This window comes from Glycine max, chromosome 2 (genome assembly GCF_000004515.6).
Source record: "Glycine max cultivar Williams 82 chromosome 2, Glycine_max_v4.0, whole genome shotgun sequence".
NCBI lineage: Eukaryota > Viridiplantae > Streptophyta > Magnoliopsida > Fabales > Fabaceae > Glycine > Glycine max.
The window spans coordinates 29,850,305-29,922,393 of NC_016089.4; the positions used below are offsets into that span (position 1 = coordinate 29,850,305).

General features: G+C 38.2%; 4 protein-coding genes across 4 annotated transcripts; 1 reads left to right on the forward strand and 3 right to left on the reverse strand.

Annotated features, from left to right (window-relative positions):
* Positions 1–161: 161 nt before the first annotated feature.
* On the reverse strand, positions 162–4,164 carry LOC100798083 (uncharacterized). Its single transcript, XM_003518015.5, has 4 exons — positions 3,673–4,164; positions 1,420–2,661; positions 1,271–1,341; positions 162–661 (listed from the first exon to the last, which is right to left on the reverse strand). Exons 1-4 carry the CDS (start codon positions 4,054–4,056, stop codon positions 340–342), a joined length of 2,019 nt encoding a protein of 672 aa, XP_003518063.1. The 5' UTR covers positions 4,057–4,164; the 3' UTR covers positions 162–339.
* A 30,505-nt stretch (positions 4,165–34,669) lies between these two features.
* LOC102669764 (protein MAIN-LIKE 1-like) lies at positions 34,670–35,128 on the reverse strand. The gene has a single exon (XM_006575905.1). The coding sequence runs from the start codon at positions 35,126–35,128 to the stop codon at positions 34,670–34,672; it is 459 nt and encodes a 152-aa protein (XP_006575968.1).
* A 3,024-nt stretch (positions 35,129–38,152) lies between these two features.
* LOC100799133 (transcription factor bHLH48) lies at positions 38,153–44,635 on the reverse strand. Its single transcript, XM_003518016.5, has 7 exons — positions 43,449–44,635; positions 43,220–43,354; positions 42,974–43,039; positions 40,693–40,761; positions 39,970–40,041; positions 38,904–39,111; positions 38,153–38,519 (listed from the first exon to the last, which is right to left on the reverse strand). Exons 1-7 carry the CDS (start codon positions 43,923–43,925, stop codon positions 38,482–38,484), a joined length of 1,065 nt encoding a protein of 354 aa, XP_003518064.1. The 5' UTR covers positions 43,926–44,635; the 3' UTR covers positions 38,153–38,481.
* Positions 44,636–48,852: 4,217 nt separating this feature from the next.
* Positions 48,853–51,146, forward strand: LOC100799655 (blue-light photoreceptor PHR2-like; the record flags this gene model as incomplete). Its single annotated transcript, XM_003518017.1, has 2 exons — positions 48,853–49,434; positions 50,832–51,146. Coding segments are annotated over 2 exons (897 nt in total), but the record flags the coding sequence as incomplete, so codon positions are not given.
* Between the last annotated feature and the right edge of the window lie 20,943 nt (positions 51,147–72,089).

The window sequence follows — 72,089 nt, forward strand, 5'->3', positions numbered from 1 at the left end:
TAACTTTTAGTTTTATTATAATTAGTACTACAGTAATAATATTTATTTAACTATTAAAATGATTATTCTATATTTTTACAATTATAACAAAATATGAAAAAGTTACATAATTAATTATATGATAAAAAATTACATATAATATATATAATATGAATTATATATAAATATATAATCATGCTATTAATAATTATAAAAATATACATAACATGGTGGGTACGAGGGCAGGAGTCACATACCTTGCCCTTGCTTCCACAAGTCAAAAAAAATTCGACCCTAGTCAAAGCAAGTTTTCCCGTTAAACTCAAGATAGGATCGAATGGGTATCTACTGTTAGATCTATCACTTCCAATGCTTCATAAACGTACAAATGTTCTGTCGCTTCAAAGACTTGCCAATTTTTCTATACTTAGAAGAATTCCAGAATGTTTCCTTCTTCTTTTTCCTTAAATCTATTTTTCTCTGATACCTCCGGTTTCTATATACTTCTCGGCCATTCAACCACTTGGAATAATTTTTCCCCGTCTTACACTCAAGGAAATCTGCAAGATCATCATAATCAGATACCTTTTTGGGGTCTTCTAATATGCAATTAAGGAACACTTCCCCATTGCAGGTTTTCTCTGTTCCATCCTGTAAGTTATAGGAGGTGAAGGAAACCGTTCTGAAAAAATATAGGATGGTTCAGACTTCAAGGAAGCATAAAAGAGAAATAGTATTAAAAATGAAAACCAAACAACTCCAGGACACTTGGGTGAAAAAAACATGAATAATATAACAACAATAATTGATGCAATCTATATAACACGAGTAAAATCACTGTTAAGCTTAACTAAATGGAATCACTCAAAACACAGTGTAACATTGATATGCTAAACTAAATGGTAAAATGGAGTCCCTCAAGATTTATGTGCCCCAAGTTCCAAGATAAGCAAATAAGCAAATAGCAGTATGCTATAATTTATTAATCTAATAAAAGAATAATCCTTCTAGTTTCCGAAGAGACCATAACAACAGGGTAGAACAAGATTTCAAAACCTTGAAACAAACAACTAACAGCAAAATGAGTAGGCCTCAAACTACAGAGCCTACACAGAATGGTGTTTTCTTGGGCTTAAAATGAATGAACTTATGATGGCTACTCAAACCCCAACACTCCATTCACTTAAGCAAGCCTAAGTAGCAGGGGAAGGATATTAGTAAATAGAGAAATTGAGAATATGTAACTTGAAAAGACAGGAAAAGGCCAAAAAGAAATCGATACAGTATGTACCTTAAATTACATGCTTGAATTCTACGAAACTCTGCGGCAACTTTATAGACAGGTCGCTTATCTCTAGACCCCTGTAACATTTATCGTTAATTTAACATGAAAAACTAAATTTAATATTTTAAGTTCATTAAACTGAAGGCACGATTCACCTTTCCATTCTTATCAGATGGAATTTCAGACGAGCAAGGTTGCAATGACAGACCCCTCAATGACCCCAAAGCAACTAAATCTCCCTCTTCAAAAACAAATAGACACATCAGTGCCATAAGTACGAGTATACACCCCTTAGCAAGCAAATCAAATCCATTGCTAAAACTTAAAGATAGCAAGCCTATAAAGTGCACAAGCATTGATTTGGAGACTTTGTAATTTGATTGCTGAGTTTTCATCGCATCATACAATAATGTTTGAATTGGTAAACAGAACTTAAATTGTTGAAAATGGTCAATGATGCTGATCAAGAAATCATATTTCTCGCGCACAGAGGCACTTCCCATGGATTTTAAACAATCTGAATCACCACTATTGCTTAGATACTTAATTGTCTGTAGCAATGAAACACTCATCAACTTCAATATGGATGCAAGAAGGTGTATGTCTTGGGCACTAGTATTTTCCTTTATATGGTATACTGCATCTCCAGTGGCATCCTGAGAGAAAGCTTGATGGATAATACAATCTAAGATTAAGGTAGTCGCATCCCTGCATGAATCAACAAATATGTGCTGTCTCTCTTTCATAAATGCAATGTAGTCAGCCAAAAGGTCAGCTTTTGATTTGGAAGACATTTTGCAATGATAGGAGTCCCATGAATTATCTAATTTTGATAAGACTTGATTTAATCTGTTCCTTGTGCCTTGCAGGATATAAGCTTCAAAAGTTGGCTGACCTCTCTCAAGCAGGTATGAATTATAGGAACATTTCAACTCAACACAAAAGCCATTTATTTGCAAACTAGACACATGCGTAGAGTACAAGATAACAGATTTTTGAAGTGCTGTTAGGTGGCAATTCATATCTGGAGCTAAAATCTCTGAAGATAAGCCTGAACCAATGGCTTCAGAAACCATTGAAAATGTGTGTGCCTGAAACATCTTCGGTGCAGAAAGCACAACAGGGTCAAGCAGCAACATCATGGAGGGCGCAAGGCTAAGTTTAGGAAATCTAAAATCCATGTTACATTGTAAAAATAATCCACTTGTGAAATCCTCGAATGCTTTCTCATTAGAAACTGACATGATGAAATGGGTAGTTATCACCTCCAGGACACTGGCAATATCACCTTGGTTGAAATGGCACATAAAAAGTTTTTCACTGGTGGAAGACACTGAATCAACCTTCATAAGATATCTTCTCAAAGATTGATTTCTTAAAAGTTCATCTGCAAATACCTGACATAACATGTTCAAATTTAGATGGATAGAACTCCAGTAAGAATCCTATACAAATTTATAAGGGGCAGAAGTTTACAATGCACAAAACTGTACATAATGGCATAGATCAGAATATTAGATGACTACAGACATGTAAATATTTTTTGATACGCTGTAACAATCATAAATATTAGAGGGACAAGCCTTGCCACAACAATAAGTTGTTGCCTGGTGACCTGGAAGTTACAATTCAAATCCTGGAAACAACCACCCGCTTACAGGGTAAAACTGTGTATATCTACCCTTCCCAGACCTCACCAGGTAGGAGCCTCATGCACCGGACAACCCCTTTTGCAAAATCCTTATCCCATAGACATTCAGTTCCATCAAAATTGAAACTAAAAACTCAAATGAGCTGATGAAACAGAACTATTTTCCCATTTCCTGATTTTAACTCCACTTCATTTTTATTTCCAGAAACCATAAGACTTTACCATCAAATTAAAAGCACAATGCCACATTACATCTGTCCAACGAGGTTATGCTAGGCAATAAATTGGATATGAGGGAACAAACATAAATATGTGCTCTATACTAAGATTCTGTATGGTTAAAATTCACCATAAACATACATTTATTGGAGAATAAAATAAGAAGACGAAATGCTTTGAGCTACACCATAAACTAATATTAACTTATGCAATTAACTTTTGAAAAAGTTAAATGAAAAGAGCTTCAATAAAAAATAAAAAAACAGAAAATTGTTTTCTTCTCCGATAGAGAAATTAATTCAAAAAGACCTAAATCTAGAACCCCCCCCCCCCCCCCCCCCCCCCCAAGCCTACAAAAAAATCTTAGAATTCTAGATTTAAAAACTAAATAAACAAAAGCAAATAAGACCTCAAACCAAAGCTACATCTAATTAGAAACTACATGCCAAATTAGGTACCAAATTATCATGGAGCAATTAACTGGAACATATAGCTGAAAAAACACAATATATAATAATCATCTCAACACTGAACCTACCTCAAGCAGCGCGCATAGATACGAACGGCAAGAATCAGGAAGCTCCAAGTCAACGCCGGAGAGAAAGTTGCGGAAGCGCAAACCGCCATGTTCGGCGACATCAAGAGAGAGGAAGGACTTCAAAACGCGAAGGAGGAAGCGGCACTTGAGGAGGAGGAACTTCTGGTCGGAGCGCGGGAGCGTCAGGAGAAGAAGACAGCTCCGCAGAACGAGAGAAAGTTCTTGAACAATTGGCCACAGCCGTGGATGCGGAGGCGGAGGCGGAGGCCGAAGAGACCGAGCGTAAGGGTCATGGTGGCGCTGAGGCAGAGCGGAGAAAAATCGGCGGAAGGTGGAGTTGAGTTGGTCGAAGAGTGATTCGTACAATTTCTTTGCGTCGTCCATTAGGTTTCCATAGCCTCTGACCTCTCTCTGTCTTGAAGGCGGGAAACAGAAGAGACCACACCACACAAGCTTTCGAATCTGTGGACTGTAGTGCCCCTTCGGGTGTAAAATAGAATATTAGTAATAAAATTTTGATATCCTGTGATGATAAGAATGAGATTGACACTTAATTGTTCCTTACCTATGGTGACTCACAACAAAAGCAATACTTCATTTTTTTTATAAAAAAAATTAGACTTAAATATGATTTTAGTCTTTAATAAATACACGCTTTTTTATATTTGGTCATGATAAATTTTTATTTCGGATTGAGTCCCTAATGTTTCAAATATTTTGTTTTGTCTCTGTTGTTAGTCCATAATAGTTAACTGTCTACATGGTCATTAACTAGACACATAAGAGTCTGATGTGTCGTGTCACGTGTAACATTTGGTGTTATTATTTATACACGTTGGAATTTTTTTATTTTAAAAAAACAAACAAAATAGTATCATTTTATTGTAGGTTAAAAAAATGGCAACATATAGTTTTGGGTATGGTGTTTCTTCTCGTCTACGATGCCTACGATGTCATTTGTTGTGTCTAGTGTTTCTTCTTGTCGCACCTGATTTTGATTACGATAGGAAATATGAGTATGACGGTATGAGATTCACACCTGATGTTTCTTCTTGTCGCACTAGTTTTGTTTAGGGCTTCGCAGGGTCCAGAGAATGACATCCATGGGAGGCTCTTGTTTGTCATTTGGGTCCGATTTTGTTCTTTGTTTTTGCAACAAGCCCACGATTCAACTAACATCTCAAACTAAGAAGCATCATGTCAAGATATTTTGGCGATGTGCCGAGTGGAAGGTAAAAAAAGTTTACTTTTGACATATTTGATTTTTGGTGTGATTTTGTTTGCGTCGTGTTTTTGTGGTCTATTTATGTTGGTTTTTGGTTCGTGTTTCAGCTTCTTGTTCGTCGTTTGTGATTTGTCTTCATTGTATAATTTTCAGGAAGATAGGAGGTGTAAACTTTGGATCTGGGATGACAATTTGGCCAAATAGTTAAACCAAGGTTGTACAATTGACTTTTTTACTGATTAGGGGATTTTTTTGTGATTTTTCTAAATGGGGGTCAATTTTAAATAATTATCTAAAAGGGGATAAGTCGTGACATATGACACGACTTTTAATTAAAAAGTCATAGCACCTGCTACGACTTCTTATTTTTTAACTGAAATTGTAAAATTATTTACGACTATATTTTTTTTTTATGACTTTAAAGTCGTAACCTTTTTTTTTTTGCTTCTATGACTTAAAAGTCATAATATTTTTTTTGGTTTTATGACTTTGAAGTTGTAAAACCTTTTTTTTTAAATAAAATTGTTTAAGTTTAAAGGTTTTTTTTTTCAAAAAAAAGTTTTAATTTTTTTAGGTTATTTTATTTTATTTTCTAATTTTTAAAAATTGTAAAAAAATATTTATTTAAATGTCAAATAAATAATTTTAATTTTACTTATTAATAGTTCTTATTTAATATGATGTATATTATTTTATGGTTTATTTTATATGTTATTAATTTATTTTAATATTGTATTATTTAAAATATATTATTATTTTTAATATTGTTTTATTTAAATGTTTTGTTTATTTAAAATTTAGATAATCTATTAATAAAAATATATACTAAAATTAAAAGGAGATACTAAAAATTTGAAACACTTTAATTTAAAAATTGATGATATTTGAATGAAAATTACATGTTTTTTAAATTAATAATGAGATGATGTCTCATCTTGTTGGACTAGATTTGTCTGTGTTTGTTGTTCTCTTGTTCGACCTCTATCTCATCTTGTTTTAGGATGCTCATGTGTTATTGTGTGTTGTTGTTGAAAAAGACAATCGCCACCGTTGTTATCATCATCATCACCATCATTATTGTTGGTATTGTTGTTATCATCATCATCTTCCTCATCTTCATGACCCATGTCACGCGTTTGAGTAGGTAATGATGGACAATAACAAGAGCTCGATGGTGGTGGATTATTTGCAGATGGTGGAGTGTTGAAAGTGTTGTCAAACATTTGTGAGGGTCCATAAAAAACATTTGAGGTAGAAGGAACTTGAAATAAGTATTGAGACATATATGATAAGAACCCTACTGATTGAAAACTTTGTTGACATCCTTGAGACATGTATCCAGAGAAGGTTGTTGATTGATATTGTGCTTGTGATGAATGATGTTGGGCATATATTCAGAAACATGCACTGGAGGTACATTGGGTTCAACATATGATTGATGTTGGTGATGGCCAGGATAATACTGTGATTCAAGATTTACAAAGTTAGAAATAATAATGAATAATAATATCAATAATTTTTTAAAATTGTAAATTGAACTTACAATCTCAATAGATAGTGTGCCTTCATGCAATATATATCATCTAGTTTGACGTATATACCATTGCATGTATTCTGAATTTTCATGCAAAAGACCTTGGTCCAATTCACCATGAACAATATAATCATTCCAATGATTCCATTTGGCAACCCTGTCATGATGATGGTGAGGCAAAAAAATATTTATTCTCTCTCTCATATCTATGTCATGAGGTTGATCTAGGTTTGGTGGGTCATCTGAAATAATTTGTTGCAGTCTAAATTGTCTCATGATCTTGTCTGTTGGATGTCATTCCACTATTGCAAAACATATGAGAGGGACTTTTGTCCGAACAATCATTAATACCTCAACATCATTAATTAATGACCTTATTTCTGGTGTATCATAATAAGTCCACAAGAACTGCAACACATACATTATTATTATCACATATTTAAGTTCGAATAAGAAACAAAAAAAATACTTAAGTCATCAAAATTAAGAAATGAACCTCATTCATACATAGTTTATCAAATATGACGCATATTAATCTCACTGAATTGATGAGAATATTTGTTTGGGTCGTTGGACGAGACCACCTTCATGCAAGAGGAAATCTGAGTCCTTCTTGTACTTCTTCAATGGATAGGTGATTTATCTTTGGGGCAATACATTTAATGTAGTCTCATGCCCATGACTATAGCAACAATAAACATCCATCAATTTTTGTTTGGTTCGGCTTCACAGCCCGATCTAGAGCTCGGAAAAAGGATGCTAATATTGTTGCACCCCAATTATAATGACTTGCCTCATTTAAATTTGATAATAAAAGGAGATACATAAAATGAACTCTTGCACCCGATGTATCTGGCATCAAACAACCGCCTATGAGCACCATGATATGAGCTTTAGCATGCTATGCAATGACAACATCATTAGCATCAACTGGAAGTTACTGATAATTTTGCCGCAACTAGTTTAGATAAATCATTTTACCCTTTACATACTTATCAGATGGAGTTTCCCTTCATAATTCCTGACAAACAACACGTACATCACTGATGATGATAACGATTACCGACAATCCATCAATCTTCAGGCCCAACTGTAGGGCCACATCCTATAAAGTAATGGTTGTCTCTCCATGTGGAAAATGAAATGTGTGCGTCTCGATTCTCCAACGTTCAAACAATGCACTAACCAAATGTTGGTTAATATCAACTTTTCTAACATTTATAACATGATGGAAACCAACTAAAGTGATTATATTTTTTACCCGGTTATCTATCCGATACAAGTGGGTGAAAGTCCAAACAGAATTATACCTCGGATGAATGATTCTCTCTTGGTCTTCCCACACTTGATTTGAAATATGGTTGTCTTGTAAGCGCAACAACGAGCCGTCAATTGGTTTAGGTTATGCATGTGTCATTGGTTCACAATGAAGAACACAAGAAATGGATAGAAGGATGAAAATAACAATGGAGAAGAATGAAAGTTAGGTGGTGTAAAGAAATGGTTGACACAAGTATTGGTTTTTTGCCGAAGTGTTAGCTTCCGATAACTTAACTTGTATAATATTTATGCATAACGTGGAGTCCAATATACACAACACTTAATTGTTTTAGTGGTCCGTGATGAGAAGTTATTATTCACTAGCTTTATTTCTGCCAAAATTCCATGGGTATGATACATCATTTCATGTAAGAGACCCTATAAGCATGCTTCATGAGATAATGTTTGACTAGCATGTGCATCCTTCTTACACAAACTTTTCTTTCATACTACTCATGCATGTGCAAGCTTCACGGGTGCAAGCTATTGAAGCGTACAAAGCTTTAATTTTAGCCAATTTAGTAGCATCTTTTGAAGCTAGCATGTGCAAACATTAATACACTGCACGAGAATCATAAATGGAAGACATGTGCAAGCTTGGCGAGTGCTAAGTATGGTTGTTTCCTGCACTTTCATTGCTGCACTTTGATTGAACAACACACTGCATTATTTCAGCTTCATGTAAAATTCCAAAATGGTGCAATTTTTTTTTTTTGTATTTTCCAACACTTTAATTGCATTCTTTGCGCCAAAAGTTGTTGTATTAAACAAGATTTCTGCAATGAAAATTGGCGAAATGGCAAAATAGATGGAGTTGGATTACAAGCATGTTGAAGTTGTAAAGATCCAAACGACTTCAAAGTTGTTGCAATGCAATGACTTCACTATTCATGGATGAATGGTGTAGACTCAATCATGGAGGAAATGGATGGTGGATGTTCTTTGCCAAAGTCATTCAACATGATACAACTTCATTATTCATGTTTTTAATATATTATATATACTAATATAATTTATGTTGATTGCAGGGCTTAGTTTAGTTTATATTGTTAAATTAATTATGTTTTAGTATATTAGTGTTTAGTTATTATTAAATTAGGGTTTAGTTACTATTTTATGTTTTAGTAAATTAGTTTTACCTACATTATTTTATGGTAGCTATTATTATTTTTATTGATGGTGGGTGCAGTAGTTAGTATTCACTATTTACACTACTGTTCACTTTGATGTAATTTATAAAAGGAGGTTTCATTCACACTTTTAATTCGCGTTTACACAATCTTGCATCTAAACAAACAGTTGGTTCTCTTATTTTCACGTGCTACTTAGAGTGTTATCAGTATATTTTTATTTAGCGTTAGATACACAAAATTAGGAACTTTTATTGCACTTTCATATTTGTTTAACAATTTTTAATGGTTTTTTTTTAATGATAGATACACTAAATTATTTACATTTTCACTAATAAATTACTTGTGTATTTTTTTACAGATGGCTAGCGAAGAACCCATAATAAGAGATAATGTTAGTGACTTCAGTGACAACGAACAACAAAGCGATTTTCATGAACATGGTGAACCAATAAATCAAAGTGAGTCATCTTCATATTTTGAAACTATTAGTAGCCAACTTTCAGAAAATCAAGAGTACTCAAATCCTTATCAAAACAGAGGAAGTGCTAGAACAAATGATCTTTACGAAGGCTTGACATTTGAATCAAAACAAGTAGCTCTGAATGCCATTAAACAATTTTATTTTTTGCATTCATTTAATTTTGATGTGGTCGAGAACAAGAGTGAAAAGTGCATTGTCATGTGTAGTCAATATGGTAATGGATGTTACTAGAGGGTGAGAGTATTGGTTCAACAAAATACGCAAGAGGTGGTGTTGGATCGAGTGGCCTCAGAATAATTAAGAAGGGGGGGTTGAATTAATTATTCCTAAACCTTTACTAATTAAAAATTACTCTTCTAAGGCTTTTACTAAATTGTTAAGAGAATGAGGAGTAGAAGAGAAACTTAACAGAAAGTAAAAGCGGAAATTAAATGCACAGCGGAAAGTAAAAGAGTAGGGAAGAAGGAAACAAACACACAAGAGTTTTTATACTGGTTCAGCAACAACCCGTGCCTACATCCAGTCCCCAAGCGACCTGCGGTCCTTGAGATTTCTTTCAATCCTTATAAAAATCCTTTTACAAGAAAAGATCCACAAGGGATGTACCCTCCCTTGTTCTCTTTTAACCTAGTGGATGTACCCTCCACTAGAACTGATCCACAAGAGATGTACCCTCTCTTGTTCTCAGTCAAACCCAAGTAGATGTACCCTCTACTTGTACCACAAAGGATGTACCCTCCAATGTGTTAAGACAAAGATCTCAGGCTGTTAAACCTTTGATACTTTGTGAATGGGGATACAAAAGAATTCTCAGGCGGTTAGTCCTTTGAACACTTTTGTATTAGGGAAAGGGAAGAATCAAAAGAATTATCAGACTGTGTCGTTTTGAATTCTTTGACAAGGGAGAAGGGAGACACAAAAGAATTCAGGCGGTTAGTCCTTTATTCTTTTGGAAAAGGGAGAAGAGAGACACAAAAAGAATTCATGTGGTTAGTCCTTGGCGAATTCTTTTCGGCAAAGGGAGAAGAGAATGAAAAGATGAATAACACAAGTTTTCAAGGTTTAGAAAACCAGAAAACTTCAGAAAGCTTTTGGTACAAAGAAGAAGAAGAAGTTCAAAGAGATTAAAGGCTTGTAAAGGATTGTAATGAAATGATTGAAAAAGTATTCAAGATTGAAAGAATGAATTAATTGAAAATGCAAAACAAAGTCTTGCTTTTATAGACTCTTCATGTCTGGTCAAGAAGACCATTTAGAAGAGTTATAACTTTTAGAAAAACTTAAAACCAATTTGAAAAAGTCAAAACCTTTTTGAAGAGTTACATCTTTTGATTTATTCAGAAACAGTCACTGGTAATCGATTACCAAATTAGTGTAATCGATTACACAAAGCTTTTGTGTGAAAGGATGTGACTCTTCACATTTGAATTTGAATTTCAACGTTCAAAGGCACTGGTAATCGATTACCAAAACATTGTAATCGATTACAGCTTTTTGAAAATAATTGGAACGTTGTAAATTCAATTTGAAAACTTTTTCAAAACAATTTTGCTACTGGTAATCGATTACAACAATCTGGTAATCGATTACCAGAGAGTAAAAACTCTTTGGTAACAGGTTTTGTCAAAAACTCATGTGTTATTCAAAGTTTTGAAAAACTTTTTAATACTTATCTTGATTGAGTCTTCTCTTCATCCTTGAATCTTGAGTCTTGATTCTTGAGATCTTGAACCTTGAATCTTGATTCTTGTCTCTAGACTTTCTTCTTAAGTCTTGAATTCTTCTTGATTCTTATCTTGAACTCTTGAATTGTTCTTGATTGCTCTTTGATTTACTTGAGTTGTTCTTTGATTGACCTTTGATTCTCTTGAGTTGTTATTTGATTGATCTTTGAGCTTTTTGTCATCACCTTTGTCATCATCTTTTATCATCATCATTGTTATCATCAAAACACCTTTGAATCACCTTTGATTCACCATGAAGCTTTGCTTCTACAGGTGGGAGTTGAAGAAATTAAACGGTATTCACACTTGCACAAATTCTTTCATGTTAGGTTAGACTCTTTTATAATTGCTCATACTATTGTTCATTTAGTGAAAACAAATCTTGGTATCAAAATCAAAACCTTGATTGCAGATAGGCATTAACAGTTTGATTACATTGTTTCATACAAAAAAGCATGGACAACTAAATAAAAAGCCCTTGAAATGACATTTGGATGTTGGGAACAATCATACAATTATTTGCCTATATGGTTGACAACTACTTAATATTTTGTACCAGGTACCATATTAAAATACAAAACTTCATCTTCAATGGGGGAAGGTGAGGATTAGTCTCCTAGGGTGATTCTTAAACGTGTATTTTGGGTGTTTAACCCATGCATTGAAGGCTTTCAATATTGCAAGCCAATTGTACAGTAGATGGGACATTTTTAATTGGCAAATATCATGGTACTTTGTTGATTGTCATCGGACAAGATGGTAGTAAGAACAATTTTTCACTTGCTTTTGCAATTGTTGAAAGCGAGACCAAAGAAGCTTGGGTGTGATTCTTGCATTATTTGCAAAGATATGTTACACTGCAACAAAAATTTATGTATTATATCAGACAGAGGAACCGATTTGCTAGTAGCTTTACAATCGGAATGCGTTGGGTGGAACGGATTGGATGTTTCATCTGTGTATTGCATTCACTACTACAAAAAGCAGTTTTAACATCGACAAATTACAAAACCGATGTTAACATAAACGCGTTGGCATAATTGTAAAAAAAATACAAAAGGCATAAAAAGACATGAAAACGTAAAAGGGAAAAATAAAACAAATTGAAGTCATATTTGCACACTTGATTAAAGACTGTCGTCCCTTGTGACGGACGCGTGGGGTGCTAATACCTTTCCCGTGCGTAAATACAACTCCCAAACCTTTCACACTTAAAGTTCGTAGACCACACCATTTTTTTATTTTTCCGACGATTTCCTCGAATAAACGTTGGTGGCGACTCCGTGCATTTTCCTTTCTTGGAAGACGCACCCGTGAGTCTCGCGTCGCCCTCCCGCCGAAGGGTAGGTTGCGACAGTTGGCGACTCCACTGGGGACTGTTTTTAGAGAGTTAGGCCAATCAATCAGTGTTCATTCCTTGCCATAACTTCTCCTTTGTTCCTTTTTTCTTTATTTTTTCCTTATGTTCTTGTATATATAACTCTTTGATGCTTTTAGTGTGTTTTTGAAAGGTATGCATGAGATAGATATTTATTCATACGATGCACACAAACACCAACACTATTTCTACACACGGTGAGTTGAAAAGGGGCCCTATACCTGGGCCCTATACTTGATAACAGTGAACCTTCATCTAGAGTTTTTCTCTTTGATAACATATTGTTGCTAGTAGTTCCTACTGCCGCAATATGTTTTTTTTCGAAGGGGATGATACCTCTAGAAACCATCAAGAGAGATATGACCACCTTGGGAATTATCACTAAAAGCCTTTTAGTTCCTCCCTGTCATACCCTAATTTCGTCCGGGGACTATTGCTTGATGGCATGCAACCTTTGATTGACCGCTTTGAAGTACTTAGCACCCTTTGTTGCACAATATGTGAAGTCCCGAGACGCGCCGGAAATCAAAAGAAAGCATGGTTACGCGATCCGTGAAATTTCGTAATGTGGCGGAAACCAAAAGGAAGTATTGTTACGCAATCCGTGAGTTTCCGTAACTTCTTCGAAAGCTAAAAAAGAGTAAATACATGATCCGTAAGGTTCTGTAGCCTTACAGAAGGAAAATAAGTATCGTTACGAAATTCGTAAAGTTTCATAACGTTACGGAAAAAGAATCACCAAAAAAAGCAAAGGGGGTGTATTTAGTAAAAAAGGGGTGTAAATTGCAATCAGGCCCACTTGGGCCTTCCAGATTCTTCCTCCAGAAGGCGGTTGCTTCTGGAGGAAGCAACCTGGCTCGCCTGGGCGAGCTGGGTGGCAAGCTCCTCCCCTATTTTGCTATAAATAGGGGGAGGAATGAAGAAGGAAGGAGTTCAGCCTTCTTGACACTTCGTAATCTCTTGAAATTGCTGAGAAAAATTGTTTCCGTGAAGAAAATCCAAGTCGAGGCGCTTCCGTAACGTTTCCATGGGTAATTACGCGAAGATTTTCAACCGTTCTTCGACATTCATCGTTCGTTCTTCGTTTTCTTCGGTCTTCAACCGGTAAGTACCTCAAATCGAGCTTTTCAATTCATTCTATGTACCCTTGGTGGTCCCCATTTGTTTCATGTACTTTTATTCTCGTTTTCATTTACTTTCCGTACCCCCTTTTGACGTGCTTCAGTCATTTATTTAAGTCATTTCTTGCCTAATCAAAAAATAAAATAAATTTCCACCGATCATTTGATTTGTAATATCCGTTAATTTCTGTTAAAATGAATTCCGACCGTTCGGTCGTGCCATAACCACGTTGGAAATCAAAAAAGAGGTAAAATAATAGTATAATAATCAAAAAATACATTGTGGTAAAAATAAAGCGAAAAAATCAATCAGACGTTTTCTCTTTGGGATTTCTCATTCTTAATTGAGTTGACTAATAACTAAAGTGAAACTAAGGCTAAAATCAACCCGCCAAGTCAAGCTCGAACACACAAAAAAATCAATAAAAAAGGATTTGAAAGTTTATTATCTCAATCTTTCTTACCAAGTAAATGGATCATTTTTAAGGTCCAACGCCTTAAAATGATCACCTTTCAAGTAAAAAGAATCGCGTGATTCACCCTTAAAAAAGAACTACGTAGGTCTGATTTCCTCTTCGATGGAGGGTACGTAGGAGCAAGAGTCCCGCTTTTGTCGACCTCAAAAAAAAAAAAAAGGTAAGATAACACAATTTCACAATTCTACAAAATAGGTTGTTGTCCTTTAAGACAAACGTGAGAGGTGCTAATACCTTCCTCAAACGTAAATACAACTCCCGAACTTAGAATTTTCGTTTTGACCGGTTTCCTTCGGTTTTTCCGACGTTTTCCACAAATAAACGTTGGTGGCGACTCCGCGCATCTTTCCTCCTTTGGAAAGCGCACCCGTGAGCCTCGCCTCGCTCGCTCGCAAAAGGGGTATGTTGCGACACTCCCATTTAGGTCCCTAAAATAGGAGCACGAAGCAAACACGCTGCGTGCCTTTTTAAACACTTTTATGCATGTAGTCTAAATTGTCATGTACACCTTTGCTGTATGATTATTTGTGGATATTGTCATACTATATACATCTCCGTGTTGTGCCTTTTTTCGCATCTGCATCATGCACGGGTTACATCTTGATCCCCTCACTTTGTCACGAACCGACGGAGGGTCTGTGTCGCCTTCTTAAATGCATACATCGGGCGCCATGTTGCCCGAATGTTGTATCTAAGAAGGGGACAATCTCCCGGGCTTCCATATTCGTAAGATGCATCTGTGCCATATGCATTTCTTCATGCATTCATCCATTCCACCCATGATAGATGTCGGAGTCTTGATTCGCACTGGATTTTGTTTCACTTTAGTAAAACATGGGATTGATTCAAGCGCCTTCGCTTAAAAAGAGGTTCTATCAAGTCAAGGTCAAGAGCCTAGGAGTCACCAGTCTGAAGGAGTTAAGACAGTTGATGGGTAAGCTCCGGCGACAAGCTTTTCGCAAAGCTTACGGTAAGATCTGGGACCTAGCCATGGCAGAGGTCTCCATAGAGGCCATTGCCTCCCTTGCCCAATATTATGACCAGCCGTTGAGGTGCTTCACCTTTGGGGACTTCCAGTTATCACCCACGGTGGAAGAGTTTGAAGAAATCTTGGGATGCCCTCTGGGAGGAAGGAAACCATACCTCTTCTCAAGATTCTATCCCTCTTTAGCTAGAATTTCTAAGATAGTCCAAATCTCGACGCAGGAATTAGACCACAGAAAGCAAGTCGAAAATGGGGTGGTTGGAGTACCAAGGAAATGTTTGGAAGCAAAAGCAAGAGTCTTGGCAGGTAAAGACGATTGGACCCCGTTCATGGACATCCTCGCACTTTTGATCTTCGGAGGGGTCCTCTTCCCAAATGTGGATGGGTTGGTGGACCAGGCAGCGATTGTCACTTTTCTCGCCTTTCATGACCGCAAGGAAAGCCCGGTTGTCGCTATCTTAGCCGATCTATATGACACCTTCGACCGAAGATGTGAAAAGAACAGTACAAGGATTGTTTTTTGTACTCTGACCCTCTACGTATGGTTACCTTTTCCGCCAAGAGGTGAGACATGCTTGCACGCTAGAAGGCCACCGCTCATGCACAGAGAAAAAAGAGGCAAGTTGGGACCAACTCTTAGCAAGGAAAGAAGGAGTGTCTGTCAACTGGTTCCCTCAATGGAAAGAAGGAAGAACCGGGTTTCTTATTTCGTGCGGAGGATTTCCAAATGTTCCCTTGATGGGGACAAGGGGTTGCATTAATTACAATCCCATCCTCGCCATAAGACAACTGGGCTACCCTATGAGAGGGGCACCATTAGAGGAAGACCTCACACCTATTATTGCACGAGGTTTCAATAGCACCAACGCAAAGGCACTTCAGAAGGTCTGCCAGGCATGGGAGATGGTGCAAAAGAAGGACAAGGAACTTAGAGGCAGTAGCAACGGGCCCATCTGCGGCTACCATAGGTGGTTGAAAGCCTACACGCAAGGTCTGGATTGGCTCCCGAATTTGAGAACCACTAAAGGGGTGGAAGTTGAAGCTCCGGAGGAGGACGAAGAGGTTCAGGCCCTCAGGGCAGAACTCGAGAACGCCTAAACAGTCAAAGAAAAGTTCAAATCAGCAGCTATTAGGATCCAAAAAGAGAACGCCAAACTGAGAGACGTAAATATAGCCATCACCAAGGCCTTGGAACAAGAGACCAAAAGGGCCCGTAGGGAAGAACATGGCCGGAACAAATTCCGAGGGGCTCTGTGGGGCAGTAACAGTGAGCTTAAGCTCCAAAGAGAGGAAAAAGACCAATCACGAGTAGACAGTTTGATCTTGAAGGATGATTTGAGGATTTGCCTAAGGTCTAAGAGAAGCTTGTCTCAGTGGTTATGCGAGACCGAGACCAACATGTTAGCCATCATCAGCAAGTACCAAGAAGAATTAAATCTAGCCACGGCCCACGAGCACAAAGTGGCGGACGAATATGCCCGAGTTTGGTTTTTTAGGAAAAACGCCATAACTAAGCGCACCCCAAGGCATCCTTATCGCACCAGATCCAAATCTAGGACGATGGGTGACCAAGAGGAAGTACAGGAACAGATGAAAGCCGACATGTCGGCTTAGAAAGAGCAAATGTCTTCCATGATGGATGCCATGCTAGGAATGAGACAACTAATGGAGAATAACGCGGCCACCGTCACCGCTGTTAGTTTGGCTGCCGAAGCAGACGCAACACTCCCAGCTACCACGCACCACCCTATCCCAAACGTGGTAGGACGAGAAAGAAGCACACTGGGGCACATCAGCAACCCCCATCCGGGGTACAACTGAGTGGCTTACCCCTATGGACTACCACCTAATTACACACCACCAGTCATACGTGACGATGCGGGTCATGTCCCTCCCCCATCCTTGAAGGGGAGCCTTCTCGACAGTCGGACGAGGTCCACGAGGATCATCGAGAGCATGCTCAGGGAGACATCGATTCCTACTCCACGTTCCCCGCCGAGGGACCGACACCCAACGCGGACATGACTGAACTTTGCTTAGTGCCGGACGTCGTCATCCCTCCAAAATTCAAGGTACCTGATTTCGATAGGTACAAAGGGACGAGTTGTCCTAAGAATCATCTCAAAATGTATTGTCACAAAATGGGCACGTATTCCAGGGACGATAAGCTGTTGATGCATTTCTTCCAAGATAGCTTGGCTGGGGCAGCGGTCATCTGGTACACTAACCTAGAAGCTTCCCGCATCCGCACTTGGAAGGATCTGATTACCGCCTTCCTTAGGCAGTATCAATACAACTCTGACATGGCTCCCGACCGGACTTAGCTCCAGAACATGGTTAAACGGGAAAGCGAGTCCTTTAAAGAATACGCTCAACGTTGGAGGGACCTGGCAGCGCAAGTAGCCCCTTCCATGGTCGAAAGGGAAATGGTTACCATGATGGTAGATACCTTGCCTGTGTTTTACTATGAGAAATTAGTGGGCTACATGCCCTCCAGCTTCGCAGACTTGGTATTCGCCGGGGAAAGGATCGAGGTGGGCTTGAAGAGAGGGAAGTTCGATTATGTCTCCTCCACAGGTACCAGCGCTAGGAGGATCAAAGCAACTGGGGCAAAGAGGAAGGAAAGAGATACCTATGCTGTCACTTCAACGCCTGCATGGGTCAAGTCGCTGCAGATCTCCTATGGTACCCACCAATATGCTCAACATCACCTGAGCTTCTCAGCTCGCGCCAAGGACTCCTTCAACTCAGCGCCCGTACAACCTAGGGCGCCCGTGCCCATCCAGAGGATGGCCCTCCAAGCTCCAACTCTAACCCCAACTCGCTCGGCCGGCAATGCCCACTTTGGCGTCGGTTCCAACGCGATAAGGAACTTTCCCCCGAGGCCAACTCAAGAATTCGCCCCGATCCCAATGACGTATGAAGACCTCTTGCCATCCCTCGTCGCCAACCAGATGGCTGTGATATCTCCTGAAAAGATCTACCAGCCTCATTTCCCAAAGTGGTATAACCCTAACGCAACTTGCGCATACTATGGGAGAACCCCGGGCCACTCAACCGAACAGTGCATGGCCTTCAAACGCAAGGTCCAAAGTTTGATAGAAGCCGGATGGCTGACGTTTCAAGAGGACCGACCCAACGTAAAGACAAACCCGCTTGCCAACACGGAGGGGGAGCTGTTAATGCCGTCGAGTCGGGTAGGCCGTGTAGGTCCAAACCTTTGAAGGACATGACGACCCCCAGAAGGTTTATCTACGAGGCCCTATAAAAGGGGGGCGTGATTCCCCGCGGTGGGCACGAGAAGGATTCCTGTTTGATGCATCCCGGTGCACCACATAGCATGGAAACATGTTTAGCAGTAGGAGACCTGTTGCAACAAATGATAGACCAAGGTCGGCTGGAAGTCAGCGATGAGGGGGATGAAGAACAACATATATGCATGCAATCTAGAGATGAGGAAGGTCTTAAAAAACCCAAACCTTTGATGATACATTTCACCAGGGACGCAGCTCCCCAAACGCCTCGACACCCCTCGGTAGTTAGACCTATTCCATTCCTATACAAAAACAGCCACACAGTTCCGTGGAGGTACGCGCCTCCAAGCGAAAGGAAGGATGGAGCTATCGACATCAGCTTGCTATCAGCCAAAGTAACCAATATCACAGGGTTGAGCGGCATGACCCGCAGTGGTCGCGTATTCGCACCCCCTGACCTGCCGACACAGCCCGCAAACGCTAAAGGGAAGGCAATGATGACGGAAGGACAAAATGTCAAAGTGATCCCCGCTCCGGACGAGGATGTTCCGATGAAAGGTCTTTCCGAGGGAAGAGATGGCTGTGACAAGAAAGAGGTATCGCTCGAGGAGGCCGGCGAGTTCCTCTGCATTATTCAACAAAGTGAGTTCAAAGTCATTGAGCAACACAACAAAACCCCGACTAGAGTCTCTCTTTTGAAATTGCTCATGAGCTCTGAGCCTCATCGAGCTTTGCTAGTAAAAGTCTTGAATGAAGCTCATGTAGCCCAAGACATCTCCGTAGAAGGCTTCGGGGGACTCGTCAATAACATCACAGTCAACAACTACCTCGCCTTCACTGAAGAGGAAATCCCTGTTGAGGGGAGAGGACATAACAGGGCTTTGCATGTGTCAGTCAAATGCATGGACCACATCATGGCCAAAGTACTCATCGATAACGGCCAAGGTAACCAAAAAGTACCCAAAAGCATGTTGGAGAAATTGTCGTTTAAAGCTATCCATCTAAGGCCAAGTTCCATGATGGTCCGTGCCTTCGACGGTAACTGTCGAGAGGTGAGGGGAGAGATCGACCTCCCCATACAGATAGGGCCTCATACGTGCCAAGTTACATTCCAAGTGATGGATATTAACCCGGTTTACAGCTGTCTTTTGGGGCGCCCGTGGATCCACTCAGTGGGAGTCGTTCCCTCTACACTCCACCAAAAGCTGAAGTTCGTAATGGAGGGACATTTGGTCATAGTATCGGGTGAGGAAGATGTCTTGGTAAGTTGCCCTTCCTCTATGCCATATGTGGAAGCCGCGGAGGAGTCATTGGAAACGACTTTCCAATCTTTTGAGGTACTATGCATTGCCTCCGTAGATTCTCTCTTTGGGAAGCCTTGCCTGTCTGATACGGCAATGATGGTGGCCCGGGTGATGTTGGGGTACGGCTACGAGCCCGGAATGGGTTTGGGCAAGAACAACGGCGACAGAACCAGCCTGGTAAGCACAAGAGGAAACCACGGGAAGTTTGGGTTAGGCTATAAACCTATGCAAGCTGACATAAGGAAAAGTATCTTAGAAAGGAAGAACAAAGGCCAAAGCCCGCGGTTGGGACAACAAGCTGAAGGGGCCCCGCCCTGCCACATCAGTAGAAGCTTTATAAGTGCGGGTTTAAGACACGAAGGCCAAGTCGCCACGATATGCGAGGATGACTCCCCGAGGAGATCGGATTTGGTACGGCCATGTCCTCCTGGTTTCCGACTAGGAAATTGGTGAGTGGAGGAACGCCCAGACCTTTACGCGACAAGCATAATGTAACCTTGTGGAGCTTTAAAACTCTACGGTTGGGCCTAGGATTTAGAGTTTCCTTTTGTTAAGGCATTATGTCTTTTGTTCTTGAAGTTATAATATAAAGATATTTCTTCATCTGTTCCTACGCCTCTACCCACTCTCATTCATTTGCATGTTTATTTCTTTACGCTTAAAACGCCAGATCCGACGACGAGTCCCTCAAAGGTACTAATACCCGGGACCCGGCCGTCAATTTCGAGCAAGAAGCGGGTCGGATGGAGAGTGAAGAGGACGAGGATGTGGGGCTTCCCCCAGAGCTGGAGAGGATAATCGCTTAGGAGGACCGAGAGATGAGACCTCATCAAGAAGAGACAGAACTTGTAGACTTGGGAACCGGCAGTGGGAAAAAGGAAGTAAAGATAGGCACGGGTATGACCGCACCCGTCCGTGAAGAATTAATGGCCCTGCTGAAAAACTACCAAGACATCTTTGTCTGGTCATACCAAGATATGCCCGGCTTGAGTTCTGACATCGTACAACACAGATTACCTCTAAATCCTGAGTGTTCCCCGGTAAAACAAAAGCTGAGGAGGATGAAGCCCGAGACATCCTTAAAAATAAAAGAAGAGGTAAAGAAACAATTTGACGCTGGCTTTCTGGCTGTCGCTCGGTACCCAGAATGGGTTGCCAACATTGTACCAGTCTCTAAGAAGGATGGGAAGGTACGAATGTGCGTGGATTATTGGGACCTAAATCGAGCCAGTCCCAAAGACAATTTCCCTCTGCCGCACATCGATATCCTCGTGGATAATACGGCCAATTTGGCTTTGTTTTCCTTCATGGACGGGTTCTCCGGCTACAATCAGATAAAAATGGCGCCAGAGGATATGGAAAAGACTACCTTCATCACCTTGTGGGGGACCTTCTGTTATAAAGTGATGTCCTTTGGACTCAAGAATGCCGGGGCAACCTATCAACGAGCTATAGTGGCTTTGTTCCACGACATGATGCACCGAGAAATCGAGGTCTATGTAGACGACATAATTGCCAAGTCTAAAACCGTGGAGGAACACCTTGTCAACTTGCGGAAGTTGTTCGAAAGGCTTAGGAAGTATCGATTAAGGTTGAACCCCGCTAAGTGCACCTTCGGGGTCAAGTCGGGAAAATTACTGGGTTTCATCGTAAGCCAGAAAGGGATAGAGGTGGACCCCGAAAAGGTGAAAGCCATCCTTGAAATGCCAGAACCACGTACCAAGAAGCAGGTCTGAGGTTTCCTAGGGCGTTTGAACTACATTACTAGATTCATATCACAGCTCACCGCTATCTGTGAGCCGTTGTTCTAGCTCTTACGCAAGAACCAATCCATCCGCTGGAATGAGGACTGTCAAGAGGCGTTTGGAAGGATTAAACAGTGCCTCATGAACCCTCCCATGCTTATGCCCCTGGTGCCCGGAAGACCTCTCATCTTGTATATGACGATTTTGGATGAGTCAATGGGGTGTATACTGGGGCAACATGACGAGTCTGGGAAAAGAGAGCACGTCGTCTACTACTTGAGTAAGAAGTTCACGGCCTGTGAGATGAACTACTCCCTGCTGGAAAGAACGTGTTGTGCTTTAGTCTGGGCGTCCCACCGTCTAAGACAGTACATGCTGAGCCATACCACCTGGATGATATCCATAATGGACCTGGTCAAGTACATCTTTGAGAAGCTTGCTCTCACAGGGCGGATCGCCCAGTGGCAGGTTTTGCTATTCGAGTTCGATATAGTCTATGTCACCCAAAAGGCGATAAAGGGAAGCGCCTTGGTGGATTATTTGGCTCAGCTGCCTCTCAATGACTATCAACCCATGCATCCCGAGTTCCCGGATGAGGACATCATGACCTTGTTTGAGGAAAAACTTGACAAGGACAGGGACAAGTGGATCGTGTGGTTTGATGGAGCGTCAAACATTCTAGGCCATGGCATTGGGGAAACATTGGTCTCTCTGGACAATCAATGTATACCCTTCACAGCCAGGATGGGGTTCGACTGCACCAATAACATGGCTGAATATGAAGCATGCGCTCTGGGCATCCAGGCAGCAATTGACTTCAACGTCAAGCTACGCAAGGTGTACGGAGACTCGGCGCTGGTGATTCACCAGCTGAGAAGGGAATGGGAAACTAGAGACCACAAGCTGATCCCCTACCAGGCCTATATCAAGGAATTGGCTGGGTTCTTTGATGAGATCTCCTTCCATCATGTTCCCCTAGAGGAAAATCAAATGGCGGATGCGCTTGCCACTTTAGCATCCATGTTCCAGCTGACACCGCACGGAGACCTACCGTACATTGAGTTCAAGTGTCGTGGCAGACCCGCACATTGTTGTCTGGTGGAAGAAGAGCGGGACGGTAAGCCTTGGTATTTCGATATCAAGCAGTACGTTGAAAGCAAAGAGTACCCACCGGAGGCTTTCGACAACAACAAGAGGACGTTAAGGAGATTGGCGGCCGGCTTCTTCTTGAGCGAAAGCATACTATACAAGAGAAACCATGACATGGTTTTGCTACGCTGCGTGAACGCTAAGGAAGCTGAGTGCATGCTGGGGGAGGTCCATGAGGGCTCTTTTGGTACGCACGCTAACGGGCACGCCATGGCTAGGAAGATCTTAAGGGCAGGTTACTATTGGCTCACCATGGAGAGCGATTGTTGTCTCCATGTGAGGAAGTGTCATAAATGCCAGACGTTTGCAGACAATGTCAACGCTCCACCCTTGCCTCTGAATGTTTTGGCCGCACCATGGCCGTTTTCCATGTGGGGAATAGATGTGATTGGGCCATAGAGCCCAAAGCTGCGAACGGACACCGTTTCATCCTAGTGGCGATCGATTACTTCACTAAGTGGGTCGAAGCCGCGTCGTACGCTAGCATCACCAGGAGTGTGGTGGTCAGGTTCATTAAGAGGGAGATTATCTGCCGGTATGGTTTGCTGAGGAAGATTATCACGAACAATGGCACCAACTTGAATAACAAGATGATGGGGGAAATGTGCGAGGAGTTTAAGATCCAACATCACAATTCCACACCCTACAGACCAAAGATGAACGGAGCAGTGGAGGCAGCCAATAAGAATATCAAGAAGATTATCCAAAAGATGACCGTGTCATACAAGGATTGGCACGAGATGCTCCCATTCGCGTTACATGGTTACCGAACCTCAGTGCGCACATCAACCCGGGCAACACCGTTCTCGTTGGTATATGGAATGGAGGTTGTGCTACCGTTTGAGGTGGAAGTCCCGTCATTGAGAATCTTGGCGGAGTCCAGATTAAAGGAATCAGAGTGGGCCTAAGCACGTTTCGATCAACTTAATCTCATAGAAGGCAAGCGTTTGACCGTCATGAGCCATGAGCGTTTATATCATAAATGAGTGAAGAACGCTTTTGACAAGAAGGTACGCTCGTGCAGGTTCAGCGAAGGGGACTTGGTGCTGAAGAAAGTCTCCCAAGCTCTGAAAGACAACAAAGGAAAGTGGGCCCCGAACTACAAAGGGCCTTTCGTTGTAAAAAAGGCTTTCTCCGGAGGGGCCCTGGTGCTCGCCAACATGGATGACGAGGAGCTACCTTCACCCGTGAACTCTGACATTGTCAAGCGATACTACGCTTAAGATCTGGGGCAATTAAGGAAGTCGTTGCATGTTTTTATTTTTGTGTGTTCTTCTTGGTTTCCCCCCAGGGATTCCTGTCCTCTGTAATTTTCTCATCGCAGTCTTTTAAAAGAACGTAGGGTTGAGGTTCCGATCCTCGCTTTGTGCTTTAAAAGATGCATAGTATTTGATGACCTGAGCTTTTTCGCTTAGTCCATAGGATGCCCCAAGCGCTTAATTGAAGCTGAACCCGACAAGCTCTTGCTAAAAGATTATTGCATTTGAAAACGCATATGCATACACATACACATGCATATTTGTTATCTTGTGACAGGGACATGATCATTTTAAGCAATAGTCAAATACCGAGCCAAATCCAAGACAGAGACGAATCGAGGTAAGCGGTAACACGGCCACGATTTGCTGCGATGTCATTTCCTGCTTTCAGGTACTTGGGGACGGGCACGAATGGAGGCTAGGCCCATGATCAACAGATCGTCGTCCTACGTCCAGCTCTGGACAGGCGAGAAGCGCTATTGGGAGGCAGCCTAGTATCCTTTAAATTCCTACTTGTTATTACTGTTGTTTCTTTAAGGTGATGGTCAGATGACTAATTTACCCTAGGGGCTTCGAGTAAGCGAACGCCGACCCATAGAGAGTGCGTACCTTTGTTTTTTTTTTTAAAAAAAAAAATACAGGGTTAGCTCGCCTGGGCGAGCACCCCCTGCACGAAATGGTTTAAAAAAAAGAGAGGGGGAGTGCATTCTTTCACCCAAGGAACTTCTCCCCCTCACTTAAGAACGCAACACTCACGGGATTCATAGTTTTTTCTGACCCTAAGCCACCATTGTGTGCTTTTTGCTTCCATTTTAGTGTCCTTGCCACTCCATACAAGTAAGTGCACTATCCTTTGGTTTCTAGCTTTCCATTGATGCCTTTTTATGCTCTAAATTGTACATGATTTGACCAATTTCGTGAGACAATTTTGGGGCAAATTTGTGCTTTGATTCATTGAATTGGGGGGTTGTAGGGGATGGCCTTAGGCCTAGGTTGTGTTCTGAAAAGATGGGGCAAGCCACATTGCCCCCATCCCCTTGCTGTTTGTACCCAAAAGTGCGCCCACCAAGTGCTCGGTGAAATGCCTCAATGGTGTTTGCGCATAAGTTTGTGAATGTTGCTTATAGATTGGGTTTGTGCATGTGTGATTGCCATTTTTGGATGTGTGGACAGCTTGCAGAAGTTAGGGTAAGTGCCAAAACATGACTTAGGCCTAGGGACCCAAGCCTTTGATTTTTGAATGCAAGAAGGCATGAAAGTGAGAGCATGTTGGTGAGGTTTCCCCTTTAGGCCAGCACTTGGTTTGGGCTGCACCATGATGATTTCTTTGTACCTAGATGGTGTGAAAATGTCATCCACCATGTACATGTGTATGTTGAATAGGTAGCCAAATGCTTTGCAAATGTGCATATATGTTAAATATGGCACGAAAACACTTCTCAAAATAGGAACATATGACATGAAATTGCCTTTCAAAATGTGAATGAGTAGTACAAAAATTGCTTTTTCAATGAATGTGCAACATGAAATTGTTCTTCAAATGAATGTAAATATGTGTGAATATATATATAGCATGAAGTTGCCTCTCAAGTGTATGAACATATATGTGAATGAAATGTGAACATATAGCAAAAATGCCATTCAAAATGGAGTAGGTAGGTAGCAAAATGCCTTGCAAAATATGTATGGATAGTTTGACATGTAGCATATGAAATTTCTTTGCAAACGAAAGTAGGTGTATCTCATAGGATGTCGTTCATCGAGGGAAAGATAGGTATAAATGTATGAATATCCTAGGAGAACCCGCGCGTTGACGCGTAAGTGTTCCTTTCAAAATTCGTGTGGACATTCACGTTTTGTTGAAAAAAAAAGGGGTACGCTAGTTGGCTTGATCCGACTTTTGTTTTGATTAAGTTTCTTGAACTAACTTCCCAAATGTTTTTTGCAGGAAATGGCTCCAAAAAAACTCTCCACGAAGAGGTCTAGAAGAGATGCCACAGGAGAAGGATCCAGTGCTGCCTCAGAGTTTGATAGTCATCACTTTCGGAGTGCCGAGCACCAGCGGCGCTTCGAGGCCATCAGGGGATGGTCATTCCACAGGGAGAGGCGTGTCCAACTCAGGGAGGATGAGTATACGGACTTCCAGGAGGAGATAGCTCACAGACGTTGGACACCGCTAGTGACTCCCATGGCAAAGTTCGACCCTGAGATAGTCCTAGAGTTCTATGCTAGCGCCTGGCCCACGAAGGAGGGAGTTCGGGACATGTACTCGTGGGTAAGGGGTCAGTGGATTCCCTTTGACGCAGATGCCCTCAGCCAGTTCCTGGGCGACCCGGTAGTTTTGGAGGAAGGCCAGCAGTGTGAGTTCAGCCAGAGGAGGAGCAGGGCCGACGGTTTCGATGAGGAAGCCATCTCCTAGCTGTTGTGCATACCAGGGCAAGATTTCGCCCGGACCGCTACAGGGAGGTGGGTGCGGATCATGTGCACCAGCATGACCACTTTGACCCAGACATGGATGACACTGCTGCTCAGCAATGTCTTGCCTAGCGATCACAACTCCGACCTCCCCCTACCTAAGTGTCAGTTGGTGTATGTCATCCTGACTCGGATGAGTGTCCATGTGGCCCAGGTGATTGCTGATGCCATTTATTTGTTTGCAGGTATGGCACCTACTAGGCACCCTCTGGACCCCGATAAGTCCAATAGGGCCCTGGGGTTTTCGGCGCTGATCACAGGCCTCTGCCAGTCCTACGGAGTTCTTGTCACCCCCAGTAAGGTAATCCGACCGTCGATCACCCGAGCCTTCATCTAGAAGTACTGCACGCCTAGGCAGGCGCAGGGTGATGCACATCAGGCTGTAGGCACACCGCCACCACCTCGGCAGGCCGATCCAGCTGGGCCACTGGGCGTGGAGTGTTATCTACAACATTTGGTTCGCCAGCAGGCGGCCAACCACCGTGGGCAGGTGCAGATACATGAGTGTCTGTACCAGTTCAGCCTCAATCAGCAGGGCAGGGTTCCGCCCCTTTTGTATGCCCTACCCCGGAGTAGTTTGGGGCTGAGGTCGCATGGCCTGGAGACTGGCCCGATGCCCAGGCAGGGGAGGAGCCTATAGGATCCCCCGGTGAGGCGGATGAATCCCATATGGATGAAGATATGACTGACCTGCTCGATTTCTTGGGAGGGAGCGGAGCCACGTGACTAAGGTCGCCGCACTTTTTGTTATTAATATTACTGCTTTCAATTATTGTTTTTGTTGTTATTAACATTACTACTTTCAGTTATTGTTTCTGTTTCTGCTAGAATTTGGCGTTATGGCTCTCAGTTATTTCGTCACTGTTTTTATTGCGACTTGCCATTGCATGTTTTTTCGTTTACCTTGTGGTTTGACGTGAGTAGGCAGTGTGCGCCCTCATCCGCACGACCTTTTCAGAAAAAAAAATAAACAAATAATAATAACTTAATAAATGAAGAAAAGAAAAAAAAAGAAAAAAAAAACAGAAGAAAAAGAAGAATAAAATTGTCTGGCTGAAAGGCCAGCACGCTTTTGAAAAGAAATAAACTTCCAGCTTTTCTTTGAAAAAAGATTCACTGATCATAACACCAGTTTTTGAAAAAAATGTGTATGCACTTTAAGGGTGAATGCTATGAAAATTTTCCCGAACGCCTAAAATGGACTCGGATGAATGCATGAATTGATAAAGGAGCATATTTTGAAAGCACTGGTTGACTTAAATAGGAAAAATGAATCTTGAGCCTTAGTGTCACATGACCATAAAAACTTGATGCTTGAGTGTCCACATGGGTGCATGCATGACCAGTTTTGCATAAAATTTCCTAATCATCATTATTGTATGTGTGTCATGGAAATAATGTGGGACATCCCCTTTATTCTCGAACCGCTGGCAAAACCTTGACATATATCATGTCCAGCCGTTCTACAAGCCTTGAGCCAAAATCCCAACTTACCATAAACCTTGACCCAGGGTGAGAATGTCAATCCTTGCTCTCGGAAGAAAACAAAGAAAAGAAAGTTCCCGATCAAAGATCAGAAGAAAGCAAAAGAAGAAAAATTCCCAATCAAGATTGGAAGAAAGCAAAAGAAGAAAATTCCCAATCAAAGATTGGGAGAAAGCAAAAAAGAAAGAAAAATTCCCGATCAAAGATCGAAAGAAAGCAAAATATACAGAAAGGTCTTTGGATCAGACAATATCCGAACAATACAAAATTGTCACAAGTAAACGAGAAAAGAAAGAAAACCACGACTTGAAGTGGTCCCCTCCCTTTGATTGCCAACCAAAATCCTGTGCGCTAGCGACTTTCTCGCCCCGCACTAAACAAAAACAGAAAAGGAAAAGGCCCAAACTCTCAGAGCCAAATTCCTCACCAAAACACCATTCCCGAAAAAGTCCTATTGATCCATGATCACGCACGTAATCTTTGATTTGATAGGAAATGATTTGCAAAATTAAGTCATGACATATATATGGTTCGGAAGTAGGATAAAACACTTACCTGTGTGAGATTGATACACTTTGAGTGATTTTCTTCTATTTTGTTCGACCCGGTGTTTCCTCTAAGTGATCGTTTAGAAACAAAACGCTAACATCCAAAATCTCATTTATGGTTATGAGAAAATTTCATCAGCATACTCTCCTTCCCCAATAGACACATTGTTTTTCATAAAAAATTATATGTTGCTCTGATCAGTTGGGAGTTTTGTTTCTTTACTAAAGCATGTTAGCATTTTAGTGAAAGAACACCGAGACTATTTTAGTCTCACACTGTTTCGCAAGAACTACGTAGGTCTGAGTTCTTCATCACAAATTGAGGATACGTAGGAGCAAAAGCCTCGCTTTTGTCGACCACCCTACCTTTTGCTACCGTGACCCAAGAGTTCGGTGGCATGCGGAGACCCCGACGGTAACCTGCACACACCCTTTGCTATCCAGTGACTCGAGAGTCCGGTAGCATGCGGAGACACCTTACGGTTATCCGCACCTCATCATTCGGAGACCCCAAGTCGTATTGACAAGCAAAGACCAATGTGGTCGTCTGCACCCTTTCTGGAGATGTCAGCATCTTCCGGTAAAGACTATTTTAGTCTCACACTTCTTTAGCTAGAACTACGTAGGTCTGAGTTCCTCGTCACAAATTGAGGATACGTAGGAGCAAGAGTCTCGCTTTTGTCGACCGCCCCACACTTTCTGTCATACTGACCCGTGAAGTCAGGTGACGTGCGAAGATACACAAGTAATTCTCCGCATAAACAATTTCTGCCAATACTAACCCGTGAAGTTAGGGGGCAAGTGGAGATACACAAGTAATTCTCCGCACAGACAATTTTTGTCAATACTAACCCGTAAAGTTAGGGGGCAAGCGGAAATACCCAAGTGGTTATCCGTATAAACTCTCTTTCACTATCCGTAAGACTCAAAGCACGATAGCATGGAGAGACTAACGCCTTCTTCTGCATCCTTTGTCAATCGCGGCCAACGAGTCTGTTGACACACGAAGATTTATGTCGTCTTCCACGCTATCTGTCATACTGACCCGTGAAGTCAGGTGACGTGCGGAGATACACAAGTAATTCTCCGCACATACAATTTCTGCCAATACTAACCCGCGAAGTTAGGGGGCAGGCGGAGATAGACAAGTAATTCTCCGCACAGACAATTTCTGTCAATACTAACCTATGAAGTTAGGGGGCAGGCGGAAATACCCAAGTGGTTATCCGTATAAACATTCTTTCGCTATCCATAAGACTCAAAGCACGATAGCACGCAGAGACTAACATCGTCTTCTGCACCTTTTGTCGTCCTGACCCGTGAAGTCAGGTGACATGCGGGGTTACCTTAAGGTTACCCGCACCTTTCGTCAACCAAGGGCAAACGGGCCCGTTGACGCGCAGAGACTAACATCGTCTTCTGCACTTTTTGTCGTCCTGACCCGTGAAGTCAGGTGACATGCGGGGTTACCTTAGGGTTACCCGCACCTTTCGTCAACCAGGGGCAAACGGGTCTGTTGACGCGCAGAGACTAACATCGTCTTCTGCACTTTTTGTCGTCCTGACCCGTGAAGTCAGGTGACATGCGGGGCTACCTTAGGGTTACTCGCACCTTTCGTCAACCAGGGGCAAGCGAGCCCGTTGACGCACAGAGACTAACATCGTCTTCTGCACCTTTTGCCATCCAGGGGCAGCGAGTCAGATGGCAGGCGGAGATACCTTATGGCCATCTACGCCTTTCGACAATCGAGGGGAACGAATTCAACGGTATCAGAATGATGTTGGTCATTCGGTTCTGATTATTTCCAAAATTTTTGCAGGTTTTACTCTCGTCGTCCAGAAACATTCAAGCCCGACGATGCAAGAGATTCTTCTCTGCTGGGCAGGGACGATCGAGTGCAATGGTGTAGGGAAGTGTCGTGGTTGTCCAACTTTGTCGCTTTCAAGACACTGAAGTTTGTTGACGCTTCTTATGCCTTTTCTTTTCTTTCTGAATGACAGGTTCCGCTGGTGGGGATATTGATTGGCCGAATGATGTTCCGCTCGAACGAAATTAGTGTCTTATCTTTACTTCGCTTTTATCTCCAATAAAAGATAAGAAAAGAGGGGCAATTGTCATACCCTAATTTCGTCCAGGGACCATTGTTTGGTGGCATGCAACCTTCGCTTGACCGCTTCGAGGTACTTAACACCCATCGTTAGGTAATCCGTGAAGTTCCGCGACATGCCGGAAGTTGAAAGGAAACATTGTTGCGCAATCTGTAAAGTTCCGCAACATTCCAGAAGTCAAAAAGGGCATTGTTGCGTAATCCGTAAAGTTTCGCGACATTCCGGAAGTAAAATAAGTGTCTTTACGTAATCCGTAAAGTTCCATAACATTATGGAAAAGGAATCAGCAAAAAAAGCAAAAGGGGGGTGTATTTAGTAAAAAAGGGTGTGCAAATAGCAACCAGGCCCACTTGGGCATTCCAGGGGGTTCCAACAGAAGGCGGTGCCTTCTGGTGGAAGCAACCCAGCTCGCCTGGGCGAGCTAGGCGACCTCCCTCTTTTTCCCTATAAATAGGGAAAAGAGGGCAAAGTAATTTCGTTCAGCCCTTCTGGTATTTAGGATTCTCTTGAAATTAGTGAGAAAAATTGTTTCCGTGAAAAAAAATAACGCCGAAGCACTTCCGTAACGCTTCCATGACGTTTCCGTGAGCGATTTCGTGGAGATTCTTCACTGTTCTTCATCTTTCTTCGTCGTTCTTCGGTCTTCAACCGGTAAGTTCCCGAAAATCGAATCTTTCAATTCATTCTATGTACCCTTAGTGGTCCCCACTTGTTTCGCGAGCTTTTATTTTCATTTCGTTTGTTTTCCGTACCCCCTTTTGACGTGCTTTGACCATTTATTTAAGTCGTTTTCTCGCCTAGTAAATAATAAGAATGAATTTCCACCGATCATTTGAGTTGTAATATCGTTTAATCTCTGTTAAAAAAAATCCAACTGATCTTTCACGCCGTAACCATGTTTAAAACCAGAAGTGGCAAAATAATAATAAAATAATCAAATATCTTTGAATAAAATATTCAAAAAAATTAATCGGACGCTTTTCTTTGGGATTTTTCTTAATTGAATTGACTAATAACCAAAGTGAAACTAAAGCTAAAATCAACTCACAAATCAAGATTTGTCCATAAAAACACTTAAAAAACCGTCTTAAGGTCCAATGCCTTAAATGGTCCTCTTTGCTTTTATTGGTTAATGTGGACTTTCGAAAGCCTAAAAGTCAACATGTAACTTTGTCACTACTTTAAAAAACCAAGAGATCATTAATGGCCCAATGCCTTAATGTTTCTCTCCTTTCAAAAGAATCAAAATATTGTTTAAATGGTCCAACGCCTTAAACATCTTTTTGTTTGGTCACAATATATCTTGCAAAAAAAAGATAAAAACAACTTAATCAACGTTTAGTTCTTAAAGAACTACGTAGGTCTGATTTCCTTATCACAATTGAGGAATACGTAGGAGCAAGGGAAATACCCTTGTCGACCACAAAAAGATAAAAAAATACAAAAGCCATAAAAGACATGAAAACGTAAAAGGGAAAAATAAAATAAATTGAAGTCATATTTGCACACTTGATTAAAGGCTGTTGTCCCTTGTGACGGACGCGTGGGGTGCTAATACCTTCCCCGTGCGTAAATACAACTCCCGAACCTTTCACACTTAAAGTTCGTAGACCACACTTTTTTTTCGATTTTTTCGACGTTTTTCTTGAATAAACGTTGGTGGCGACTCCGCGCATTTTCCTTTCTTGGAAGACGCACCCGTGAATCTCACGTCGCCCTCCCGCTGAAGGGTAGGTTGCGACACACCATAATAAAGATCCACGAACTATGGATCCCTTTATCTTGGAGAATCAACATTCCCATAGATGAAGCCATTGTTATGGTGTAGGGCGCAAAGCGTGATTTAGCTCATGCAACGTTGGACAAATTGAATGAGAAAGAGAGAACATGAATATCCACTTGGCTTATACAAGTATTTATGTTAAGTATCCTATTCTCATGGTTACATCGGATGTGCCTAGAGTCTACTTGCCACTAGGGCATTTTTTATTTAAGTTGTTTTCTTGATCATATAGCAGGCTTGTAATCCTTAAGTTGAGCTTCACATATCTATGTTTTGTGCCACGTGTCCATGACATGTAAAGTTGATATACCCCTCCCCCCCCCCCCCCCCCCCAAAAGGATTGGGTAACCAAATTTGCCCCCCTTTATTACAACCGAATCATGATTTTGTTATATAATATACAACAAAATCATGATTCCATTGTTTATTTTTTTATGGAATCAGACATAACAAACAAATCAATATTCTATTTTTTTTTCATCCCCTTATCACAATAGAATTTCGATTTCATTGTTACTTTTTTCCCACATTACAATGGAATCATAATTTCGTTGTGATTAAAAAAATTTAAACAACATAATCGAGATTCCATTGTACTATTTTTTTAAAAAAATGAATAAAAAGAAAAAAAATACATTATGTGTTTTTTATTGATTGAACAATGCTTTTCCTAAGATGTATTGACTAAACAATAGTCTTTTCTAATACGCATACAAACTGTATTAAATATAAACGCAATCTAACCTGTCTATATTGTCAATGTGATCTCAATCGTTGGCATGGATCATGAGAGAACAATAGATCATCTAATATAAATAGCAATAGGGGTTTCATGCAACTCAATACCTTTGTTTGATATATACCATATTGCTTAAAACATGAAGAGTGTATATGTTGTTGTGTATTGTGATGGTGACATGATTTCATCATCTGAAGATATTGTTTGAATGTCCTAGTGGCCCCAAAGTTGTTGCAATAAGTAAGGACATATCGCTCGATGCTTTAAGGAAAACAATTATGAACGTCATCGAAGGTTGTAGAGTTTTACTTGATCTTTTTTACGGTTAACCTATTTATGTAGGTGGTGATTGTGTTGAATATGAGTGTATGGATATTGAACGTGACAATGAGATCCTTGCCCTGCTGTGCAAACCAAGGAAACCAAGATCTACTGATGAGATCATTGTTCTGATGCATGATAAATGTGTGTAGACATGTTTTTACTTTATAAAAATCATAGACTTGTTGTTTTTTAAAGAAAAGTTTGTATTATTAGTGCTTGATGTTCATGTTTTAAAGAAAAGTTTGTATTATTAGTGCTTGATGTTCATGCTTTTAAGAAAAGTTTGCTTGATCATTTTTTTAAGAAAAGTATGTATCAATTTTGATATATGTTTGTTTTATAAACCAATTGAAGAATAGTTGTTATAACTAGGCACGCATTATTTAAACAGTTGATGAACACAGAAAAAAAAAAGTGATTCAACCAGAACATTAACTAAAAAAAATGTTAAAACAACAAAATTATGCATAATACATCAAAAGATACTCATAATGATTTTAATACAAAAAATCAACCGCCTTTGTCACCCTTTGTCACCATCCTTGCTAGTCTTTTTCCTAGGTCTCTGTGTGTCTAAGCTACACCTAACTGCTAAACCCTTCTGCAACAGTTGCATAGCTTGTTGTATGAGTTGATGATGACTTGTGCCCTCTAGCACAACTCTTAGGTCCAACAAGCTCTGTATAGCTTCTGATGATATCTGGAATCAATCCTACAATAACAATTACATTGCAATTAATAACTACTTTTTAGTGACAATTTAGAAAAAAAAATCAACAAAATCCAATTTGTATTACCTGGCAAGATTACTCTCCACCTAGTACATAGTCTGTTAGTGGTTGCCCAAGCTATGATTGTACTTTGATGGATGATAAATGTACAGGATCACGTGGGGTTTGCCCCTCCTTTGGTGGAAAGACATAAGGATGGGAAACCTTGTAAAACCAATGTAGATAGTCATAGGTGTAAGCCCAAGGACCCTAGGTGGCACAACATCGTCAAGAGGAATGATATGCTATTGCTAGTCCGCCATGTTTGACCACAAAGCTGATATGTAGGATGGGGAGGTGGCTGGCATGGAATCATCTGGACAAGGCCAAATTGCCTCAACACCCTCTCCAGACAATAAGGCCTCACATCAGTCCTACATCTGATGAAGCCAGAGAAAAAGAACTATTGTGTGAAAGGCCTCACATCCTTATGGGTCATTCAGTTTATAGGTCATTCCGTCTCTCCCTCACTAGAAGGGCACACTTGGTACCTATCAACAACTTCCATCTAGTGGCTATCGGGTCCTCCACAACATAATCCTCTGACTTTGAATAGTCGACAATAGGAAAATGCACAAACACCCATGATTGTAAAAAATATTAATTATAGTAATAAAAAATTAATTACAATACTAAAATAGTTTACTTACCATGAGTAATGTTAAATAACATCCACACTACTTGCTACTATACTTGCTCGCATATGCAAGATGGTCGTAGAGGTATGCCATTGCAGTTACTCCCCATGTGTACTCGTGGCAAGCATCCAATTTGTTGATGTAATGAGCGTTAGTGAGATGGACATGAGTGGAGGACTTGTCACCAAATATCGTACTGCTGAGCAAATACAAAAGATAAGTCGTTACAATCCAAACGTACGAGTCTGACTCAACATAGTAGTGGTAAAGGTCTTCTTGCCACATCAACCTCACCCTGACACCTGTGTTTGTTGCTGCAGAAGCCTCTGTCTCTATCAAAATGCCCAAATGACTCATCAGCAAGATCTTCACTGCCTCTTTGTCAAAGAGTGAAAGGACATGATTAATGGGTCTACATGTCATAGGAAAGTGCAGCAGATAAGACACATCATCCAGAGTGATGACCATCTCTCTGACAGGCAAATGGAAGGAAGACATCTCCTAGTACCACCTCTCCAAAAAGGCATTCATCTAACCTTTGTTTGCGGCAGGATACCACGTCGTAATAAGGACTCTTTACCCCGATTTGTCCACGTAAGCCCATACTTGCAAATAAGTAGGGTACAGTAACACCTGAGCACCGTGACTGACAAGCTTCACCTTTGGCCTCTCTTAATGGATCTAGACGTGACCAACATAATGGTCTCTATAAGACTAAATAAGGGACAAATCAACCAGTCCTCCTCCAAATGGAGGTCCAACAATCCTAACAATAGCTAGCCCTGGCTGTGGCTTTGCCTTTGCCTCCGCCTACTGATGTTGTTGTCGCTTTTCATCATAGTGCTAGTGCTCCAATGTAGTCACTCTATGATGTCTCTCTGCAACATCTTCCCCTTTCTACAAGGGGCCTTCATGGAAACGGTCACGTCTAACAACGTACAATGTCTGCTTCGTGCAAGCCATCTAAATTTTTTTTATAAAATTAACTCAATAATCATAATAAAAAATTATATTTAACCAAGACAATAAAATAAAATATTCCATTTGTCTAAAACTAATAAAAAAATAAATAAAACATACAACAGAATCATGATTTCGTTGTGTTATTTTCTAGAGCCACAACAGAATCACAATTCCGTTGCGGTTTTCCAAACCCAAAAAAATAGGTAACCGAATCACGATTACATTGTGTCAAAATACGCAACGAAATCATGATTCCATTATGTCAAAACACACAATAGAATCATGATTGCGTTACCTATTTTCCCTAGCAAAAACTATAAATGAAATCATGATTCCGTTGAAGGTAGATTTGCGAAAATAAAAAAAGTACATTAGAGGAGTTGGGGAAGGAGAAGAAGAAGGGCTGGGCGCGGTTGAGATGTGAAGGAGGATGGTTAGGAAGGAGAAGAGTTAGGGAAGAGAAAAGAGGTTGAGAAGAAGGATGTTGGGGAAGAGAGAAGAGGAAGAGTGCAAAGAGAGTGGGGTGCGAAGAGGGGGTGGTAGAGGGAAAAGGGAAGAGAAAGGGGTGATAAATTTGAAATAGGGGTTAGAAAGGTTTTTTCTCCTTTAGGTTGGGGCCAATAATGGTCCACATTTTGGTATAGGCTATGCGAAATGACAATTTGTCCTTTTGGTACAATTTATGGTTAGAAGAAGTTGGTCCCTTATGCAATTTGGTGTGGCTGCAGACATCACATACTGGCTGTTGTTAGTTATAGATTGAGGTGCCATGATTTCTAAAATTTTGCTAAACTCAACACTCAAAACACCCACAATATTTATTTGAGAAAATGATCGTTTTGATCCCTGAATGTGCAAATCAAATAATGAACTTTGTAACTTAATATCAAATTGGTCCTCAAAAAATACAAGTTAATGTCATATTAGTCTTTAAACATAATAGGTTACTGACAAAGTGGTCCCACAAAACTAACAACAGAACATAATTGCTGCATTTTTATATATTCAGGAACTAAAAAGAATTTTTATTCTTTTAAGAATTAAATTGTTATCGGTTTATATTTTTAGGGATTAAAATGGTCATTTACCGTGTATATTTGCATGGTGAGTATATTCTGTGCAATCTAATAAATGGACTTTGCCCTTTGGTATTGCTTCTCTGGAATTTGTATGTTGAAGACAAGATGTTGTTAGTTTGGTTTAGTGTTGTTGTTGCACCATGCTGCCAATAAAATGCTTAATGGTTTCATCAACATTTATCAAGCCATGGCCATGCTGTTTGTCTTAGGTGTGGTAACGAACCAGAATGCACTTTACATTCTCTCTCGGATTGTTCAGTAGCTACATAAGTCTGGACTACTCTTTTGCGCTTTACGACAGAGAATGACTTAAAGGAGGATGATAGGAAGCATATAGGTTCGGGGTTTTGCTGCTAACCATACGGTGGCTATACATGTATTCTTGGGAGGAAAAAAAATGTGAGCCAACATGTTTTAATTATTTATGGGAATATAAAAAAAATCTCCAAACAGTCATTTCCATCCTTATATTCCTAGAAATGCTATTCTTGAGAATGCAATATCATACCTTCGAACAAACACTTTTCATGTGTGCAACACAAACCATAACAAAATTGTGCACCACTATAAAATGGCCTAAGGATGTTGGAAGAATCTTTCATGGATCATCCATGACAAGGGTATTGCTTTCGAAGAGAGTAAAGTAGACAGCATCATGGGAGAAGCATGATCTTGGAAAGTCAGAAAAATTAAAAATAGGTTCAGCTTGATGTATATATCCTCTTTAAATTTAGGTTTAAACATATTTTTTATTTTTATAATTTAATATTTTTTATTTTTCATACTTGCAAAAAAAATGTAATCTTTAAAATATTTTAGATAACACTTTAAACAATAAAATAATATTATTTAAAACGTCATAAGGATAAAAAATAAAATAAAAACATAATTTATAAGAACTAAAAATCAAAAAATAATTTTACATAAATTAAAAATAAAACTAATCTAAATTAGAAGAACTAAAAAGATATTTATAACTTAAATTTATCATCTATAATACTTGCAGAAGTAATACCATCATTTCAATTCATCAATTAAAAAGTCCAACAAAAGTTACATTATCGTTTAAATTTATCATCTGTAATGATTTGCAGCATCTGAAAAGCCTGTAAGTGGAACAGAAAATAGAATATCCGTAAGAAAGTTAATGTAGAACACATCATGACATATTTTCCGTAACCTACGGGAACAAAATGAACAGCAGAAATCTAGATAAGTCATTACGTCGGTCCCACGCTAGCCAAGTCAATTTATGGCTAGGCCAATATGATAAAAGACAAAAACACTACAAAATAAGGATCAATATTTATTGTTGCTGCAGTACTGTTGCCAGTATACAATATTTATTGCTTTGCGATAGAAATGGGAAAAAGATAAAAATGCAAAATAAAGAATTTAAAATAACGCCCGCCTTTAAAAAATTATAGTAGTTTGTTCAGAAAAATCATGAGAAAGAACCAACCATCTAAGTAGCATTCGATGAACAAAGCAACAAACTTCAATGATAGTTCAGTAATAGTTCGTTCAATGATTTTACAATCTAAATCAATCAATCACTTGAAAGATTGAATGATTACTATAGTTAGTATACATAGTGATAGTAATATATTAAATAAAAATAGCATACCAATTCTTCTTCCTTGCTGGCTGAATAAAATCCAGGTTTCCAACTGACTCTGACAAAATAGAGTTAGGGAAAACCTGCTGAATGTTGAGGCTGCTCAAATCATGACTAATTGCTAATACTATATTTGTTATATACACTAATAGGCTAATTGCTACTGGTACCACCACCTTTGTAGTTTCCCTTTAGAGCTCCATCTTCAACTGATTTGAATGCAGAGATACTGTATCACAATTTAAGTTGTTAAATTCAGATTCAAAAGTATTTTACCAGAATAAGAAAAAAAAATCAGATTCAGAATTGCCTAGCACCCTAAAAATTTAATAACAGATCCGCAGTTGTATATGCATATTAATTCCTTTTGTGCAATTCATAACTTTTAATAGTAAGTTAAAGTGGCTTGAGTTATTTATGAGTATTTCTCTCAGATTCGTTTATGCTTTTCAGAGATCCATGGAAATTGGAAAAGATAGATAGCACCAATTCTTGTTTATTTATGAAACCCAATGCCAATTAAAGTAGAAACCGTGATGAGATTAAATTAAAAAAAATTCTGTGTTGTCTTTTGGGAGGAGATGTGTGCAATAGAAGCTTAACTCTGATCTACCTGAATTTGCCGATGAGTCATAACTCAAGAGTGAGTTTTCTGGAGTCATGAAATTAGTGTTGTCTTCTTCCCTCCCCCAAAGGGGTTGGTGGAGTGCATCAAACGGCCATGGTTGCTGATATTGTTGTCTGTTTCCGTTCTGTGGGATTTCTGGCCACATGACAGGTGCAACTGTCGGAGGGAAGTTACAGTCCATTGGAGTCACTCCCTACAAGTTACCAACAACAATTTTATCAGCAGAAGGAAATTAAAATAAAATCAGAACTTCAATGGAAAATGCTGAACGGGCTCTATCCACAATAACACACGCCCTAGAGCCTATACCAGGTCCAACTGAACACATCAAAACACTATTTTCAAATCCATATATACCCCAGACCTTGATATAAGGATGGAGGTGTGAGGAGTTCAATTACAATGAGCCAGAGAATTTGTAAATAGTAATTAGGTAAGCAATCAAGTGCAAGAATCCGTGTGTTCACATTGTTAATTCTTGTTCAGTGTCTACAGTTTTCATGGTTGGTCTCTAAGAACATCCTACAGAATGAATGAATGACAGTTACTGACTTCAAGGCAACGCTTTCACTGCCCCATTTTCAAGTTCACCATTTCCGTTTTTGGGCAAGTATATAGGTAATGCAAAACGCAATTAGGTAGACAAGTTTTGACAGAATAGTAAAATTTTGATCAATTGCTAATCCATGTGGAAAGTGTTTGACAGAATAGTCTAAAACTACATCAGGTCTTCTTAATACTGCACAAGTGCCAATGTCCCAATAAAACTGGAACTGAAATTACTCCAGAAGGTGTTGACAAATATTATTCCTCAAATGTTTTAGAATCAAGCCAGACAAGTTCATTTGCTTCAGGAGTGGATCCTCTCATGTCAAGTATTGTGTAATCTCTCACTTGGTAGACAATAAATCGGTGGGATCTATCTAATATTTATTTCAGAAAAATGATAGATACATTATTAGAACAAGACCTATCAGGTACATGAGAGGATCCATAACCCATGTACTTCAGATTACTCCCCAACAAAGATGAGAAAAAAATTTGTACTTACTTCAGTAGCCAGTAAGCTGTCGAGGTTGAAATCAATTACTGGGTTAACTGCTGCCAGTTTCATTGATAATATCTGGAATCAGAATGTAAATCAATAAGAACAAAATCATATTGATGAAAATAACTCATTACAGCACTGCATTCCAACAAAAAGATTATGTGAAATCTTCCCAATCTTTAGATATCTTCATAATTGCAGTTCACTTGCAAAGCAAACTTACTTTGATAAAATATCATTACAAAGAAAAGTTTATCATTTTATAACTTCTAAATATATACATAACCAAGAAATGCACAATTCTGGGAGCATTCATTTTCAAGTCTCGAGTCCACATTAGGAAGATAGGAGTCAGAACCATTATTAGATGAAATCTAATCCCAAGTTTTTAGAAGGATGACACTTTATAATAGCATATAGTACAAAATAATAGGACCATGATGGCTTTAATACTTATATGTGGCAATGTTTTACTTGTTCTGATGACTGCCGTATTCCAGAAACTCACGGTAGCTTTTTACAGGGCAACATATCAATTTCGAGGGATCAGATAAAGATAATGAAGAAAGGAGCACCAGCCACTTCTTTTAAAAGTTTTACGCACTATCCACAGTAATATTGAGAAATGTCAATCAGATTGATTCTAATAACTTTATCCTTCTCATCGAGTCATTGTTTGTCAAAACAATTGGCTAGAGTACAGTATCAATGATATGAAAGTCTGACCTCCACTTCATTCTGTAGAGATTGCACATGGTTGATGATTTTATCCAGAACCAATGCCGTTCCCGATATCTGTAAAGCAAACATTGTCATGTCAGCTATCTTTGACTTGCTAGATCAATTGTTTTTGAGAAAAATCAGATACAATCTAAATGCATAAAAAAATCCAACATTTATAGTAAATAAACATAAATAGGTCCATAGTAGCATTGACAAAATTTGATCAAACAAGTATAGCAAACCAGTAATTAGGTGAAAAGGAGGGAGATCAATTTGGGGCGACATCTTCAACCAGATTATATTTCCCAAGTTGAGAAATATCCAAAACTAAAATTATTCAAAATAACACTTTAATATAATCGGAAAAGGGGCATGCAAATATCGTGTATGGTGGTTTCAGAAAATATTTAATGATTTTCATTTCCATCTTAATAAATAATTACAAAAGATACCATTTTTATTTTATTTACAAAGATTTGTTAAAAACAAGTTTTTGTTATTTCCACTGTTTATTGTACAAATTTTTGAAAGGTGAAACAAAGTAAAAACGTTATATTTTTTATTTATTCATAAAAACAAAAATGTTTGTTTCCAAATCAGTCAGGCATAAATTTCTCTTAAGGCTGAAGACAGGTGGTGCAATTGAAGTTGAAGACTCTAGGAGAGTCTTGAGGTGTGTATCTCGCTTAAGGCTGGGCAGTGTTAATGTTGATCATGTAGAATGTTCAAAGCCAGTTAGGTTTATATCCGTTTGGTAGATGCACACTGCAAAAGGAATGCTTTCCTTTTTCACCCTATTTTCGTCATCCCATAAATGATTGATGGATACCAAACTCCTAAAGAAGATGGAACCATCACCGTCACAAAAAAGGATTCATATTTCAATTGCATAGGGGACCCATGCACACTAGTCTCAATACACCCACCTATGTGTCTCTCAATTGTTTAAAGGCAGAGTCAAGCTAAAACAACCCCCCTTCCCCTTTCGCCCCACACGCCCACCCTTCTTTCTCTTCACTAAGTCTTTCTGGCTGGAGAAAGGGACGAGGGGGGATTACCTTAATTGTCCTGAACAAACCATGACTCATATTTTTGTTTGTCCTTTTCAAAAAAAACAATTACTAATTTATGGCCTAAAAAGAAAATAAAGAATCACTATGTTACTTTTGTGTAACCTTATTGTCTTGATGTCACTTTTTGTACAGGTCTTGAACAGCTTCTTTCACATTGACGTCCAAAATTCAGAGTCAGAAACCAGTTGAGGATGGAGGAAAGGCTGGCTATTACTTACCTCAAACTCTACGCAACATCAATCGAATATGTATACAAGGCTAGTAGTGTGTTTGGATTTCAGTTGATAACCTCTAGTTTACGGCTTGCCAAAATCATGATTTGGGATTTTCTTTAATGAGAAACCAACACAAATTTCTCAATATGCACTTAAAAGTTAAGAGTGTTAACATCACACACAGACACACTCCAATAACTCTTTCTAACAAACCATTTATTAACGCTATTAAAATTTATTAAGGAAAACTACAAAATCATCAATGACTCATTAAATTCGTCCAAAAAAAAAAATCAATGACTCAATAAACACACAAAATTTTGCAATTTTTAATAATTTTAAGCAACACGGAAAAAAAAGTATGTTTAGAGAGTTTGTTACTAACTTTTCTCGTAATCATTTCTAAGAAAAGAAATTAAGAACATAAATGAATCAAATTTTTTCCTTAAGTTACATAAACTTAAATTATAAAAACTCTTTCTTTTCATTTTTTTTCAAAAGTGAATTTTAAATTTTACATAAGGTAATTTTAACTTATAAAAAAAACTTTTTTCATTTTACTTTTTCATCTTTTCTTATAAATATCTAATAAAAAGTTTGTCCAAACAATTCTTAAGTAGAAGAACAAGATTGGAATGGCAAAGGCTTTATTTTTTTGTGGTGTAACGGAATGACGGAGATAACCTTGGAGCAGTCTTGTTAAGTACGTTACAAGTTGTAACAGATTCAAAAAGCAAAACCAGAGAGAAAGAAGGGAGGGGGGTGTAAAGTTACGAAAATACCATGTTCTCACACCCAGTGCAAGTGAGCACTTTTCTTGATACAAAAGCATGCACTTTTTTTAGGTGAAAAGGTGACAATGACACCCAACCCAGTTTACAAAACCCCATAATTGCACTTTTAGGAGACAAATCAGACAGATAATCATGGCATAATCATGATATTTGAACAAATCACAATTAATTAAACCCTCAAAAAGAAGAAAAAGGGACCAACCTTGTTGCAACCCGGGACCAGCTCTTGTAAAAGCTTCATCCGAGCATTTATCTTCTCTCTCCTAGCCTACAACACAAATTTTAAACAAAAAAAAAAATATTTATAAAAATATTCATATTCAACTTAACTTTTTTGACATAATATTCAACTTAACTTTTTTGACATAATATTCAACTTAACTTTTTTGTTTCTTTTATAAATAACTGTGATTAGAATAATTAATCAGTGGTTAATTAAACAGGTTACCCTTTCTGCTAAGCTATGGCTATCAGTGGCTTGACCTCGACGAACTCGAACGTGAACGTACGGAAGCTTCTCGCCGTCGCCGGAAATCTCGTCGGCGGCGGCGACGCTCTTGCTCTTCTTCGACGACGCTTTAACCTGCGTTTCACGGAATCATCATTCAATTTCGTCAAAAAAGTAACGAGAATTGAAACCCTAATTTTCGGTCGCGATTCAATTGCGAGACGTTTACCTTCTTCTCTCGCTCCTTCCTCTTCGCAGTTTTCAGATTCTGGTTCTCCACGGCGAGATCGGAGACGGAGCCTCCGCCGCCGCCGCCGTGAGTGGAGCTCGGGTTGGAATCGGTCTCCGGCAGCTCTCGCTTCACCTCCGGCGAGTTCGAGTTCGAGCTCTGGCCGGCGAAGACGGAGAACCTGGCGGCGCGATCGATCAGCGCGGCGTTGGAGGGAAAGGTGAGGTTGGCGTTGGCGGTGGCGGTGGCGGTGGCGGGGGCGGATGCGGAGGCGGCGAAGGAGGTCAACGGATAGGATTTGGGACTGTGGCGCGGCGGTTTCCCGGCGCGCTCCGGCGAGTGGAAGAGTTCGACGGCCTGCGTCGGGGGAAGCTCGAGCAGCGCGGTGAAGGAATTGGCGGTTTCCGGCGCCGGAGCAGCCATGAGACCTTGGATTTCCTCGTTGAACTGAATGGCTTCGAGAGTGGTTTGCTCCATGATCCAATTGAACCGGACCGAACCGCACCGGACCAACCGAACCGGATTGGAGGAACTGTAGAGAAAATGAGGCACAAACACTGGAATTGGTTGCTTTTAAGTTCTTAAAAGAGTATTCTTTTCCTTTCAGTGTTGCCACGCTAAAGTGAAAAATTGAGAGAAAGAGAGAAAGAGAAAGGAAATGAGAAGAATATGTTTGGGAGTGATAAAAAAAAGGAAAGTGGGTTTTAATGGCGGTCAATGTCTTTTTTTTCTCTCTCTCTCTCTTTGTTTTCTTTGTTTGTTTCTCTCTCAGTTCAATTTGGCTGTCTTGTGTGTGTTTCTGTGATTGTTGTATCCGTTAGATTGCTTCTCCACCATTTCAAGTACTCCGAAAAAGCAACGCCGCTAAGCTACTACGGTTTTTAGTGTCTAGTCTTCTTTTTTTTTTTTTTTGGTGCAAGCTAGTCTTCTTTTCTTTTCTATCTTTCTTGCCTCTTTTTTTCCTCAATTATTTATACGGGTATTTTGGTACGGTTGTAACGGTAGGGTAGTGTCGAAATACGGGGATATGATATGTAGCTTGTGAGCTGTGAGAATCTGACTTTGTTCCTTCGTCGATCAGTTTATATAGGACTACAGGGTCGACACGGGTATGGGTCAATTGGATTACTCATCATTGTGAAACAAATTTGATGCCGAGAAAAATTAGGATAGATAATCAATGTTCTCCCTATAGTTTTCATTCTGTGATTATTTTATTCTTTTATTATGAAAACAATCAATTTAATTCACAAATATATAAATATATTGATAATTTAGTTTAATTCTTAATTTATTTTTGTTTTTGTTAATATGGAATGTATAAGCGGACGTGACAAATTCACATGTGTAAAGGACATTCCACATTAGTTAACAATATTTTGGACTAAAATGTCAATGAATTTTTTTTTAAGTTGATTTTTTCTATTTTCAAACCTAACAACTACTTTGAAAAAAAGCTTCTTCTTCCTGATTTCCTGCTAATATGTTATTACACAATGATACTTTGGTTCAATAAATATAGTTTAACGATAAAATGGTACATGACACTTTCATGAATTAGAAACGCGCATTCAAAATTAAACTTAAGATTATGTTCATAACATAGTCAAATAGTAACAAATTTTCTAATATGACAATACTAAAAAAAAACACCAAATTACGGATGTTAATCCATAATTCTACCAAGAAGCCTAACATAATATTATCACAACAAAAATTTCAAAAGAACAAGTTAAGAAAGTAATTAGTTCTTAATGAAAGAACATAACAGAAGGAACGACAACTTATTCATCACAACCTAATCATCTAAAATATCATATTGTTTCCATAAATCACTTAGAAGGAGGTTAAGGATGCTGGAAACGTAGTGTAGGAATGTAATTCAAGAAATCTGGTTGGTTCATTGTTGGAGATGGTCCACTTAGAAAGGGAACTCTAATCATAGGAGTTGCAGGGCGGATTGGAGGGGGTTTAAATGCAAGTGTTGGTACAAATGTTGAGACATTTACAACTTCAACATGAGGGGTAGCTTGTGGTGAAACTTCAACTGCAATTGGTTCAATGACGGGTGTACTTTGAGAGCAAATAATTCCCTCCTGCAATGGATGAATGAAATTAATATAAATTAACAAATAACAATCTTCTAAATAAAACATCAGATATATTGAGTAATAGTATATTGTTGTCTCAATTGTTGCTTGTACATTTTTAATTAATGAAAAATGTCGTGGACTATTTTGTCATTAAGTTATATCTGTTGGGAGACCAAAGTGTTGTTACATAAGACCGTATTAGCACAAAATCAAGAAGAAGAAACTTCTTGATGTAGCTCCATGTGGAGCTTGTTGGCCTTGGATCTTCTTCATTAATGGAGTCATTTGCTTCTTGAAGTTCAATGGCAACGGAATGAAGAAGGAAGAAAGATTACTGGAGACGCCACTTCAAGGAGAAGATGAGTCAAGAAGAAGTTCACCACCATAGGAAGCCACGAATAAGAGCTTGAAGGTAAGAAAATATGAGTGAAGGGAGAAGGAGAGAAGGAGCACGAAATTTTATGCCTCAAATGAGTTTTGAACTTTGAAGTGTAATTCTCAAATGATCAAAGTTGAAAAAATGCACACACATGACCTTTATTTATAGCCTAAGTGTCACACAAAATTTAAGGAAAATTTGAATTTCTAATCAAATTTCACTTGAATTTGTGGAGCCAAATTTTGGAGCCAAAATTTCACTAATTATGATTAGTGAATTTTAGCTATGGTTCATCCCACTAATCCAAGATCAAGTTCAAGATTCTCCACTAAGTGTACTTAGGTGTCATGAGGCATGTAAAGCATGAAGGACATGCACAAAGTGTGACTATATGATGTGGCAATGGGGTGTAGCAAGCAAATGCTCACCTCCCCCTCTAAAATTTAATTGGATTGGGCTTCTCCCAATTCAATTAAATTTATTTCCCAACACACACATCAAATATTCACTTAATGCATGTGAAATTACAAGATTATCCCTAATACAAAAACTAGTCTAGGTGCCCTAAAATACAAGGGCTGAAAAATCCTATATTTCTAGGGTACCCTACCTATATTATGGAGCCTTAAATACAAGGCCCAAAAATAATGAAATCCTAATCAAATATGTACAAAGATAAGTGGACCCAATCTTGGCCCATGGGCTCAGAAATCTACCCTGAGGTTCACGAGAACCCTAGGGCCTTCTTCAGTAACTCTAGCCCAATCCTTTTGGAGTCTCTTGCTCATGACTCTGGTGATTGGTCCCTTCCAAGGGAGGATTGCATCACTTTTTCTCAAAATAGTCATTAGGTTTGAAAATAGAGAAAACAACATTTTAAAAACATTTCACTGATATTTTAGTCCAAAACATTATTGATTGATGTAGAACGTCCCCCTACACACGTTGCTTTGCCATGTCGACCTTCATGTGCCGCGTCTGCACTCAATAATTACGAAAACATAGATAAGTTAATAGTTGGACAAAATTGTCGGTATGTTTGCACATTTGTGGACTAAATTTTTCATTTCCATGGCACAGAGACAAAATTGTCATCGAGTGAAAACTACAAGGATGAAATTGGTCATTTATCTAAAATTTAGGCTAGTTGTGATCATCAATTAAGTTTGAATGTTAAAAAAAATTATAAATTTAATGGAGTATCATCACTTTCTCAAATATTCTCTTATCAAATATGTTTTTATTATTAATTAAAATCTATTGAAAATTATAAATTTTTGAGAATTTTACTAATTTATTTTTTATTCATCAGAATGTTAAAAGATATATTATACATCCTAATAGAAATAGAGCCCACTGCATAAGCTAAAATTGCTAAACTAAGAGAGGATGGGCAAGCCTCCCCAAAAAACAAAAGACAAGTGTGATCAAGATCCTTCTTTAGCGAACCAATCTGTACATGAATTAGCTTCTTGTAAGGTTTGTTGAATTAGAACCTACCAAGGTTTAGTCAGGAAGGCATGAATCATATTGATAATGACAACATGTGAATGAAACATAGGCATATGTTGGACCTAGAGTTGATAAACATTCAAGGAGTCTATTTCACAAATCAAATCCAAATAACTAGCTTCCCAAGCTATTTTCATACTATGGTTTATAGCTAACAGTTATGCATGGAGGTTGGTGGTCACTCCACAATAGCCTAAATAGCCACTAATCCATTCACCAAGAGAGTTTCAAAAAATTCCACCGAAGCCTGATCTACCTGGGTTCCCTCTTGAGCTCTGATAACTGCTATGTATAGGTATATTTTGGGATTAAATTATATAGGAATTAGTAATTTTTCTCTCTTACCTCTTCCTTTTTGTGCAAATAATTGGAATTTTAACATCATTTAAGTTTTTGTGCAGAAAACATTAAAAGTTGATGAATTTATGATGCTTGGTGAATAATTGGCGCAGAAAAACAAAGTAAAGCCCAAGAAGCAAATTGAAGATATGAAGTTGTTCGCTTAGCGCGTTTCAGGCACTTAGTGCAATGCACAGGCTTAGCGGACAACACACGCTTAGTGCCAAGAAGTATAGATATTTCTGGAAAGTGAAGGCGCGTTTAGCACGAGACACACACTGAACACGAATACCGCCGTACTCGCTAAGCGCAGTAATCGTGCTTGGCGCGAAGGTTGCATGAAAACCAAGCTGAACTGCACCTATAAAAGGAGGAGAGGGAAGAAGAAAAAAAAGACATAGAAATCCCAAGAGAATACAATTTCCTATAGAAGGCAAAATGCTAGAAGAAGGAGAAGCAAGCATTAGGAATCATTCCTTTCCTCCACTCCCTTTCTCAATTACCCCATTTACTAAATATTATCCTCTTGCAATTGTAAAGTCTCCTATGACAATGAGAGACTAAACCCCTTTGTTGAAAACTTAGCAGCCAACTACTTTTGATATAATTTCTCTTCCTATCTTTTATGAATATTATTTTTGCATTATCCTTTCTTGTGTTTAATTTTATTGTTTATGGTTTGATCACCCATTTGCATGGTAAGTTTTAGGAGTAGCATTGGGAAGCGTTATTCTCTAAGAGTGTGTTTGGATGGGGGAATTTAAAATTCTAAAGAACTTTAAATTTTAAGAATTTCAAATGCTTCAATTTAAATTCTTTCATTTTCAAAATTCTGTGTTTGAATAAAAAATTAAATTTCTTCATTTTTAAAATTTTGTGTTTGGATAAAGAAATTAAATTTGTTCATTTTCAAAATTTCTTATTTTGATAAAATAATCAAATGAATTCTTTTTTAAAATTTTATATTTGAATAAAACAGTTTTTTTAGTAAAAACAGGATTAAGCTTGTAATAAAAAAAAGAAGCAAAATTAGTTATAAAAACAGGATTGAAACAATTTCTGAAGCAGAGAAAGAGCATGAAGCAACCACTCTTTTTCTCTCTCCACTATTTTCCCCTTCGTCCAACCCAAGAACATCCCATCAACAACCCTTCAACCAAGCAAGCTCAAAGTCCCAACCCAAGCCTCATCCCTCACACACCTTTCTCTCTCCACCACCACTCCTCCTCCTTCCAAAACCTCCTTCAAATCCACCAATCCCCTCCACGCCCCTCTCTCCATTGCTCCCCACCGCCCCCGCGACCCTCCCAATGCCACCCCCCTCCGCCGCGCCGCCCTCATCTGGTTCTGCAACGACCTCCGCCTCCTTGACAATGAGTGCCTCACCGCCACCAACAACGACTCCCTCTCCGTCCTCCCCATCTACTTCTTCGACCCATCTGACTACGGCAAGTCGGCATCCGACTTTGACAAGACTGGGCCCTATCGTGCCGCCTTCCTTATCGACTCTGTCTCCGACCTCCGCCGCAGCCTCCAAGCGCGCAACTCCGATCTCATCGTGCGCGTCAAGAAGCCCGAGACGGTGCTGGTGGAGCTCGCCAAGGTGTCGTATCCTAAGTGTTGCAAGAAAGAGAAGAGGGATAAACTATTGGAAATGATGGAGGTGCGAGAGAACGTAACGTGTTCCTATCCTAAGTTCACAAAAGAATTTCAAATTCTTTCATTTTTTTTAAATAATTTGAAATCCTAATATTTAAGTTAATTAAAATACCTGAACAAAATATTGAAATTTTAATTTCTTTTCAAATTTTTTATCCAAACATCTTATTTCACTGGAAAGTAATTAAAATCCTTTAAAAAATTGAATTACCCTATTAAATTTCTCCATCCAAATAGACTGTAAGAGAATTGGGAAAGGGTATCTAAATAACTTCATCACTAGGGATAGGTTGATTTTATCTTGTATGTTATACATCTTTATTCTTAATGCAATTTAACTATTTTATCTCTTAAAGGGATTTGGGAGAGAAGATAGATAAGTTAGGCTTTTTCACTTGAGGGATATTTGTTAAAGTATATGAGTAGATGCAGGTGAAAATTAAAATAATCACTAATAGAGAAAAATCATTAATATTACATCAAGAGTAGCTCTGGTAGGCTAAGTTTCCGACATTCTCATCTTCTAAATTTAACTTCTATAATAAGATTGAATTTTCTCATCTTTTCTGTTTTAATTAATTAAATTACTTTTATATTTGTTTCCTTCTTGTTTAATTCAAATTAATTTTATGCCAATTTATTTTACTATTTTCTTCACAACCTTTTAAACCACTTTATTTATTGCTTGGAAATTATATATTCACCTACCTAAGTACAAACAAAGTCTCTGTGGATTCGACACTTAGACTTCAATTTTAACTTTACTACTTAGTGACAATTTGGTGCACTTGCTAATCGTTCAACAAGTTTTTGGCACCACTGCCAGGGACTTTGTTCTTTGTATTTGGTAATTTGGATATTCTAATTTTAAATCAATCGGTTTTTATTTTCTTAATTTTTTTCAATTTTTTTTCTTTATTCACTCTTTATTTTTAATTTCTATTTTAATTCTTTGATACCCTGCACAGTAGTTGATTTCTTTCTTGTATGCGAGGTATAATTTCAGGAAACGACCTTGCTCCTTTGGATTTAGAGATTGAAACAACTTGTAGAAGAAACAATGTCGTAAGAAGAAAGAGAGAACAACAAGAGGTACAGGCCAATCAAGGACCACCATCGTTTGTATCATCTTCCTTTTTCCATATGATCAACCCACATCCGAATTTTGAAGAGCACATCATGACAGAGGACCAGCAACAGAGGATCACTCTAGAAGACTACTCTAGTTCCTCTACACCTCAGTACTTCACAAGCATAGCTCAACCTGAAGTTCAAGCAGCCAACATCACTTATCCACATTCCTTCATCCAGCTAATTCTAGGCAATCTCTTTCATGGGCTGCTGAATGAAGATCCATAAGCCCACCTTGCTACATACATAGAGATTTGCAACATGATGAAGATAGCAGAAGTTCCAGATGATGCCATCCACCTCAACCTATGTTCTTTTTCCTTGGTTGGTGAAGAAAAAAGATGGCTACACTCGTTCAAAGGAAATAGCTTGTGGACATGGGAAGAGGTGGTGGAGAAGTTCTTGAAGAAATATTTTCCGGAGTCCAAGACCGCTAAGGGGAAGGTGGAAATCTCTTCATTCCACCAATTCCCTGATGAATCGTTGAGTGAAGCTCTTAACCGCTTCCACGGTTTACTCCGGAAGACTCCTACCCATGGGTTCAATGAGCCAGTTCAGCTAAACATATCCATTGATGGCTTGTGACCCCATTCCAAGAAACTTCTCAATTCCTCTGCTGGTGGAAAGATCAAATTGAAGACACCTAATGAAGCTATGGAGTTTATTGAAAATATGGTAGCCAGCGACCATGTCATCCTTTGTGATTAAGCTTGCATGCCTACAAAGAAGATTCTTCTTGAGCTCACATCTCAAGATGTCATACTAGCTCAAAACAAGCTCCTAGCCAAGCAAATAGAGACCCTCACAGAGACGCTAAACAAACTTCCTCAATAGCTACATGCAGTGCAACCTACTCATCCTTCAATCATGCAAATTGGGGGATGCAACATTTGTGGAGGGGCCCATGAGTCAAGCATATGCATGGCTCAAGACAATGCATCCAAAGAAGTCAACTACTTGGCTAATCCCAATCGTCAAGGGTTCCATCAAGGAAGACCTCCAAGATACAATCAGGGGGGAAATTTCTCTTAAGGCCAAGGCTGGAGATCTCATCCTGGGAATAACTTCAACAAAGATCAAGGTGGTCCATCCATCCAGCCTCCCAACCAAGGGCCTAATCTCTATGGGAGGACCACCAAGCTAGAAGATACTCTAACTTAGTTTATGCATGTTTCCTTGTCAAATCATAAGAGCACAGAGTCAGCTATCAATAATTTGGTTGTATCTTCATGATTCACATATAAAGGGACTCATTAGGTAGGTTTGTTCTTATTTTTAGTTTCAATACAAACTTAGGTGCTCATATGGGACACCTTAGGTTTGTTGTACTTTTTGGTAGGAATAATCAACATGAAAATACAGAAAATGTATGTTTTATTGCATTACTTTCCTTAATTTTTTTTAAATAGTAATCAAGGGGTTCCCACGAACCCTAGGAGAATAAAGGTCATTCTTGAGTGACTCATTCCACCAAGTATAAGGAAAATTTGGGGCTTCCATGACTTAACAAACTTTTACAAAAGGTTTGTCCCATATTTTTTTATACTTGTAGCACCACTCATTGAGTTGGTGAGGAACTATGTTCCCTCATGGGAAGATGCCCAGGAAATGGGTTTTCAGACATGACCTTACTCTAACATACCAAACACCACTAATATATATGTTTTTATTCTTTTTATAGGTGTTGAGAAAAAAAGCCCAAAGTTTCAAGAACCTCTGGTTTCGAGGTCAAATCCTTTTCAAGGGGAGGGAATGATGCAATCCTACCCCCCAAGGGCATTGGATAGAAGACTCTAAGAAGATTAGGCCAAAGATGCAAGAGAAGACCCTAGGGTTCTCATGAACCTTAGGGTAGATTTTGGGCCCATGGGCTAAGTATGAGCCCAATTATCTTTGTACATATTAGATTAAAGTTTCATTATTTTTTGGACCTTGTATTTAGGGTTCCATAATGTAGGTAGGGTATCCTAGAAATGTAGGATTTTTCAGCCCTTGTATTTTAGGACACCTAGACTAGTTTTTGTATTAGGGATAGTTTTGTAATTTCACACGCATTAAGTGAATATTTGATGTGTGTTGGAAAATAAATTTAATTGAATTGGGAGAAGCCCAATCCAATTAAATTTTAGAGGGGGAGGAGAGCATTTGCTTGTTACACCTCATTGCCACATCATATAGTCACACTTTGTGCATGTCCTTCATGTTTTACATGCCATATGACTCCTAAGCACACTTAGTGGAGAATCTTGGATTAGTGGGCTGAACCATATCTAAAATTCACTAATCATAATTAGTGAAATTTTGGCTCCACAAATTCAATTTCAAATTCAAGTGAAATTTGAATAGAAATTCAAATTTCCTTACAATTTTCTGTGACACTTAGGCTATAAATAGAGGCCATGTGTGTGCATTTTTTCAACTTTGATCATTTGAGATTTACACTTCAAAATTTAGACCTCATTTGAGGCATAAAATTTTATGCTCCTTCTGTCCTTCTCCCTCCACTCATCTTCTTCTACTTTCAAACTCTTATCCATGACTTCCTTTGGTGGTGAGCTTGTTCTTGACTCATCTTCTCCTTGAAGTGGCGTCTCCAATCATCTTTCTTCTTCTCCATTCCATTGTCATTCATCTTCAAGAAGCAAAGGACTCCATTGATGAACAAGATCCAAGGCCTGCAAGCTCCACATGGAGCTACATCAATGAGTAATGAGGAAGGAGAGAATAAAAAGAGAGAGAAAAGTGAGAAAGAGAAAAAGAGAGAACAGAGTGAAAAAGAGAAAAATAAGAGTAAGGAGAGTGGTGATGAGTTCTTAACCACTAAAACCAAGAGTCAGTTAGCTGGGGAGGCTAGGAAGGAGATACTCGTGGCCCCAGTGAAGGACATCCCATATCCCTTGGTGCGTCAAAGAAAGAGAGGGAGCGCTACTTTGCTTCTTTCCTTAACATATTCAAGAAGTTGGAGATCGACATTCCATTTGAAGAAGCCTTACAACAGATGCCTCTATATACTATGTTTTTGAAGAACCTGCTCACGAAGAAAGGCAAATACATCAACAATGAGAGCATCATGGTGGAAGGAAACTACAATGTTGTAATCCAGAGGATTCTACCACAAAAGTTCAAAGACCCAGGAAGTGTGACCATCCTGTGCTCTATTAGGGATGTGCCAGTGGGTAAAGCTCTTATTGATTTGGGGGAATCATTAATCTGATGCCCCTATCTATGTTCTGGAGAATTAGGAATATGAGAATTTCTCCTACTAGGATGACTCTTCAGCTAGCAAACTGCTCTATTACCAGACCATATGGTGTAGTTGAAGACATCCTTGTTAAGGTTCGCCAATTTACTTTTTTGGTGGACTTTGTGATCATGGACATAAAAGAAGACTATAATATTCCTCTAATACTGGGCCAACCATTCATGCTTACTACAAAATGTGTTGTGGACATCGGGAATGACAATTTGGAGATGAGCGTGGAAGATAAAAAAATCACCTTCAACTTGTTCGTAGCAATAAAGCATCCCAGTGATAGTAAAACATGCTTCAAGGTGGAGGCAATAGAGAAAGAAGTCGATCTCACTATGCAACACCTGACCATTCACTCCCCATTGGAGAAGGCCCTAATAAATGTTGTTGATTGCTTGACTAATGAGGAAGAATAAGATCTCAGAGACTATCTGGAAGACTTAGACCAATTAAAGGAGATTCCCTCAAGGGAGCATGCTTTTGAAGATTTGAAGAAAGACAGTCCAGCAGAGAAGCCCAAGAGTTGAAAGCTTTACCTACTCATCTAAAGTATGTGTTTCTGGAAGAAAATGAAGCCAAGCCGGACATGATAAGCAACGACCTATCATCAGATGAAGAAGCATGATTGCTAGAGGTTCTCAAAAACCACAAAGAAGCTATTGGGTTGCATATCTCTGATCTCAAGGGAATCAATCCTTCCTAATGTATGTGCACAAGATTATAATGGAAGAAGAATACAGACGAGTGAGACAACCCTAGAGGAGGCTCAATCCATCCATGAAATAAGAGGTGCGAAAAGAAGTTCTCAAACTACTTGAGACTGGACTTATCTACCCTATTTCTAACAATGCTTGGGTGAGTCTAGTCCAAGTGGTGCCCAAGAAAGGAGGAATGATCATGATCCACAATGAAAAGAATGATCTCATTCCAACTCATATTGTCACTAGATGGAGGATGTGCATCGACTACTGCAAGCTCAATGATGCCACAAGAAAGGATCACTTTCCTTTGCCATTCATGGATCATATGTTGAAGTGGTTACTAGGACAAGTCTTTTACTGTTTCTTGGAAGGCTATTAAGGGTACAATCAGATTGCAGTAGACCCCAAGGACCATGATAAGACAACATTCACATGCACTTTTGGAGTCTTTGCTTATAGAAGAATTTCATTTGATTTATGTAATGCACCAACCACTTTTTAGAGATGCATGCTAGCTATTTTTTCCGACATAGTGGAGAAGTGCATCGAAGTTTTCATGGATGATTTCTCTGTCTTTGTTGACTATTGCCTAACCAATCTAGAGCTAGTGCTGAGACGTTGTGTTGAAGCAAATTTGGTGCTAAACTAGGATAAATGTCACTTCATGGTCCAGGAAAGAATAATGTTGGGCCATAAGATCTCAACTTGAGGGATATAGGTGGACAAAGCAAAGATTAATGTCATTGAAAAGATACCTCCACCAGTCAATGTGAAAGGCATTAGGAGTTTCCTTGGACATGCAGGACATTTATCCTAAATGATGCACAACTAAATTATGCAACCACTGAGAAGGAGATGTTGGCCATTATCTATGCATTAGAGAAGTTCTAGTCATACTTGGTGGGCTCCATAGTAGTTATCTTTACTGATCATGCAGCAATCAAATATCTTCTCACAAAGTCAGATTCAAAGCCAAGGATGATTAGGTAGGTCTTCGGATTCAAGAGTTTGACATAGTGATTAAAGACAAAAAGGGCTCCAAGAATGTAGTGGCCGACCACCTCTCCAGGTTAGTCAATGAAGAAGTAACTCAAGAGGAACGGGAAATTCGAGATGAATTTCCCAATGAATCCCTTCTATATGTGCATGAAAGATCTTGGTTTGCAGACATGGCTAACTACAAAGCCGTAGGTATTATTCCAATAGACTTCAATTGGAATTAGCAGAAGAAGTTCTTCCATGATGCTCATTTCTATGTCTGGGATGATCCCCATTTATTCAAGATTGGAGCAGATAATCTGTTGAGAAGATGTGTTACCATGGAAAAAGCCATAGGCACATTATGGCATTGCCACAATTCTCCTTGTGGTGGATACTACAGTGGGGATATGACAGTTGCTAAGGTGCTACAAACTGGATTTTTCTGACCTTCTGTCTTCAAGTATGCCCATGATCATGTGCTTCATTATGATCAATGTCAGAGAACATAGGGAATTTCTCAGAGAAATGAGATGCCACTACAAAACATCATGGAAGTAGAAGTCTTTGAATGTTGGGGCATTGATTTTGTGGGCCCTCTACCATCCTCTTATGGGAATTAGTACATCTTGGTTGTTGTTGATTACGTGTTTAAATGGGTAGAAGTTGTCGCTACTCCAAAGAATGATTCCAATATTGTTATTGATGCAATCCTCCCTAGGAAGGGGCCATTCACTAGAGCCATGAGCAAGAGGCTCCAAAAGGATTGGGCTAGAGCTGCTGAAGAAGGCCCTAGGGTTCTCATGAACCTTAGGGTAGATTTCTGAGCCCATGGGCCAAGGTTGGGTCCAATTATCTTTGTACATATTATATTAGGATGTCATTATATTTGGTCCTTGTATTTAGGGCTCCATAATGTAGGTAGGGTATCCTAGAAATATAGGATTTTTCAGCCCTTGTATTTTAGGGCACCTAGACTAGTTTTTGTATTAGGGGTAGTTTTGTAATTTCACATGCACTAAGTGAATATTTGATGTGTGTGTTGGGAAATAAATTTAATTGAATTGGTAGAAGCCCAATCCAATTAAATTTTAGAGGGGGAGGTGAGCATTTGCTTACTACACTCCATTGCCACATCATATAGTCACACTTTGTTCATGTTCTTCATGCTTTACATGCCTCATGACACCTAAGCACACTTAGTGGAGAATCTTGGAATTGATCTTGGATTAGTGGGCTGAACCATAACTGAAATTCACTAATCATAATTAGTGAAATTTTGGCTCCATAAATTCAATTTCAAATTCAAGTGAAATTAGAATTGAAATTCAAATTTCCCTCCAATTTTATGTGACACTTAGGCTATAAATAGATGTCATGTGTGTATATTTTTTTCAACTTTGATCATTTGAAAATTAAACTTCAGATTTCAAAGCTCTTTTAGAGCACAAAATTTCGTGCTTTTCTCTTCCTCTCCCTTCATTCATCTCTTTCTTCCTCCAAGCTCTTATCCATGGCCTCCTATGGTGGTGAGCTTCTTCTAGACTCATCTTCTCCTTGAAGTGGCGTTTCCTCTCTCTCTTCCTTCTCCATTCTTCTGCCATTCATCTTCCAAGAAGCAAAGGAATCCATTGATGAAGAAGATCCTAGGCCTACAAGTTCCAATGGAGCTTACATCAGTTATCAAGTTTCTCAAGAAAAATATTTTCTCCCATTTTTGAGTTCCTAGAGTGCTAATCAGTTATAGAGGTTCACATTTCTGCTATGCACTATTGCAAAAAGCTCTGGGGATTATCATGTTAGACATATGGTAGCTTCACCTTATCATCCTCAGACAAATGGCCAAGCAGAGGTTTCTAATAGAAAGCTGAAGAGAATTCTACCAAAATAGCCTAAATAGCCGCTAATCCATCCACCAAGAGAGTTTCTAAAAATTCCACCGAAGCCTTATCTACCTGGGTTCCCTCTTAAGCTCCAATTAATGTTGAGCTTGATGTAATTGTCTTGAGGAGGAATCTAACAAACTAATCTCATAGGTTTGTGTAAAGTGTCTACAACATCAAAAACAACAATGAGATGGAGATTGTTAATTTTATACATATTGTACCAAAGTGTCATTCCTTGTCTTCAAACACAAAATCATTCCTAGATCTCCAAATTAAACCAACAAGCAATCCTAAAAATAGTTTCTTTTTTGCCCTTCACATTAGTCCATAGCCAAGTTGCACCTTTTAAGAGATAAAATTGATGGCATCCATCAAAGCACAATTTGTTCCAAATAATCTTTGCCTTTGGACAGTCACAGAGCAAATGGATCCAACACTCCTCTAATGCTCCACACTTGTTATAAGAAAAATCAAAGCAAACATGTTGCTTGTAGCAAAATTGGTCAATGAGAAGGTAATCAGACCTAAGAGGAACCACACCTAAGATCAATCATGATAGGTTAACAAAATAAACTTTTTTATAATTTCTGGTAATTTGAGGGACCACACCTAAGAGCAACTTTTAGTGCAGGTAATCAGATTGGCAAGTTCATGAATAAGCCACTAATAGGCATACTTCTTAGAGTATTTCCTAGTAGAGGAGGCATTCCAAATAATTTTATCAAATGAACTATTGTCAAGAAGGAGAGACGTCATGTTAGCCTTAGCATCCTCAAGTATGATTGTGCTAATAAGACCCTTGTTCCAAGTATCAATATCTTCACATATCACATCTTTGATACAAATTTGAGTATGACTAATATGAATGTACTCAACAAGACTAGCTAGAGAACCCTCATCCAATCATTTGTCATACATAAAAGAAATAGTTCCTTTACCCACTCAAAACTTAAAACCAAACCGAAGAATAAATATAACTTTCAAAATTGACCCTTAAGTACACGAACACCCACCGGTACATTGGACATAAAAAATATTAGAAGAGGAAAGGTATTTTAGATCCAACATTTTGAGCCGCAACTTGTCAGGTTCATTCATCAAATCCCAAGTGGGTTTCCTCAACAAAGCAATGTTAGCAATCTAGATTGATGAAAACTAAGGCAACCTTTTGACTTAGGCTTCGAAATGGTATCCTATCCAACCCAATGACAAGTGTTTTTTTTTCACCAAATGAAGCTACAAATATATTTATCAATAGTATCACAGCTACCTTCGAGGAGCAATAGGTTTTGCATACTATAAGGTTGAATAGCTGAAACAACAAATTGTGCCAAGGTGACACAACCTGCCCTACTAAGTATTTAGTTTTCCCACCAGGAAAGCACCATTAAATTCTATCCACAATATGAGGAAAAAAACATTGTTCTTGAATCTCCCTCTTAAAAGTGGGAAGCCAAGATATTTCCTCGAATTAGGTTTATGATGAAACTCAAGGATAACTGAGAATTGATTCACATATCTTCTAGGAGTATTCTTTGAAGCAAAAAAAATGAGATTTCTTGTTATTAACCTTAAGATCTGACACTAGGCAAAAAGTTTGCAGAACCTCTTTTAACCAATTTAATTTGGGAACACCAAGCTTTGCTAAAAATGAGGCGGTCATCTACATAGAACAGATGATAAATTGCATGCCCACCGGGCGAAATCCTCATTGTTTTCCAAGATTGATCCTCCACATGATCCTAAATAAACAAGGCTAATTTTTCCATGCAAAGAAGAAATAAATACAGTGACAACTATTGAATCCACATCCCTTGTTTTAATTATGAAAAATCATTAGCAATGCGAATTATAAGGATGATGGGTTTTATACGATGACTAACATTCTTCTTAATTGTTTCAGTTATAACATCTTTAAGAATCATATGTGTGTATACATTTTGAGGTGCTCATAACAAGCTTGGAAAGGTTATCTCAAAACTACTGTCAAGGATAAAAGCCTTAGAAGAATTCTTGAACCCCATATGCGTGATGAAGAGTGCTTCCCTCAAAGTACTTGAACTTGGAAAATTGTGTGACAACAAAGGCCTTACTTATAGGACAAATCAAAGGCTACAAATTAAGAGAGCATCCAGCATCAGAATAAAGCTACACCAGAGTCTACATCAAACTGATGAAGAACATGACTATGAAAATGGAACTTTAGAATAGAGTTCAGAATAGTTCAAGCTTGCAACTCAAAGACAACATCTTGTCTTCCATATGCAGTCATTGAAGAAAGTTGACTCATCGAAAGACAAAGTTGAAGATATCTCATCTTCCATATGAAACCACACATACTAAGGGCTCATTAGAAGATGGATGTTAAAGCATTTCCAAATTCGACCATGTTGAGAGCTAAAACACTACCCATGAGAAGAATTAATGTGCAACATCCTAATGAAAGACTAAATCCATTATGCAGTCTAACCTTGGATAATACACTAACACACCAACAATTATTCCTTCATCTTACTAAATGAAGCAGTTTACATTAGAATGCTTTATGTTGTGAAGATGTGTTAATATGATGTTGTGATCCCTCGGAAAGCCATATATTTTCTACTTCATCAAAATGATCTACTTTAGAATGGATCATTTCTCAGCTAACATGAGAGTCAACATTCTGATGTGTCTTCAGAATGTTCATCAGAAAGGTTCCTCGAAATGGGAACCTTAGAATAACTCTTCTAGTTGTCATGACTTGATAGCTGTCACTTTTTTCTTCTTCTTCTAGAAGTATGTCAGTTGTGCGGGCTCCACTTTAGTGACTACCTTTGAAGCTTTAAGAGGATATAAAGGAGCATCATGAAAACTAGTTGAAGTTATTCTAGTGAAAGAAGCTTAAGCAAAAATCTATGTGTGAGAAATCTTCCATTGTTGCTTCAACCCTCTCAAAAGATAGAGACTCACTCTTCAATTGTTTGTAAACTAATATAGACCATAGATAGTGTGAACTTGTAATTTCCTAAGTGGAAATCCCTTTTGTAAGAAGAAATTTGTCTATGCATACACATAAACCCTCTTGTTGTAAAGTCCAACAAGTGGCTGCCAAAGTGTGATACTAATGGTGTTGCTACTCTAGCAGTGGGCTAGGTGTGAAGTTTAATGGGATTGCTCATAAGTTGTTGAAATCTGGAACACACTCAAAACAACACGTAAAGGTACAAATCAAGTAAAAGACTCAAAAGTTAATATTTTAACTCTTTAGTTTGAGATGTTTAAGATGCAGGAACATGAGTCTATAGATGATATGTTCACCTGATTCAATACTATAGTGAACAAGTTGAATGCTCTGGGAGAAAGACATACAACAAACCAAAGAATTAAGAAGATTTTGAGAAGTCTGCCTAAAATCTAGAGACCAAATGTCAATGCCATACAAGAATCCAAAGACCTAAAAAATTTGGCTATAGATGAAGTCATCATGAAAGAGCTGATGGATGAGTTGCAATTACCCAAAGGAAAAGTAATAGCACTCTAGGAATCTTAGAAGACAAAGACAAAACAGTATTCCAAAGCACTAAACTCAATAGCAAATTTTGATGTTGAGAATAGTGATGATGAGTTTTCTGAGGGGGATGAAGAAGAATTGGCTTTTTTTACCACAAGGGTGCGAAGACTGTTCATAAAGAGAAAAAGGCCAAGAAGAAACTCCTTCAATAAAGACTTCCAACAAGGAGAAAGCTCCAAGCAAGTCAGATGATATGAATGCAATAAACTTGGTCATATAAGACAGATTGCCCTTTTTTGAAGAAAGACTTCAAGAAGGCAATGATGGTCACACATGGGATGACACAAATTCATCATCTTTTGAGAAAGATGAGGAGTATGCTGCCAGCCTGTGTCTCATGGTAGATTCTGACAAACAAGAGATATTTAACTTTGAAAGTGTTTTAGATTTTCAAATTATAAAGAGTTCATGCTTTTGATAATCTACTCAATGACTCTCACATTTTGACACAAAAATATGCTCACCTAAAAGAGCAACTTTCTAATGCTTAAAAAGAAAATGAAAAGCTCATAATAAACAATGAAAACCTTTTTAAAAAAAAAACATTGTCAATAGGAACCTCATTTCAAACTTTTTGAATAATTAAAACTGAGAAGAGAGACTACTACTAAAGGGGTTATTTCTTTTAATCAAACTTAACTTGAAAATGAAAACAAGGTTAAGGAAAAAGTTGAGAAACTGTCAAAAGATCTAGCTAACTTTGTAGCATGCACAAGCAACTTGGATAAATTGATTGGAATCCAAAAAAAGCTTTTTCTATAAATTGGATTAGGTTTCAATCAAAATCCTAGAAAAAAAAATTTCAAAATCCTGTGAGAATAAAGAAGGCCAGGAGAAAATGATCTGAACTATAACTAATGGGGACATTAGAATTCAGAATGTTACAAAAAGAGGAACATTCCTTTTAGAAAGGCAACTAACATACAAGGACCCCAAGAAAATATAGGTACTTAAGGTCTTCTCTATTAGATAGAATCCAAATCCCACCCATATGATCCCTGACTTCTTGGATAAATAAAGGTTTGAACCCTATCAAAAACCTGGAAAAAAAAAAGGTGAAAGTGAAAAAAAAACATGTTTGTTTTAGCTGAAAGAGAGATGAACATTGTGTAAGTAGAGTGGAATGGAAGTGAATGAAAGTATGAAGAATGAAAAAAGATGAAATAGAGTAGAAAATAAGGTTATTTGTTTGAAGTGAATCTGATGTATTGGAATATCTTTGTAATTTCTCATGAATTTTCTAGTAGTTTTACTATTTTAATTTAATTTTAGACTCTCTTCTTAAAAAACAAACAATAATGAAATTTAAATTAAAAAGCTTTTTTAGAGAATGAACCTAGGAAAGTTGAATTTATGTGATATTATATGTACAATGAGGAGTGGCTCTATAAATTTCTATAAAGTTTCAAGTTGATTTGCTATGATAAATAATTTTTGGATTGTCTATTTCAAGACTTTCTAATATGTGATTTTTGGCTTAAATTAATTGTGTGGGAATGATATTTAATGGATTCTCAATATTGGCTACATGGTTCTACCCTAAAAGGAGACCCCTGCAATTTATTTTGATTAATTGACTTGATTTGTTTTTTAATGCCATTTATATTGTCATTTACTTGTATTTGAATTATTATTGTGAAATTGGGTCCAAGAGGAATTGATCCCTTGGCAAAAATGTGTTGGGAACTTGATTGTCTAGTGCATATAAATTGATATTATGTTGTTTACTTCGCTTTGTGGATTGTGGAATCCTTCAAAAGATCAAATGGACTATATGTGAGAGTGCATTTGGAAGGCCAAAACTTGGTTCTAGTACTTAATAATTTTTTATTGATAAGCAGTAATTGAACACTTAAAAATAATGTGTGGATCCTTAATTATATGAACTTGGTGAAACTAGTGAGGTGATCAGAACATCACAAGAAGGGGGATTGAATTATGACTTTGCCAATTTTTCCTGAAACTTTTACCTTTATGAATTTTACTCAATATTATCTTGGTGTTTAGAAGTCTTAACACAATGGTCTAAGTACTTAGACAACTAAGCTTTCTATGTGGTTAGTCACCATATTTATTCTTAAATGTTCTAATATGATTATAAGAACCCAATGTCAAAACACATATGCTTATAATATTGTTATTATGAAAACCTTATCTCATGCTAAGAAGATTCAACACTTAGAAAGTTGTAATGTTAAATGATGTGCTAAAAAAGTTATTGTTTAGAATGATATACTCAGAATGATATTGTTCAGAATGTTGTATGAAACTTTTCATTCACAAATCCATTTTCAAGTTTTTTTGAAAGCTTTCATACTTTGATGTAAATGAATGAACTAATATAAAATAGATCATATGATCACAAAGATTATATAGTTCAAATATGTAGATTTACAAACAAGTTAAGCTTGTCAAAAACCTTTTTAAATATACATTCTGATGTATGACATTTTGATGCTAAGAATGTTTTGATGCATATATAATATGCATAATAGTTAATACCAGAATATAAAAAGAGAGGAAGAGAAGATTCAACACTAGGATTTTATACTGGTTCACCCCAAACCCAAGGCTACTAAGTCTAGTCCTTACTCTCCCTATGAGATTTTCACTAATCAACACAACAACTAGTCACCACTGGCTTAGAACAACAACAACAACCTCAACAAGTTCACCATTACACAAAGTTCACCCAAGCATATGTAGCAACAACAACACCTCCCTGATCACCACGCCACACATAGTCTTGGCTTGGAGATAAATCATCTCAACCACAACACTACACCTTTGGTCATGGGAGAGACAAACCAAGTATTCTTCACCTCTTCCGGTGTGCTTAAACCCAAGAAATGATGCAATTTCTGGAAGGGAAGACATATTAACCATATAAACTCCTCAGTTCTTGGAAGGCATCCTTCACCTCTCCCTTGGTGTCCCTTACCATAAAACTCTTTTCAATCTTGGGAAGCAACCTACCTCAACCATGACACTCACTTTTGGTCACAAGATAGACAATCTCAGTATTCTTTGTCTCTCTCTAAGCTACCCATCTTCCATGAGTTCTCTCTATCACTTCTCTTACAACCAACCCACTTGGTTAAGTTGGGGAATATACAGATTACAAACAAGGAGAAGGTGTTTGTAGGGATTATACAACTTTACAACACCCATATGGTGACTTCATTAATGCTCTAAGTTGTACTTCACTTTGTCTACTACCTTTGACGAGGAGGCAAAAGATATTGAGCAAGCTATCTACAAAAGTCTTACAACCTTTTCCACAAATCCTAATGTTGAAAGAAAGGTGATAATCAACTAGCAAACCTGAAGTTCAAACCTTTATATCACATGGAAGAATATTTATTTCCTTATGGACAAGACTTGGCATGTGCAGGGTTAGTCAAATCTCAACTCATGGTGAAAAAGTAATTTATTGCTTATTGTCCCAATATGCACATCAAGGAATCTACAAAGATGAAGTTTCATCCTGATAGGATTTGCAACAAACTTTCTATCATGGATATGAATAAAAAGAAGATTCCCAAGCCAAAATTGCCTGCCAAAGCTCAAGTTTAATTCCAAAATTTTCTTGAGATAATTAGAGGTATATGGAGGCACAGACAAATATTTATCTTAAGCACAATGCCTTTCTACTCTCAACATATACAAGGTGTATTGAGAGCTTTTTACAACTTAGAAAATATATAAGAAAGCTTGAAGGTAAGAGAGAATATGCAATGCCAAATCATGTTTATGTTAGTTAGTTCCACTCTTCAAAGCTTTTGATATTTATAAGTTTTCTCAATAAGTGTTTGTTGTCTCTAAACATTCTTTAAATTGTGTCTGATGTTGTGTCTAAGGAAGGTTTTTGGTGGTGCATTAAATGCAAGTCCCTTCCATTCTAATAAACTACTTTGTTATCTTCTTTGAGTCGCACTCTTATTACAGTCTTCACTAGTCATGTCAACTTTAGGGCATAATAGGTCTGTTACAATAGTGGTGCATCTTCCCAGGTAAAAAGAGAGGTTAATCTTAATTGTTCTCTCACTTCAATAGATCCTATGAAGGATGTTAAAACAATATCTACAACAAGAATCACAAACACATAGCATTAACTTAGTCTTAAATGCCTTTTAGAGCTTAGCGTTTGTTTTCTATTGCTCGGTTCATTAGACGCATATTCAATGTTGTCATTTGTTGGCATATAAAATGCAACTAAACTCAGTATTTATTTTCATAAAATCAAAATTATTATGGTTCTTGATTCATCTTATGACTCAATATAATTCGTGGTGGACAAAGGTATGAAAGAGGTTGCTTATTATGAAGAACCCTAAGTAGATGCACTAGAAGTTACTTTGGACAATTTTCATCTGCCTAAGGAGTCCAACAACAACAATTGGTTGTTTCAATTGTACAAACACCTTTTATGGATGCAAGAATAAGTGAGTCAACTATCTAGGTGGACCCTATTAACATTGCTTCTCCTTTACCAGTTGCCCCTACAATTACTGTTGAGCAAGTCCAAGCTATGATACACGCTTCATGTGACACCCTCTACCCCTCACATATATACTAATAAGGAATAAAAAAAATTCAAATATTAATTAAAAGTATTTTTAAAACATTTTTTTTAAACAAGTGTTTCAAAGGGGAAAAAGGCTCACATTCATTTTCTTCTACATCATATTCAAACTTGTCCAAATAAATAATAAAGTATTCTCGACTCAACAAGGTCGTCTAAGCTTCATACAATTAATATAGAACCTATATCTTAATGTCACATCCTATCAGAGCGTTGTGTTCCCGTGTCCTCTAGCATGAGGTTCTTTATAGTCATCCACCTATTCATCTGCTCCCCCGAACACAAGTTCAAGATCATCACAGGATCCAAACACAACAACACACAGGGAGTGAGTTATCACATTCCTAGCTAATAGAGAAACAAGACAATTAAATATACATATTATATAAATGAGATACCACTTGCTTAAACATAGCTCACGTAACTTCACCACTTCGTCATTCAAAATTCACTTTTCAATTATCAATCACATTACACAAGAATCCCACACTTCGATCAAGATATAATAACACATCAATTAGCAAGCATATGCAATAGTTATGCTAAGACTCAATCCTATATGCAATGTGGTACCATGTCAGTGAAAAACCACCCTGGGGCGCTTAGGAGTACATAACAAGACACACCACACAATGGGTTTGTCAGGTCACTCTCACTAAGTAAGATCATAGGAAGACCAGTCAGGGTCACGATGTTTTGCGAGAATGCTCCAACCATATGAGATCAGCATAGGCTTAAAGGAGCACTCAAACCCGGTGACCCCCAAGGCCTACACTCCGAAAAGTCCGTCAGGGCCTCTCCCTCCTAATTCAGGTCCAACCCCTAAAATAATTTTTGCATGCAGACACTGCTCATGAATTATACAATACCCACGACCTTACACTCGTGTTTTAAACACGTTCAACACAATTGCGCTACGATTTAACACTGGTTCCTAAATAGAAAACCTACATTTTCTCTTTAACACTGCGCATCAACGCTTTTCTCAAGATAACGCTGATCGGGTTATTGTATAATTCATAGCTTACAACACAAGTAATTTCACATCAAGTGTTAACTACACACTTATCCACAACTAGAACTCATTCACAATTTCACATCTCATAGTGTCACAATCCACCATCACATGTTTACACGTATCTCACAAATTAACACATGTTCAACTTTACACTTATATTCAATCTCAATAACAATATTATAATTTCAAAGCAACATGTTATTCTACAATTCATCACATACTCACAATTTGAATTATCATTTCATATCCTCAATATAACAATTTATATAAAAGACTATCACAACATGAAGACTAAAACCCCTCAAATAATATTACACAATTATATCAAAATCATAGGTCGAAATATACAAATATCAAGAGCACAATTTATCAAGCAATTTTCATCAGGACATCAATATTTTATTTATAATCATAAAGGAAAAATTGCAATTTAACAAACATCCCAAAATAAAATCCCAATTTAATCCTCTAAGGATCCCTACACATGTTCTCACTAATCCCCAACTGTGAATAACTCATCCCTTACCTCTGAGCGGACTCACGTGTCTTCAGCAAGTGATAGCAACATCTCTAGCGGTTCCCTGAAATTCTTTCAATTATTCCTCCGACTGCTCCGATAGAATTCCCAAACGTCAGAGAGACGGAGAAGAGATTAAAACCTCCACTTGTACTGTCTTCATGCGATTCATTTTTCTTCCTCCACGAATATTATTTCGCAAATCCCAACGGTGGAAGGGTGTGGAATTGAATTTCGAACAACATATCCAACTTTCATGGAAATCCAACGGCTAACGAAACCGGGATCGTAGTTTTACCGAGACAGTTTTTGGGTTTCTGCGGGAAATTAAAACGCTACAATGCGAAGGGTTTTCCTCTAAGCTCAGATATGATTTTGAAATTCACAACGGTGAGAATGTTTGGAATTTGGTTGCGAACATGATACTCAAATTTCACGACGATCCAACGGTGAACGGTTTCGAGATCGTTATTTTTCTGAGACTGGTTTGGTGGGCTGCGGGAAAAAGAAAGGGTTTTGAGAGGAGAAGGGGAAAAACGAAAATGAGGCCAAAATGAGGCAGCTGACTTAACATAACTATTTATACCTAGGGTACTCAGCCTATTATTTGCTCTATATTTATTTATTTATTTATTTTTACTAAAAAGCTTTTTAAATTTATTTACGAAAAATTGGGATGTTACACTTCATCAAAGAACCAAATGGAACAACAAAGGCAGACAATCTCCAACTAAGTGGCTAAACAACTTCAATTGATGAATCAAGCTTTCACAATCCAACTCCAAACCACTCTCAGACTTATTATGCATGCTTTGAACCAAGTTATGCCATTCTTTCCACAACACCTCAACAACCACCACCAACACCACTAAAAGATCCATCATAATCACCTCAACAGCCACGGTGACTATGTGAAGTGATGAATGGGGGGTTGAATTGTGTTTTCACAAACTTGTAACACTTTTTGAAAACAATTTGTTATTCTGATATTAGTTTAGAAAGAGTTAGTTTAGAATGAAGAATTGTTTGGAACTCAAAACGAAATGTAAGCATTTTCTGGAAAAGGTTTTTAACTTCTCAAATGTATGTTTAAAAAAAGTTTTTTAATCCCAGAGACTTGAAGAAATGTTCAGTTAAATATTTCTTTTCCAAGGCGTGTTCAACCTTAATGATATGATTGACTGAATAAAAAAACTGCAACAAGAAAAAGGAAGAAAATAGTGCATAAAGGTTTTCATATTTCTTAACTCCAACCTTAGGCTACACAACCAACCATTGTTGGGCCAACCAACCACTGGATTTCAACAACTTGACAGCAACCTCACTAGACTTCACACTTAGCATACTACTATACCAACAACACCATTGGTTTCACACTTTGTCTTCCAATTGATGTGATTTACATTAAGGGTTTTGTGTTTGACGACATAGAGACAAATTCTCCTTATAAGAGGGTTTTCCACTAGGAAACTACAAGATCTCACTTTTATCTATGAAAGGATTACAACACATGATCAAATGCAGAAGTAAGTCATTCTCACTTGAGAGGTGTTGAAGCAACAATGATAGATTCTCACACAGAAATGTAGCTCAAATTTTCTCTCACTAAAATAGCTCCAATAGATCTTCATAATGCTCCTTCAAGTCCTCTTAAACCTTCAAAGGTATTTGTTGGAGTGGAGCCCATACCACTAACATACTTCTAGATGAAGTTTAAAAATGATGATAGTTGTCCAAACTTGACAGTTATGCAGAATTGTTCTGAGGTTCTCATTTTGAGAAAACTTTTTTATAAGAATTCTAAAGACACATTAGAATTGTGATTCTAATATTTATTGAAAAGGGATTTGTTCTGAGGTAGATCCTTTTGTGTAAGCAAATTTTACATGGCTTTTCGAGGGATCACAACTTCATCAAACTTAACACATCTTTATAGCACAAAGCATTCTTAAGTAGATTGTTTCATAAATTAAGGTGAAGGTAAAATTGTTGGTGTGTTAGTGTTCTTCCCAAGGCTTTAGACATGGCTTTTCGAGGGATCATAACTTCATAAAACCTAGCACATCCTCACAACACAAAGCATTCTTAAGTAGATTGCTTTTAAAATTAAGGTGAAGGTACAATTGTTGGTGTGTTAGTGTTCTACTTAAGTCTTTAAACTACATAATGACTTCAGTCTTTATTCAGATGTTGCACATCAGATCTTCTCATGGACAAAGATTTAGCTTTTAGCATTAGTTCATCTTGACATGCTTTAACATTCATCTTCTGATGAGCTAGCTACCTCCAGTGATTGCATATGAACGACAATATGTTGTCCTTGAGATGTAGACTTGGAGCATTTTGAACTCCATTTTGAAGTTCCTTCTCAAAGTCATATTCTTCATCATTTTGATGTAGACTCTAGTGCAACTTCATTTTGATGTTGAATGCTCTTTGTAGCCCTTGATATATCTTCTATGTAAGGCTTTGTTGTCTTGCACTTTGCCAAGTTCAAGTACTCAGAGGGAAGAACTCTTCATCATGCAGATGAACTTCAAAAAATCTTCTGAGGCTTTTACCCTTGACAATAGTTTCGAGACAACTTTTTTTAGCACCTCAAAACGCATGCACATATCTACTTTACAAAGATTTTTAACATTGAAACAGGGATGTGGATTCAACACTATGATGTTCATCATCATTCCTTCTTTGAACCCTATGTTTTGTTTATGACAAAAGAGGGAGAAATGGAATTTTGATCCTTAGGAGCACTAATGTTGTTTGTTATGTTTTTGCTCTGATATCTTTTGTATAGTTGTTTATCCTTAATTTATAAGTGATTGGATCTTTCCTTGCATTTTTACTCTGATATAGTATTCTAATGTTTTCTCTAATACATATGCATAGTGAGAAAAATATTGTACTTAGGGGGAATATTTACATTTTTTTATCATTTTATACCCTATCACATTTGTTATGATATCTCATAATCATTATATTTTATTTGCTATTATATTTTTTAAAATGATTATGTTATATCTTGATCAAAATTTTAATATAGTTTGTCATCCTAAAAAAAGGAGAATTGTTAGAACCAAAGACATTGGATGATATCTAGTCCCCCAAAAATATTATAGTATTGATGATAACAAATCTATTAAAATTTTATGGACCAATGGATTTCATTGAGTGTTACCAGATCTATATCGTTTAAACTATGTTTGGTACTGAAACCTTTATCAAATGCCTTTATTTGATCAGAAATTAGAGTGTCCAATATAGCTTTGCACTCTGCTACTTGTTTTATTAAATGAACTAACCAAATCCAACACGTTGTAATTGAACAAGCGTCCAAACCATTGAGAAAACCAACATCCAATATGTTGAGTTCATTTGAACATTCATATTGGAGATAAATAACTTACACAATTATTTTTTATCTAAGTTGTTTATTGTCTAATGTTCACACTGTACATGTGTACACATTTTGAATTTTCTAATCATTTGAAATTCAAGTTGCATAAGGACAAGTCAGCAAAAGCATATTCTCTGTAAACTATTGCACATACCAGTAGTGGAATGCATTTTTCAAAAAGGATAGTACTATTTGTCCTCTTTCTCTCTCAACCTCAAGCCACCACAGTGAATCATCTCCAACTGTGAGAGAACATATATTTTCATGAAGGCACTAAATTTCACAATGATCAACATTTCATTGAAGCCAACAAAAAGAAGATCAATCTCAACGGTAAAGCAACTTTTACTATTTGTGATAATGAAGTGTTGACAATTTTGCCCTGGACGATCATACACAAGTTCTTAGTGTGTCATCCTTTACTTAGCAAAGTTATTTTGTAATCTACTTTTCATAGTATATCCTCTTTATGAGAGTTTTTTATTGTAATCATTCAAACTTTTGTTTGGAAAGCCCGAAATGACTTAGTGATCAAATAATACTTGGGTATTTATCAATATCAAGGGGAGTTTAAGGGTGTGTCAAAAGTAGCCTAGTGAATACTCATGTAAACCAGAAGTGACAGGGTAGAATACTTGCTTTGTAATCAGTTTGGATTAGTAAAACTCTTCCAATCATCAAAGAAGAATTGGACGTAGCTCAAGAGTACTTTAACTGAAATAAGATAAATCAAGTGTTTATACTCTCTCTTTGAAGCTTTAACTTGTTTTCTCTTGCTTATACTTGAACCCACCTTGGACGCACAAGTTCGTAGAAATTGTTTTTGAGAAAACTATTTTATTAAGCTTCTGAGCAATTCCTACATTTAAACCAGCTTTTGTGAATTCCAATTTTTCACTATGTTGGTCTTAGCATAGTTATTTTTCAATTGTTGAAAAATGGTTTTCGATAAAGTATTGAAGATTATTCTTTTAATAGACTATTTTGACTAAGTGTCAAAATATAATCTTTTGGCTAATTGTACAATGATAGAAGAAATGAAGATTTGAAAAGCATCAAGACAATAGAAGGTATCAACGGTGGAGATTGAAGATATAAGTCATCAAGGGTGAAGATCGAAGACAAAAGCAATTGATAGTGAAGATGACGAAAGTTACTAAAAGTTATTTGGGAAGTTATGGGCAGTTAGGAATTATTGTCTATAAATACTAGTTTGTACCATTGTAATAAGGATTGAAACATGTAACACCTTCATATCCTCTTAAGTCCTCGCGATGCTCATAAGTCCACGTGACATTTACGGATTGATGGGTTAGGACAATATTTTCAACCACCATTTCAATTCCAGCATTTTACTATTTTCATCAAGTAACTTTATTTGCTTTCATTTACCTTTATTGAACATCTTCTTCTCGTCCATTTCTCATTTTTATAGTACTTTTTTCTTTCGACAACATCTTCTCTTACTTAATACATATTCATGGTTTGTTTGATTGTACTTGCAATCATATATTTTAAATCGAATTAAACATAAGAATTTAATACATAGACCCATGACGAAAGACTTACCAGGAGGATAAAAGGCCTCCAAAGGAAGAATTGTTCCCTTCCTCAACTATATCTATGGAATTATGTTTGCTAAC

What these genes read in the sequence shown, in the direction of transcription:
- LOC100799133 (XM_003518016.5), bottom strand. Translation starts at nt 43,925, where the DNA reads ATGGAGCAAACCACTCTCGAAGCCATTCAGTTCAACGAGGAAATCCAA. An exon ending in GCCATAGCTTAGCAGAAAGG is followed by an intron (nt 43,040 to 43,219) that starts GTAACCTGTTTA and finishes TTTGTGTTGTAG; the next exon opens with GCTAGGAGAGAGAAGATAAA. An exon ending in TGACTCATCGGCAAATTCAG is followed by an intron (nt 38,520 to 38,903) that starts GTAGATCAGAGT and finishes ATTGTGATACAG; the next exon opens with TATCTCTGCATTCAAATCAG.
- LOC102669764 (XM_006575905.1), bottom strand. Translation starts at nt 35,128, where the DNA reads ATGTCTTCCTTCCATTTGCCTGTCAGAGAGATGGTCATCACTCTGGAT.
- LOC100798083 (XM_003518015.5), bottom strand. Translation starts at nt 4,056, where the DNA reads ATGGACGACGCAAAGAAATTGTACGAATCACTCTTCGACCAACTCAAC. An exon ending in CATCTGATAAGAATGGAAAG is followed by an intron (nt 1,342 to 1,419) that starts GTGAATCGTGCC and finishes TAAATGTTACAG; the next exon opens with GGGTCTAGAGATAAGCGACC. An exon ending in ATTCAAGCATGTAATTTAAG is followed by an intron (nt 662 to 1,270) that starts GTACATACTGTA and finishes ATATTTTTTCAG; the next exon opens with AACGGTTTCCTTCACCTCCT.